Below are 72089 nucleotides of genomic sequence, written 5' to 3' on the forward strand. Positions count from 1 at the left end.
AGACAAATGTTAGCTACTTTGAAGGAGCCAAAATATAAACTAGTCTTGATATATTTTACATTTTTGGTCCCTAAATAATTCCCAATCTTCCATTTGTAGAATTTGTAGATATTTCATAAGTAGTTTTGATGACTATATTTCTCAAATGTTTAAAATGGTAATAGTCAAAAACTAGAGAGTGAAGTTTGACAAGACATGGCTTGACATGTCTGAAAGTTCAAACTAGTTTTAAATTTTTTAAGTTTAATGGTTATACAGACCTCTAACTAGATATCTAGCTAGATAGAGAAAACAACTTAAAGCAGATTAAAGACCTTTTGTGAGTTTGTTTACATTTGAATTTTTGAAAGTTGGGAGTTTGAAATCATGAGCATTCCGTTGGCCAATTCAAATATTGAATCAATGTAAGTCTATGGAATTTTTCCCACTTTTGATCAGTTAGAAAAGACATAGAACATCATTCCAGAACAGTCTAAAGGTCTGTGCCAAGTTTGATGAATGTAGCTTGAAAACTCTAGGAAGAGTTTATTCAAAATTTTGGTTCTTGGTCTACGGATTTTGAAAAAGCTCTGAAAAGATTTGTGCAATAACAGTATGTTGGCTTCGTCAGCATACCTAATGAGTAGGTGTGTCCAAATATTTGACGGGTAGTGTACGTTCATGTCACTTCTGAGCTGCTTGAGTTTGGACCTCAGTTTTTAGAAATACAGGCTACATGCATACACAATGAGAACAGTAAGCTGATTTGTAAAATATCATTTTCACTATCCAAACCGCAGCGACTGACTGACACACAGGGGTTTCTGGGGGAATTGAACTTCTCTCTGATTGCATCTATTTATGTGCTTATGCATGGTGGAGGGGGAGTTTCCACAGTAAGTAGATCTCCAATGTGGGCAGAGGGAAATCTTTACAGTGTCATATTACAATTCTGTGAGGGGGAAGTGAAAGAGACTCATATCTGTACAGTTTGTTTCTAACCCCTCTGTTTCTCTGTCCCCAATTAATTAGATATTTGAGTGTGATCAGTTGCTGAAACAATCACTCTCATTGTACTGTGGGGAAAACAATTGGGAATCATCAAATAACAGTTAACAAACACATTTTCAAGACTCTTCTCATTATAGTGTGCCATTTGAGGTAAGAAAATTTATTTTCTTTAGTAATGACCCATTATAATGCTCATTTCAAGAGATAAACTTGAAATGTGATAAGAAAACTCAACTTTGTTTCTTCTTGTACTGTTATATCTCACCATTTTACTTCATCTCTTTCTAACTCTCATTAGAACAATGAAAGGGCCAGAACTGGTTGACTCGAGGAGCCATTTTCGATTCATTGAGTCATGCATTGGCTTGATGGGTTGTTTGTTTATTAGCTATGCCATCTGGGCACCTCAGTGGTTGAATGACAGAGGTCTGTGGTCCTCTGGAAATGAGACCAGCATGGATGACAGCTGGACGGCCAAAGACATTACTAAAGGTGTGTGATATGTGTGTGCTTTACACTACGTCAAGATTTTGAGCTTTAATCTTGAAAGGCATGTAAGGTGCTTTACAGGTGAAATATGAGTTATTATTATGTTTTTTAGAGTAACATTCTAGGAACCTTTGTTTGAGCCTTTTGCTTTGTTCTTGATTACTCGCATACAAAAGCCCATTATAAAGATATGTAATAGTAATACTGTAAAACAACAACATTACATCATGTTTGCATTACAGTAAGTGTGCTCCTGGTGTGAGTGTTTAGGTCTTTGGTAGTATTGGTATTTTGGAAAGTGAATAATATAGCCACGTGTTAGGAACTAAAAGCTTTACAGGAATTGTTTGGCAGTTTTACAAGCTTTAAACAGTTGCCTTTGGACCAGTACAGACCAGAGATTTAAAATGGTTTGGTGTGAAATTCCCCTGTAATAACAGGGTTCCCGCAGATCCTTAAAAAGTCTTAAATTCAGTTTTCCAAATTTTAAGGTCATATCATATAGGCTTCCAAGTTTAAAAACTATTGGCAGATGAATTGCCTGTCAACACAATACATCAGCAAAATCCAATATTGGTCAACCTCTAATTTGTATTTATTTATATAATGGTAAATAAACCAATTTTAATGTAACATATATATATATATATATGAAAACCCTGAATAATGATTGGAAATTCCATAACTTCTGATGTTTCAACTATCATAATAACTCCAAATGTCAAATATGATCTAATGCTTCCTGTATGGTTATGTGTTGGGTTTCTGAGCTCAGGTGTGCTGCTGTTGAACATGTTTGATTAGTTTTAGCCTGTCTGGTATTCCCCATAGTAATTTTTCTTCCTCAGAAGAATACATATGCAAATTAGAAGGATGATGCCATAAACAATCAGTTCAATTTTAAGCTGTTTCACAATTACATGGTTGTAACAACATAAAAAAACAACTGAAACAGTAAATTAATGTCTTTATGTTGGGCATTTTTAAAGGACTAGGTCACTAAAAAATTCTGATTCTCTAATTTACTCACCCTCTAAATTTGAAGCTCCAAAAAGCACATAAAGGCAGGATAATAATAATCAATAATACTCAGAAGCGGTATGATAATTGTGGTTGAGAAACATTTTAAATCCTTTTTTACTATAAATCTCCACTTTCACTTCCACATTATTTGTGCATATCGCTACCTACTGGTCGGGGCTGGTCAAAGGTGGAGATTGTATGGACCTACAGAGCTAAGATATTATAATTGTTTTTATATGTAAATAAGTGCAAAACCAACATCTTTGCTCGAAGGGCAGTGGTTTTTTAGACAGTGTTTTAAGTAAAAAATAAATAAACTTTAAAAATGCATAGAACACATTTGGTCTGAATGGCCCCTTACTATGCTGAAAGTGAGGGAAATATATATATCGTTTATATACAAATTTTTTTTAATATATATTATGCTTTCATGGGTCTGGGTTGTTCTGTACAAAGTTTACAACAAAACATTGTTTTGTTTAAACAGATCTTAAGGCCGAGAGAGTGTTTGCATTGGTCGCTTTTCTCATGTCTGTGAGCTCCGGAGTGCTGTGCCTCATGTTCGCCCTCTGCTGGACATCTCAAACGGTGCGGTCCTACTCAAACACCCGCTCACTGCACATGGCAGGCCAGGCCCTCGACCCCACCAGCCTGCTGCTCTACACTCTAGTGCCTACTGGTAATACTGTTATTTGTAGCTTTCCTCAGCCTCAAACCAGCTTCTAGAGCAGTGGTTTCTACTAACTTTGGACATCAACTGGTGGCCCAACATTGTACCAACACACAATTCACACAAAACAATGACTTGAAAATACCTCCTGTAAGATTATCTTGTTTTTAATTACTCAAATTTCTATTTAATTTCTATTAATTTACTAATATATATATATATATATATATATATATATATATATATATATATATATATATATTATAAATTAGTTCAAAGTCACACACACACACACACACACACACACACATACATACATACATACATACATATATATATACCGTGTCTACCGTAAAATGTATTTAATAACAAAACTAAACTTTTATTAAAAAAAAAAATAACAATAATTAAGAAAAGCAGACACTAAGCGCATCCCAAGGTGATAACTCAAGATGTTGGTTGAGAAAATGTCAAGAGAATATGTCTGCAAAATCAAGGCAAAATGTGGCCACTTTGAAGATGCTAAAATATAACATAGTATTGATTTATTTTGGATTTTTTTTTTTTTTGTCACAACATAATTCTCTTATTTCCATTTCTATTATTCCATAGTTTTGATTAATTTACTGTTATTCTAAAATGTGAGAAATAATAATAATAATAAAGAATGATTAAGTGACCATAAACTTTTGAATGGTAGTATGTATATATATACTGGTGCCAAAAGTTTGTAATAATGTACAAATTTTGCTGTTTCGGAAGGAAATTGGTACATTTAATTCACCAAAGTGGCATTCAGCTGATCACAAATATAGTCAGCACATTACTGATGTAGAAAACAGCAACAACACTGTTTAAAAAATATATTTTTTTATCAAATCTAGACAGGCCACATTTCCAGCAGCCATCTTCATTCAAAAACTAAAAGATTGAGTGGGAAAAGAAACACAGACATTGGACAACAGATAATTGGAAAAGAGTGTTATGGATCTTAACCCCATTGAGCTTTTGTGGGATCAGCTAGACTGTAAGGTGTGTGGGAAGTGCCCGACAGGACACATCTATGGCAAGTGGTACAGGAAGTGTGGGGTGAAATGTCACCTGAGTATCTTCTTGGGCTTAAAAGAAAAAATGTCAAGCAGTGTAACCATCTGGAGACTATTTTTATTATTATTATATTTTATTACAAATTTTCAATAATAAGTAGTAAAACTATTTTGTTTTAAAATATTTCTAATATTTAAAAAAACTTTTGTCCACCAAATCAAAGTCAGGTCAGGTGGTGTCACCAACATGTAGGTTGCCATTTGGTTGTCATATGACCAAAACAAAACCCCCTTAAGACCCTCAAGACTGTGTGTGATGTTTAAAAAATATTTTTTACAATTTGAATTTGTTATAAAAAGTCCTTTTTGTTCAGGTCATATAACCCTGTGAAATCTGACTAAACCTTGTGATTGTCTTGAGTCAGATAATAAATAGTTATTAAATTAAATAATAATGTATTATTGTATTATTATGTAGCATTATTATTTAATAAATACAAATAAAAAATAAACGATTAAGTTGTGTACACACTCATAAATGCAAGGAAAACATTTTAATACCTTTTACCTGATGGTTATGACATTTCTAAGTCATTATGTTATTAATTTTTTGTAGAAAATGCTTTAAATGATTTAAAAAAATTGTATGAAACATTAGACACAAAGATTATATCTCTATGATCTTGACTTGTGTTTTAAATTGGATTTTTAAAAGATTTCACATTTTTATTACCTCGGACAACCTTATTCATAAATGACCCACTAACTAATTTTAATAAATGCTATAAAAATATTTGGTGAAAAAATATGTAAAAAATGTTACCCTATTTTTTTATGCTTGAATAGAAAATAATTAATATTACTTCATTTTAATATTAGCACATTACCATGACACATTTTCCTTAGATCCCTGTTATTGACTCTTTTGTCATGTTCTCCCTCTACACAGGATTCTTCTTCTTTCTCAGCTGGGCTGTTTTCACCCACCAACATATTGGCGAGATCAGGGATGACCTCACTCGTCTAGGCTCGTCCTATTGGCTGGGAGTCGTTGGCTGGGCTTTGCTATTGGCTGTGTTGCCTGTGGTCTTCCTAATGGAGAATTTAGTGGTGCCAGACATCCTCCCGGACCTAATAAAGTCTGCCAACATGTGGTGGAAGGCCCCAGAGGTTGCGTACGCAAGATCGTTTAGTGAGGGTTGCCAGCGTTCTCAGCACAAGTCTCATCCTGACTTCAGGAGGTTTATGTCAGTGCCCTGAATTTGAGAAAAGTAACTGGAAGGAAAAGCACGAGAAGATATAAGCGGCCTCTCTCTGGTCTCTTCAAAGCTGGTCTCTCCCTGCTAAATGTAAGAAGCAAATGCCAACAGGTGGTCAGAGACTCATTCCCAGTTTGAGAAAACCTACAGAGCTCTACAGGGTTATATTAAGGTTCTGTGCTGGCTTTTGACAGTGGTTCTCAGTTTTGGTGAAAACACTCCAAAAAGGTGGTTTTTGCACTTCTGAAACTATGGGAGCTCTGAGTGTGAAACAATGCTAAAATGATGGTCACAATTGTACCGCTTAACAATTCATGTATGAGGGATATGTCACTCTCAGGTGATGAAACAGAATTAAAACACTATACTTTATTGTGTCTGTGCAATCTCATTTAGATGGTGTTATAGTAGATTCTATCATTTTATTTGTCTTTTTCTTGCATACACTACCCTATACTGGTAGTGTTAAAGAGCATCCTGTTCTTTTAGACCTGCAGCAAAACCGTCAAATAAGCTTAAAATTGTGCACTTGCAAGTGCAGTTATTCTTTAGGTCACCCAATTTACTAATTTCGCCCCTTAAAAGTTGCCCTCTTATGCTTCTCTTGACAATATCTAAATAACAGTATCTTTGACACCTCAGTGGTAACCACAATGTCAATCCACAGATCATATTTATACAGATGATTATATTTAAAGGAATAGTTCACCCAAAAATAAACTATTACTCAACCTCATTCTATGCCATGTATGTGTATGACTTTCTTCTGCTAAACACAAATAATGATATTTAGAAGAATATCTCAGCTCTGTAGGTCCATATGAAACAAGTCAACAAGCTCCAAAATATCTCAAAAAGCACATCAAGGCAGCATAAAAGTTAATCATATGACTCCAGTGGTTAAATCCATATGCTTATAAGAGATATGATAGGTGGGGGTCTTTTACTCTAAATGCTTTCAAACAGCCCTGCTAAGCGCTCTTCTCTCTTAAGAGTTCTTCTTCTTATTTTGTTTTTGGCGATTCCATGTCCAGTCATCCTACTGTGAAGGACGGAGAATTTATAGTAAAAAAGGACTTAAATATTGATCTGTTGCTTCAGAAGACATGGATTCAACCACTTATGGAGTCTAATGGATTACTTTTATGCTGCTTTGATGTGCTTTTTGGAGCTTCAAAGTTCTGGCCACCGTTCACTTGTATTGTATTGACCTACAGAGCTGAGATATTCTTCTAAAAATCTTCATTTTGTTCTGCTGAAGAAAGTCAAACACTTCTGGGATGGCATGAGTAAATTTTGAGATCATTTTTTAGTTGTTATTCACTAAATATCTACCACTCCACCATAGTGCTTAAATGTCATTCGTGTTTATGTACATTCAAATATGGTGCCTGGAAACTAATCATGCCAGATTTGATGTCAATGATGAAATACCCAAGAACCAATGGTGTTTGATGTTGACAGCTCCATCCCATGGATAAGAGCAGAATGATCATTGTACTTTCGTTTTCCACAGTAGAAAAAATGCCATACAGGTTTGGAATGATACTATATCAACATCCTAGAGACTAAGGTTTTGCCTCTTGTTGTCTGTAATTATATTCTTCATTTACAAAAAATGAAAGCAAGAGAGGTTTCTGAACCCACAGTGTTTACATTCTCATGCCACCCAGGTCTTGATAAATGAATTGGCTTAGTTAATTGTGCATTAATCAGGTGTGGGTCTAATTAAAAGGAAGTTCCATCCTTTTAGCATTGCCTAATGAGTTTGTTATTAAATCCAGATTGTTTTTTAATTTACTATCAGGAAAGCACTTAACACACAACTTAAGTGTCCTTGAAGGCTGTGATAGCACGGAGCTATAGAGAGGTCACTGGTTGACATCTGCACCTTCCCCAAGAGAGTATGAAAGCCACTCTATATGAGATGTTTGTGTGTTTGTCCTGGATGTAAGCAGGCCACTTAAAGTATCATTTGATGAGCATTTGTCAGTGCAACACAGCTCTCGGAGGAACTCTGCTGCCCACACAGTGCTGACATGCAGGTGTGCACCTTTTAGTTTTATTTAAAAGGTTAGTTCACCCAAAAGTGAAAATTCTCTCATCATATGCTGAACACAAATAGAACAATATTTCAGCTCTATAGGTCTATTCAATGTTACTGAATGGTGGCCAGGCCTTTGGAGGTCCAAAAAGAAGATTAAATCAGCATAAACATAATTCATCAAACTCCAGTGTATAAATCAATGTCTTCTGAAGTGATCAGTTGGATTTGGATGAGAACAGACCAAAATGTAGCTCCTTTTCCACTGTACATCTTGACAGCTCTCTCCTTGATGATCATGATTTCAAGCACGATTACACATCTTCCTATAGGGCTCTGCACATGCGTCAATCACTAGGAAGTGTAATCAAGCTTGAAATCATGATTAGACCCTGCAATGCTAAGATGTACAGTAAAAAGGAGTTATATTTTGATCATTTGTCACTCAAAACCAACTGGATCTCTTCAAAAGACATTGATTAATCCACTAGAGGTTTATGCATTACTATAAGTGTTACTGATTCAAAGGTTTGGTCACCATTCACTTGCATTGTGAGGACCTACTAACCTATTTTATTTTATCTTTGTATGTGTTCTCCAGAAGAAAGAGAGTCATACGCATCTGAGATAGCATGAGGGTGTGTAAATAAGAGAATTTTCATTTTTGTATGAACATTACTTTAAGCTTGTTTGTGTCCAGGCTAGGATCTCTTTTTCTCATTGAAGGTCATAGTACACCCAAAAATGAAAATTCTGTCAAAATTATTGGTTGGGGTTAGTTAGGTATACATACATTATAAGGTTAGCGTATAGGGTCAGGGTTTGTTTAGGTATATTTTCTTTTGTGGAACACAAAATAAGATAGTTAGCCAAATGTTAGGGGCTGACAGCCTAAGTCACAATTACATCTTATTGAAAAGAAGAAAGTCATACAGGTTTGGAACATCATCAGGGTTAGTAGATGATAGAATTGATAGAATCTTCAATATTTTTGTGAACCCCTTTTAGCCTGTCCTGCAGCGCCCGCTTCAGGCAACCGCAGAGACATAGCGTGTGTGGAGGCTCACTCTATTCACTGTGGCATCCATGCACAACTCACCACGTGCCCCACCAAGAGTGAGAACCACATTATAGCGACCACGAGGAGGTTACCCCATGTGACACTACCCTCCCTAGCAACCGGGCCAATTTGGTTGCTTAGGAGACCTGGCTGGTGTCACTCAGCATGCCCTGGATTGGAACTTGCGACTCCAGGGGTAGTAGTCAGCGTCTTTACTCGCTGAGCTACCCAGGCCCCCTGTTTTGATGGTTTTTAAAGGGTTGGGTTTTGGACACTTTACAATGCCCAAAAAGCAGATTAAGTCAGCATAAACATAAACACACTTTACAGTGTCCAAAACAGCTAAACATCAGTTTGGCCAGGCTGGGAGGCCGGCTAAACCCAGCTTAAACCACCGAAGACCAGCAAACCACACTAACTTTGCTTAAGCCGTGTCTTTTGCAGCAGGGTTAACACATCGTATAAGACAACACACTAATTATAATCACGCATTTTATCAAAGATGAAAAGTATGCAAATTGGGACACAGCAATTTGGTTTTACAGTAGTAACAATAAATCTAGTCAGGTACATGGGCTCCTGAAATGTAGTAACTATGGTTACCATGGCAAGTTTTTGTAAGAGAAATTAAGCTCTGAGCAGGAGCGAGACTGTTGGCATTATGAAATAGATCAGAATATTCTTTCTAATGCTCTAAATATACCCCCACAAAAGTAAATGTTGGAAATATTTCTGACTTCTCTCTCTGACTTCGAACCCAAACCGCGCTCAGTAATTGGTTGGTGATGGCGGCCACTTTAATGGCGCTGCGCCAAAGGGATTGATTGGCAGCATAGTCACGCCCACATGCTCAGCATGTTTTGCTATGTGCGGCCCAGCCCTGGCCACACTTCATGTCAATTAAAGCCCAATTAGGGAGCCATGTTCTGCTAATTATGGCATGCTTCATATTCCCAGAATAAAGTGAGCGTGTGTTTACTGAGATAAATAAAGACACGGGCTGCCAAGGCGAGCCGACCTTAATCAGATTTTTAGAGCTTTCTCTGTGTAATGTGTGCGTGTATGTGTTTATAAAGCTTATATTCTCTCCACTGTGGTAGAAACAGAGGGTGCAATTACACAATTCGGCCATTTGGTGGCAGTGTTGTAACGTGGCTTGTGAAAAAGGGCGCCAATTCCCTGTCTGATTTTCTTCCTATTTGACAAATAATGAAATCAGGTACGGTTGCTTCATGCAGGGAGGTTGTTTGCATGTTGTGTGTGTGTGTGTGTGTGTGTTTCTACTACATTGTGGGGACCAAATGTCCCACAAGTATAGTAAAACCTGAGATCACCTACCTTGTGGGGCCAGCCAGCCGTCCCCACTAGGGAAATGGCTTAGCAAACATACTAAACAATGTTTTTTGAAAATGTAAAATGCAAAAAGGTTTTTGTGAGGGTTAGGTTTAGGGTTAGGGGATATAAATTATCATTAGATCTGAATTGCATGGAAGTCTACAGAGAGTCCCAACAATGATATAAAGACTGTGTGAGAGAGAGAGAGAGAGAGAGAGAGAGAGAGAGAGAGAGAGAGAGAGAGAGAGAGAGAGAGAGAGAGGGAGGGGGTGTTAAGTATGTCTACATAAGTGGACTGCTTTATCTGTTCAGGTATGTAAGCACATTTGGATAAAATGTTGTGTAATTGCCAGATAGTATTCCATATAACAAATAATATATAGATTCATATGCTGTCTTGATAAAATGTTCTCAGTTCAGTGTAATTGGACTTTTTCCCACTTTTTTTTTACAGATTGCCCATAAAGAGAAATACAGGAGAGGCAGATGGATGGTTTAGACAAATAGAGCATTTGAGAGATTGGAAAAGAGAAAACCAGAGTTAACAGAGGAGATGAGAGTAAAAAAGATCTAAATTTGACTTTACCTGTCTCTCTGGCATATCCTCGTTCCACCACATAGATTGACTTTGTTCCAATTAAGATTCACTTATCACTGGACAAAAATTCTCTGTGGTTCCTTCACAACAGATTATGTGTGATATAATTCACCCAAAAATGTCGTTCCAGACCCATATGACTTGTTTCTTCTATGGAACAGATAAATATATTCTCATTCAATTTCATTGCATATTTTTTCTGACTTCTCTCTCTGACTTCGAACCCAAACCACGCTCAGTAATTGGTTGGTGATGGCGGCCACTTTAATGGCGCTGTGCCAAAGGGATTGATTGGCAGCATAGTCACGCCATAGTCACAAGAAATTTGACCCTTTGGTCACTGTGATCAGGTTAGATGTGGACTGGTGCATAGGAATTAAGGTGGTCCGTAATAAGAATGTTTTTATAATCTTAAATGTATATACTCCATATGAATGTCACAAAAATGAAAATGAGTACTTGAATAAGCTTGCTTCTATAGGATCTTACATAAGGGAAAGTGAATGTACATCCATATTTGTCTTGGGGGATCTGAATGCTGATATATCAGATATTAATTCACTTTTTGGTCAACACTTGACACAGTTCTGCGAAGATAACAAGGTTATTCTGTCCACTAAGGAATTACTGCCAGCAGATAGCTATACACATGTGAGTGAAGCCTGGCATACTACATCTTGGTTGGACCATTGTATATCTACTGCTGATGCACATGATTGTATAAAGGAGGCTGAGATCCTATATGGTTTGGCTACAGCAGACCATATTCCTGTCTCTATGTTCATAAATACTAAGGGTTTACCTGAGATTGTCTATAGTGATAGCCATAAATCAGGTGAGATGCTGGACTGGACAAGGCTTACAGAAGATGATCTGCAATATTACAAGTTATTGACTGATGTGTACTTGAGAAATATTTAGTTACCTGTTGATGCAATTATGTGTGTGGATAGCAGCTGTAAGAATGTAAGTCACAATAATGACCTATGTGTAATGTATGATAGAATTGTGAACTGCTTAGTTGATGGAAGTGAATCACTGAGAAGTAAAGTGGTGAAACAACATATCGTAAGACCAGGGTGGAATGACTATGTCCATGATGTTCATATGGAGGCAAGAGATGCATTTAGAAGATGGGTCTTAGCAGGTAAACCTAGGCATGGCCCAGTCTGTGAGCACAAGGTACGGTCTAATGCTAGGTTTAAATATGCTGTGCGTTTTATAAAAAGAAATGAGCAGACTATGAGGGCGAACTCTATGGCGAGAAAGTTACAAACTAATAATGTTTATGAGTTCTGGAAGGAGGTGAAAGTGGTTAACAACAGCAAAATTCCACTGCCTTCTAGTATAGAGGGCATTTCTGAACCTGAAAACATTGCTGAGCTATGGAGGAGTCATTATGAGAAAATTTTTAACTGTGTGAAGAGCGATGTGTTTAACATAGGAGAGATACCTCACAGTGATGATGTAGTCATCAGGCCGGAGGAAGTATGTTATGCTATTGACAAACTTAAAATGAACAAAGCCTGTGGGAAAGCTAGAATAGCAGCAGAACATCTGAAATACGCTAGTCAAAGTATTTCAGTTTTACTTGCTGTATGCTTTTCTGGGTTAATGAAGCATGGCATACTTCCTGGATCCATGTTATCTGTCTTGCTAGTACCTGTAGTCAAAAATAAGACTGGTAAATTAACTAGTATAGATAACTATAGACCTATTGCACTTGCAAATACACTATCTAAGGTGCTGGAAGGGATTCTTATGGATAGGCTTGCAGAACACATAGCGTCAACAGATAATCAGTTTGGTTTTAAGAACAAGCATGGAACTGATATGTGTATTTATGCACTTAAAGAAATTGTACATAGGTACAGATCTCGCAATAGCACAGTCTTCATGTGTTTCCTGGATGCGTCAAAGGCTTTTGACCATATCAATCATGGGAAACTGTTTGGTAAACTACTTGAGCGTGGTGTCCACTCTTACCTAATTAGGATACTGCAGTTTTGGTACTCTCATCAAACTATGCAAGTCATGTGGGGGATGAGTTTGTCAACACCTTTCTATGTCTCCAATGGAGTGCGGCAGGGTGGAATTCTGTCTCCGTTGCTATTTAATCTGTACATGGATAATTTATCTATGGATTTAAAGGGCTGTAGAACTGGATGCTTGGCGGGGGATAGTCTCATTAATCATATGCTTTATGCTGATGATTTGGTGATACTGTCTCCCTCTAGTGCTGGCCTGCAGCAACTTCTTGGAATATGTTCTCAATATGGTTTATTGTTTGATATAAAATTTAACTCAATGAAGAGTGTGGTGCTGATCGCCAGAACCAGGGAGGATACGAAATGTGTCTATCCTTCTTTCTTATTGGCAGGTGAACCCCTAGAGGTTGTAAAGAAAGTGAAATATCTGGGCCATGTGATAAGAGATGACCTCTGTGATGATGATGATGTGCAGCGTCAGTGTAGAAAACTGTATGGGCAGGCGAACATGCTGGCACGCAAATTCCATATGTGCACTCCTGATGTTAAAATCTCACTCTTCAAAACCTATTGCACTTCACTATATACAGCCCAACTGTGGTGTAATTTTAGTAAGTCGAAAATGAAAAAACTTCACGTGGCTTATAATGATGCGCTGAGAATTGTGCTTAAAATTCCTAGGTGGAGTAGTGCCTGTGAAATGTTTGTGTCTAACAATGTGCCCACTTTTAATGCTGTTTTAAGAAATTGTATGTATGGATTCATGTGCAGACTGACAGGGTCTAAGAATATGATCATTGTGTCCATAGTTGATGTTTCTAAGAGTGACACAAGGTATACATCTTGCTTTTGGAAACATTGGACCCGAAGCCTGTATATGTTTTATAAATGATGCCACTTCCGCATAATTTTTAACAGTTTGTATTGTTATTTATTTATATATATCTGTACGGTGTTGTCTCTATGGACCTTTGTGTCTTGAATAAAGTTGTACTTACTATACAATGAAGTGAGTTTAATTTTAGTTTGAGCTATCCCTTTAAAACTATATTTGCACTTGGTGTCACAGCTAATGGTTAATCTTTTCTAGTCTTAAGCTGTGTCCCAAATGATGCACTTTCCACAATGTACTTACAATATACACTAAGCCATGTAGTGTATGAATTTTAAAAGCATAGTATCACATTTAATCACATTATTCTGCACAGAAGTTTTCGCGTTTCACAGCTGACGTGACATTTTAAACACACGCACTTGCTTTAGCACATTAGCCAACCTCAGTCAGAGACTATATGAGAGATGTGTCACTTCTATTGAAATGAATGGTAGAAATTGGAATGCCCAATGGTCAACGGATTTAGAAAGGAAGTCCCGCCTTACAGATAAAAGAGCCAGTCACCTTTTAGAGACAGACATCTCCTTTCAATCAAATCGAGAACTCATATGAGCATTAGCTATACAAGCCGTAAAAAGTTTGTTTTTAAGTGTTATCTGAGGTGAGAAAGCACAATTTATGATACCAGTGAAGTCAGATTTTACTGCTGATTTGAAATATTTTCTTTGATCTTAATTTTGTCTAACCATTTTGGAGATCTTGGTCTTTCCGCATTCAAGTAGATAGGAGCTGCACCAGCATGCCGCTAGTTTATATAGAAAAATAGCTGCCCGGGTGTATTCCAAAGATGGCAGCTGAGTGACCTGGCTTGCTGAAAAGATTTTGCTTCAATTCAACACTTCTATCGCAAATAATGTACATATTCACACAGCATGGGTTGATGGGAATGCTTGCATTTTATACGGTACTGTTTTCTCATAAGTTCCAGCTAGTTATTACATTCTCAATTTTTTACAATTGTTTTGTCAAACCGAGAGTGTTGAATGCACGAAGTATCCAACATTACACACTCAGTTTTGACAGTTGACTAGGTGCATCGTCCGGGTACTCATAGTACGCTTCTTTTTGTTGCATTTTCAGTGTTAAAATACTACTTACACTACTTACACAATAAAATGCCATAGAATAGTTCAGAGGTGTGGGGTTTGGGATGCCCCTTTAGACTTGAGATGAATCTATGCCTGTGAGATTGGCCCCTTCATTGGTCATTTTTATGGCTAGTCTTATGTAATATGTCAGACTGATCATCTACAGCACTAGCAGCTGATATTGATCATACTCATTTCTTTTTAGGACACCAGACCTAAATTATCTGTAAGGGGGAACCAGAGGAAGTGCTCTGTGATTGAGCTGGGAATAATCCACCAACAAAGCTTAATCTTGATCTGTAACAGTCCTCAATCTGTCACCTGGATTCTGTATCATTTGTTATGTGGTTTAAGGAAGGTGTCCTTGCTCAAACTGCTATGGGATCAGTTGTGTGGTTTAAGATAGCTGGAGTTAGCGGTAATGCTATTACAGAATATGGCCTGCTTACAAATGCTATAATGCTACATGACTCTACTTGGTCATTTCTGAAGAAATGCAAAATGTACTGCTATAGTAATAGTGAGAATAGTTTGCCTTAGCTATCACCACTAATTGCCGTTTGAAAGTATTTTTAACATCAAATAACATGCTTTTGAACCGGTGAGTTCGCAATAGGCTAGAGGTGCTGCATCTAAGACGTTTTCACTTCAGAGATTCTGATGAATGGTTTGTGTTAAAATGAGTCTACTGACAAGGGATCTAAATCAGTTTCCTGGTATGTATTTTCAGTGCTGGCTGTATTTTCTTTTATGAACTTTTTGATTGGAACAAAGCATCCTTAAACAACAGAAAAAGCTCCTGAAATTTGGAACTTTGACAATAAATTGAGAAGATCCACACTTCACCTTTAAGCAATCTTTAGTAAAGAAAAATCATAAAACTCTCTGAGATTAAGGAACAAATTTCATAAACCTTTCTTATAAATGAATCATAACATTTCTTTGATTGGGGTCCATATTTCGATACACGTTATTGGTTTGTGGCGAAAGTGACTAACACCTTATATCAAGGTGTGCATAAATATTAGGCAGCTTCATTACCTCAGGTAAAATGTGCCAAAAAAGTGATTTAACTGACACTGAAATGTCAAATATTGTAAAATGCCTTTCAGACGGATGCAACACTCTTGAAATAGCTAAACTATTGAGGCGTGACCACTGGACAATCAAAAAATGTTTTGCGAATTGTCAACTGGGGTGCAAAAAACGCATAGAGAAGAAAAGGCGAAAATGAACAAGACTTGCTGGAGTGTCCAGAAGTACAACGTGCCAAGTGCTCAGAGACATGCCCAAGGTCAAGAAGGCTGAAACACGACAACCACTGAATATATTCACAAGATACACTGAGTGATGAAGCATCAAGATTGAGCAAAGAAATACATGAAGACAGATTTTTCATAGGTTTTATGGACAGATGAAATGAGAATGACTCTTGATGGACCAGATGGATGGGCCCGTAGCTGGATCACTAATTGACACAGGGCACCACTTTGAGTCAGGTGCCAGCAAGGTGGAGAAGACAATACACCTCTTTGAACAGAATTTGGTAGCCTGTGATTGCTGCTTCAGCGAAAGTTGATCATGAACAGATCATGAAACTGACAGACTCCATGGATGGAAGGCTCGTGGCAGTTATTGAAACGAAGGGTGGCTATATTGGTCACTGAATATTTTTGAAAGGCCAAAAATGTTATTTAATTGTCATTGTGTTACTTATTTGTTGCACCTACTCTAAAAATTGAGAATAAACAATTGAGTTAGGAGAAATTAATTAATTACTTAATTTAGTTTAGCCTAATAATTGTGCACACTTATAGTTGCCACATTGGCCCCTATCTATCATGGCCTCCTAATAATCTCCATCCCTGAATTGGCTACATCACTCTACCATCTCCTCTCCACCAATAGCTGGTGTGTGATGGGCATTCTGGCACACTATGGCTGCTGTCGCATCATCCAGGTGGATGCTGCACAGTGGTGGTGGTTGAGGAGATTCCCCCTATACTATGTAAAGTGCTTTGAGTGCCTTGAAAAGCACTATATAAATGTAAATTGTTGTTGTTGTTGTAATAATTGTGCACACTTATACAGTGCTGTGGAAAAGTATCAAAAAAAGGAAGGAAGTCACAAAAAAGCCAAGACCAAAATCCAAGGAACTGCAGGCCTCTCTCGCATCAATAAAGGTCACTGTTCATGACTCCACTATCTGAAAGACACAGGCCAAATATACCATGAATGGAAGAGTGGCAAGGCGAAAACCACTGCTAACCCAGAATAACATTAATGCTATTATGGGAGAATGTTCTGTGGACTGATGAGTTGAAAGTGGAACTGTTTGGAAGACAGGTCCCTTTACATCTGGTGTAAATCAAACACAGAATTCCACAAAAAGAACATTGTACCTACGGTCAAGCATGGTGGTGGTAGTGTGATGGTGTGGGGATGCTTTGCTGCTGCAAGGCCTGGGCGACTTGCAATATTTGAGGGAAACATGAATTCTGCTCTCTACCAGAACATCCTAAAGGAGAACGTCCAATCATCAGTCTGTGAGTTGAAGCTCTTGCGCAACTGGATTATGCAGCAAAACAATGATCCAAAGCATAGGAGTAAGTCCACCTCTGAATGGCTCATAGAAGCAAAATGATAGTTTTGGAGTGGCCTAGTCAAATCCTGACTTGAACCCGATTGAGATGTTGTGGCAGGAGCTTAAACATGCTCGAAAACCGTCCAGTGTGGCTGAACTAAAGCAGTTCTGCAAAGAGGAGTGGGCCAAAATTCCACCACAGCACTGTAAAAGACTGATCTCCATTTATAGGAAGTGTTTCTACGATTGAGGTATTTCATAACATCTTTTGCGACATCTATTCGCAAACAAGATTAGACTACATGTTTTAATTATATCTTTCATAAACCTCTTTTGTTAAGAAATCATTTCGTTCTAAGATTGGATCTACCTTTGTAAACATTTTCCGTAAGCAAATCGTAAAGTCCTTCTTTGGTAATATATCGTAAACATTGTTTTAAAATGACTGGGGTTCATAATTAATAAAATCGTAACATCCTACGGATACATTTCTTAAACATTCTTTTTTATTAAACAGGGGTTCATAATTTGCTACATCTTTCATAAACATTTTACTTAAATCGCAGATTTTTCTTTCCAAGATTGTCGAGGTCAAGGTCAACATTTTTCGTAACATACTTTGTAAACAAATCATATACATTTCTTAGATTAAGGAACAGTTTTATGGACATCTTTCATTAATATCTTTTGTAAACTAATCTTAAATATATATCTTTCTTAGATTGGGGTCCATCTTTTGTAAACAAATCATACACCATGTCTTCCCAAGATTGGAGTCTGTCTTTGGTAACATCTTTAAACATATCGCCATTTTGTTTTTCTTCTTCTTAACTGGATGTAAAGGGTAAAGGGAGAGGAGGAGGTAAGAACCGGCTTGACGATATAAATAATATTTTAATTATAAACTGAACCAAAAAGACAAACACACAAAGGTGTTGCACAGCTGTCCGTAAATCTCTCTCTCTCTCTCCCGCACTGCCTTTCGGCCTTTATCCCTCTCGGAGGCTTGATTAGCCTGATTAGGGGCCGGGTGTGCAGCATCACGACCCTGCCCCACCCTCCGCTCTGCCACGTTCCTCCCTCGTTCTCTCAGGGGGGGTGGTGATGTGCCCTCCGCCCCATCTGCCGGTCATCCCAGCCTTCCTGAATCTGGGAGGGGACAGGGGGAGGGAAACAACAATAATTAAAAACACATGGGTTACCCCCTGTAACAGTGCAGTATCCCCTAAAAACTAAAGTAAAATACAAAAGAGAGGGAAAGGCCAACGTGTAGCGGCAATGGTAGAGAGAGAGAAGAAATAAAAATAAAATCCACTTACTCGCCAGTTCTCTGATACGCTGTAGCTTGGCCCCCGGCCACTCCTCCACCCTCTAGCGGACGACAGCCGCGACTCCCTGGGTGGATCGGAGGCAGACCTCCGGCCCCTGGCAGACGGAACACCCTGCTGTGTTTTTGGTGGACAGTAGGGGTCTCCCCCGCCCCTGGCAGTGGTAAATGCTCCAGGTGGTTGGTTGGGAGTCCCTCCTCCCCTCGCGGTCGGTGGCCGTTCCTCCACATCCAGGCAGCCAGGCTCCTCTGTCCTCCAGCGGATGGCCGCGGCTGCTTCTTTTAGGTGGATGGTAGCGGCGAGAACTCCACTACGGCGCATCCATCCTCCCTCCCGTAAAGGGAAAGGAGGCGAGAACCAGCTTGACGATATACATAATATTTTAATTATGTAAAATAATAAATAATAATATATATTAATAACCAAAAAAGACAAAACACATAAAAGTGTCGGACAAAAACGTTTGTGTACTTAGATGTGCTTTTTGATTCATCCACAAGAATATGGATGCCTGTTTGTGCAAAGATGAAGGATAAATCATAGCAATCTATGTCACTATCGTGTAAAACCAAACTAACCTCCACAACTCCAGCCAGCTGTTTTACATGTCTTCATTCTGAGTCAGCTCACTTCAAAACTGTCTGTTCCTAATTGTGACCGACAGCTTTGCAACGGCAAGTGGGTGTTTTGCGGCATTTACAGTGCATCTGTGGCGGATCAGTACGCTCGCAGGGGCTTGTTTTTGAAACCTGTGTTACTGATAATAAGCTCAATGTCAAAGAACGACAAACACTTTCTATTTGTGTTTATTGCTTTATACGAGGTGTCTGTCTTACAGGTGTCTATGTGATCTTACATCTGTTTGACTGCAAGCTTTGATGATTTTACACATTCCAAGCAGTATTTTTTAGAATTGCTTTGTCTGACAGGCCCAAAGGCAGACAGGCAATACTAATCAGACAGACAAGCATGAGAAAGGCTTGAGAAGTGTAAACTTATGTGCACTCTTCAGTAGCGTACCGCAAATCTTAAAGAGATAGTTCACCAAAACTGATAATTTTCTAAACATTTTCTCAACCTCATTCCGTCTCTAATTCAAATGACTTTTATTTTGGCTGCAGTACACAAATTAGAGGTGTATTGTCTTCTCCACCTTGCTGGCACCTGACTCAAAGTGGTGCCCTGTGTCAATTAGTGAGCCCATCCATCTGGTCCATCAAGAGTCATTCTCATTTCATCTGTCCATAAAACCTATGAAAAATCTGCAGTGTTTTTGTCCATAATTGGGTCCAAAACATTCAAGCTCCAAAAAGCACATAAAGGCAGCATAAAAGTAATCCATATGATTTGAGTGGTTTTAGTCATGTCTTCTGAAATTATACGATTGTCTTGAGGAGAAACAGATGAAATTTTAATCTGTGTAATAAACACAAGACATCAGCTGAGGAAGTGCTTAATACATGTTGCACATCCCATCTGTCTTTCAGAGTATGCATAAAACACGGAGGCCAACTGTATTCCAATTTAACGTTGTAGAGCGGAGATTGGGCGGGGCCGGGCTGGAACAACGCACGCCCGGTCCCCAATCAGCCTGATGGGGGTGCGTGAGGGATAAAGTTGGCCGGTGTTGGCGGTTTGAGAAAGAGAGAATGACATGCAGCTGTGTTTTTATGTTTATGTGTTTTTGATTATTTGATTTGTAGAACTGCAAGGTGAGCCAGAGATTAAATGGTAACTTGACTCTGAGAGTGGCTGCAACATGGCCAGTGCACGCTCCTGACATTACACACACACACACACACACACACACACACACACACACACACATACAGTATGCTGCTGACGGTCGCCTTGTCTGCTCTGTCACTTTGGCTTGATCTCGGAAGCTCCTTACCGCAAATCAAATCTATTCTGGCCATGTCTCTGCATCTAACAGAATAAACAGCTTGCACTTTCCTCCTTCATCCATCCACAGATCACTTAGTGGAAGAGAATGAAAAGCCATTTCTTTTAAAGTGATGCACTTCCCCAGGAAACCAGACAGGAAAAGACAGGAAACCCAGAGGGGAAAGAGAATGAGGGAAATGGTGTTTCCTTTTGCCATTATAATAAGTGGCCCATTTTGCCTATGTGTGGTTATCATTCTTTCACAGTCCCAGATCAGTTTGGACTGCATGTGTGCACAGTGTGGATTCAGTTTCAAAATGAATAAAATTTGGCCCTATTTACCTTCTTAATACATGTTTCTGGTCTTTTTGTGCAAGATTCATCAAAGCATGTTATTCTAAAAAAATAAACGTTTGCCCTGGTAACCTGTCATAAAATTAATAATAATTGCTCCACCTCTTAAACAACTTTCCTTTTCAGATGACGTCACCAAGCCCTGTTTTTTCAGCACTTCCCTCAACCACCTGGCACAATTCTGGTATGTAATGTCTTCTCAATTTCAATATCCTGTTTAATTCGGAAATACATCATCTTACCAAGTTCAGTGGAATTAAGTGCTCTCTCATGTTCACTTTAAAGGTGATGCCTTTAATTTTTTCCATGTGAAAGTACTCCTCTGCCAGGATAATATACAGAAACAATGAAAAGTGTAAATACTGTGGCGCTAACAATGCCCTGCTTATTTGTCCAGCCCCACATAAACCAATGGAATGAGTTTGGGATGGAGCTATCTGTTTAAACAACCAATGGCAGATTGAAAGCTGTTATTATTTTTGCAATTGAGTTGCAGAAATTCCACACTTCACCTTTAAGCAATCTGCCTGTCAAACTCACAGGAAGTATTGCCCAACTGTCAGCCATGTCACAACACATCAAACTTGGCATGACCCATCAAGCTTCCAAATATTAACCACTACGAGAGAAACAGGTAAGTGCGCCACAAAGCGCTGAATTCCTTAACCCAACATCTGTTCTGCATCTGCATCTCCGTCTCTGATCGATTGGCATGCCTTACCCATCAGTGGCTGCCATATGCTCTCCCAGTAGCCATCTCCTGCTGTAAACAATTGCTAGATTTTGACAGATGTTCACTGGCCTCAATCTCAGACCCTGTCTAACCGTATCGCAGTGCTCTGGACACAGTTCCACGCACTGATAGGTGGACTCTCACCCCTCCTTCCTCTATTATAATTACAGAGTGAATAGATTTAAAGATCAGAATGTTTAAAGCGGTCTAGAATCAACGCCTGTGTCGGGGGCTCTATTGTCCTCGGGGCTGCATTGTGACACCAGCTGTGCTGAAAAGGCCACAGCTTTCCTGCCATTTCTCATAATGGACGTTTTAGTTAAAGGACAGGAAAATAATAAGCGGAGTTCACTGTGGAAAGCGCACGCCGTTTGTCTTCACAGCTGAGTTGACGTTGGTAGGACAAACGGTGGTTATTCGTGATAGAGAGACAGGGCTGCTCTTTTCACTCTCACACATATACACCCACACATGACACTGGCAAACGCTGGCTTGAAGTCTACTCCATGTATTAGCAAAAAAGAATGGAAAGTTATAAAGAGAGAGAGATCAGACAGTTAGACTGATACTAAGATAGATAGATAGATAGATAGATAGATAGATAGTATATCTGTCAGACAGTCAGATACTTAGATAGACAGTCAGCCAGACATCCAGACAGTTAGATAGATTCTCAGACAGATAGATGGCTGGATAGACAAACAAACAAACAAACAGACAGACAGACAGACTTACTGACTGACTGATTGATTGCAGGGGCTACCACCCTAAAAGTGAGCTTTGCTACCCTACTTGCCAACCAAACCCAATTGCGTCCTGGAGATGGTGCGCAACAGCTTAACCCCTCCATGTTACGTATAGTCCATAACAATATTGTGCCTGTGTCTGGCAGGACACATTATAGTTATGTGTTATAACTATAAATATTGTAATAAGCTATTTTTTAAGTTAATGTCAAATTATAATATCAAGGCTAAACTATGTAAGCTAATTGTAAATACTGACGTTTTGCCACCTGGCACCTCTCTCTCATTGAAAGTGAATAGAGAAAGCGTGGTGAACGCATCCCTTGTAAAACTGCCTTTAATGAATCTTATGCTTTACTATGGAGGTATTATGAGGATCATACTGTAATATCATCATGTCATTGCTTTTAAACCAATTCACAAATCAGATATTCAACATAATTTGAACACAACATGTAATTTGATTATTTATTTAGTGCCTTTGAACTAAACAGAGCAGTTTACGCTCACTGCCTCAAATTTACCTCTAGAGAAGAGTCCCATCAGGAGCAGGTTCCTGCTCAAAGGCTCTTTTACACACAGGAGGAGATGCGTTTTAACAGCTCTGTCTCCAGACTCCTGCTGCCCTAACTCATTAATGTTGTTAATCCTGACAATGCAACTGCAATAAATCCATCCATCCATCCATCCATCCATCCATCCATCCATCCATCCATCCATCCATCCATCCATCCATCCCCTTAAGTGGTGTGTTGCCCCCCCAAACGCATTAAAAGAATTCTGGACACACCCCTGATTGATTGATTTATTGACTGAATGACTGACAGACAGTTGATGGATACAGTACTCAAATAGATAGACAAACATTTATATAGACAGACAGACAGACGGTCAGACAGAAAGATAGTGAGAAACAGACAGATGGATGGACAGATTGACAAACAATCAGAGAAACAGATGGATAGACAGACAGATTTACAGACAGTTGGATGGCCAGGCAGTCAAATAGTTAGACAAAGGTTTGTGTATTTCATTCTGTGATGATCAAGCCAAAATCCAGGAGTTTTAATTTACACTTTTCTAAGCGCTTTTCTCCATGCGGCAGGCCGACAGTGTAAACCTGCATTAGTTTAGAATAAAAAGCTCTCTGACAAGAGTGTAAAGAATGGATGATTAAACACAAACCCAGTCGGAGGAGAGACTTTTCGGGGCTGAGAGTCTCCAGCGGCTGTCTGATCCTCCGCCTCACTCAGGGAAATAGCAGATTTAATTAAAGCAGAATTAAAGAGCATTGTTATTTTGATTGAAGACACCCGGCTCCTCTCCTCTGTTCTCTCTTCTCCCGGCTGTCCCGGATTCGAGTTGAAGGGGTTCATCTTCGACGGTTTACTTGAGTACATAACATGCATCTAATGATTTCTTCTCCTGAGCACACGTGCAAACACATGCAGGTCTTACTGTCTGTTTGTTTGAGGAACACAAACACTGCCGTTTTTGCTATAAAGATTGAGACTAATGCTGTATTATTGGAAAATGAGAAAAGCTGAAACTACACACAGACTGGCACAATATTAGAAGTTAATTACTTTTCAGTAGAGTGTATGCAGAAAAGAATGGAAAGAGAGACAGAAGGGATGACAGATCCTGAATCAACAACATTCAGACTTCAAGAATTTCATGTTGATTTCTTCTAGTTCCATCTACATGGCTCAGATGCATCCCTTCAGACCAGAAAACCCTGCATCCCATAGTATGCACAGAAGCACCATCCCAATACATACCGGGGGGATACATGCCCTTGGACCTTGCAAAAAATCTTTACTTGTATATTTGATAGTTAAGCTTCACAAATATAAGTATACACATTTTTTGTCTAAAATACTGTGACAGAAATTACACATTCACATTTGATGGTCTAAATTGGGTTAGTCCAATCGATCAGCCCTTCCACAGATAATGTGCATTGAACTGAAAGTTCTATCGTCATCTAACCACCCACTTGACAAACACATGTAACACAAAAGGAGTTCACAATGTCAAAAGGAGTAAAATGGAATAAATTGACATAGAGAAGCTGCTATTTCCATAAAACAAAAATACACACTGATCAATGGCTGTCCAGTTCAGTTGCAATTTTTGTTTTGTTTATTGAAATATACATAAATAATAGTCGCAGCATTTCTTATGTACCCGGAGCTGCAATGCCAAAAATTGTCAAGGTGGTAAACACCATTACAAAAATCGAGAGTTCTGGCAAACTTGCCACTGAAACTTCTGTGGAGAAGTGAACATTATACAAATGTGAGTTGAATGCTTTACCATTACCCCACTTTGTATGAATTTGTATATCATTCGATCTGAAAATGTATACACTAGATGGTGGTGCATGATGTTAGTACACAATTTACAGTAGCCTACATCATTTGAGACAACTATACTGGCCAATTAATGCAAAATGCAGTGACTAAATCCGGCAACACTGAAACTAAGAAAAGCCTGTTGTTTAAGCGTGGATTTTGTTGTTACTGTCATTAATATGAGCATAGTTGAGACAAACTGGCATGTGCCACAGGACAGATCATAGTCTAAGAGACTGTATTTCTTTCTTAACTCTTTTGACAAAATGTGTCATTTTTGTGCATTGTGTAAGTTGGCGAATTGGGACGCAAGGACAGAGAGAGAGAAAAGGAGAGAGGGGGACAGTAATGAATAGTGTGTGTCCTGATAATTACATTAATGATTATTAGGCAGAGCTCAGGAGAAGGTGAGAGACTGAGAGAGAGAGAGAGAGAGAGAGAGAGAGAGAGGGGCGATCTGTCAGCTAACTTTGACAAATGGCTGTGCATTGGGGGCCACTGCTTGGAATATTAATTTACAAAATAAACTTTGAGGAAGGAGAGAGGGAGGGGAACAGAAAAAATTGAAGTTCTGCAAAGAATAATGAAAAGATGAATTAGTTTCACCTCCTGAAAAAAAAGAGCCTCCACTGCTTTGCAGGAACATAACAAATATGTTATATTTTTATCATTCATCTAATTGCATGGCATCACAGATGGGGATGCTTCTTTGAAACTGTAGCTTCCCAAGCCACAAGCTTTTCATAATTTAAAGTATTGAGGTTACAGCCAAGCTTCCCTTTTGAAAAAGTAAAGTGAAAAGTAAAGAAAAGTTAAGTGACAACACTGAAGCGACTTATTTTAATCAAACTGATTACATAACATGTCAATTAATTAAATTAACCACATATATAAATATTTGTAAGGTCCTCCCTTAACAATAATTCAATATAATGATTAAATAATTATATTTATATTTACAATAGTATAAATATTATACATGTTATAAATATAATCATAGCCTACAGCAATCAAATTTGCAATTTAATTCATGAATCTGTCCGAGATCGATTTATTATAAGGGCTTTTCCAAGGATGCTTCAATGTACACATTTATTTATGTTGCATGTTTTTAAGTCACTGTGTCATGTTAAAAATAGTTTGAAACTTAGAAAAACTCGTCTTGAGGTCCCTGCAATCGGAATAGATTTTTGAACTCAAGTACACCTTCCTAACTTGTGCTGTCTGTCAGGCAAGCCAGAGTGTGGTTTGTTGTCTGTACAGCTAGAGATCAGCTTACTGCCCCCAGCTGAAAACAGGTGGTACTTCAAGCTTTAATGAGATTGAATAGCAGTAAGAATGTGAAGAAACCTGTATGTTACATGAACTGCCCTAATGAACAACTTCCAAATGCTACATATAAAAGAGAGGGCACTAGGTCTTGGTGATAAATCAATATCGATATTTATCTGAAAAAAAAATATATATTTTTTTATCTTTGATGTTGATGATAACCTTTTGAGTTATTTTCTATATTTTGCCTATGTTCTACATCTAGAAGATCAGGATCAGGTACATGTTGCTAAAAACTCAAGCAGTTCTGCAAATTATACACACAACTAGCTTGCTAACTGAATCACAATCATAAAATCAGCCAGTTAGGTAGTGTTAATATAACCAAACCTGCTTGACCTGCTCTGAACAGGATTTGAATCAGGGTTTCCAGCATGGGAGGCAGGTGTATTAACGAGGAGGCTAAAGGCTACAATCTTTAGCGACAGTTGCTAGTGTGCCTCTTAAGGCCAGGGGAGTGAGGTTTACACATACCGCAGCTATCACGTACCAGCAGGCTCTCGTTACACTAGCTGGCTAGCAGCTACATAAGCTCTGCTGTAGTGGAAACAAGTAATGAGGCTATGTAGCAGCTAGCTATCAGGCTAATATGATATTGTTGTGTTTTGAACAAGACAGCACTGACTATGCAATACATCTATCGATTGAACACTAGAGGAACTCCGACATCAACAGAACTGCTTACTATTTAGTTAAACTTTTTTTTTCTTCTTCATGATCCATATCACTGTAACAGATAAGAAAGAAAGTACTTCTACTTCTTGTGATGTTTATTGGAGGATGGCAATCCAGTTTATGGTGCATTAACGCCACCTACTGAGCCGGAGTGTTGAGTGCCACAATAAAGTCTTTCAATGGAGTCAAGCATCTGCTGAAGATGATGAAATTGGCGAAATTAATCAATTAATTGAAAAGAGTTCACACACACCTTATGTTGGATTAAATCCTAAACTCTGAATACTTCTTGAAATATTCAAATTAAAAGTTAGCTTACCCTGTGGAGTTTAATTGTAAGAATTGTTATTCATTCTTGAGGTCTAACAAACATGTGGAATGTATTTCCGCATAATGGTATGAAATGTAGTATTTACAGTAAAACTGTATGAAAATAAAATATTGTGCTAATATTTTGGCCATATTGTCCAGCCCTAGAGGGCTCATCGTTTTATTAATGCTTCTGTTTGATTGGTTATAAAGTTTCGTGCCCAAAGCAATGTGAAAAAACAAATCCACCAGATGTTGCGTTGTCAATTTGTACTGCTACTTGGTGGAAAATAAAGCTGAAAGCTATTTCAATAAACATCTGGGAAATGTATTTTCTAAAAATGTTGATACTGAACTCTGCAAATACAGTGAATGGTACAACAGCAGACCAAAACGGCCAACGAACGTCATAAAAACGTCACGCAAATGTCAGAGGAATATGAAAAGCACTTTGAACATTTATTAGTGACCTTTAAAGAAGTCACGTGTTCATGATCCACCTTCACGATCAAATAATGGTGCGATTATTGGGTCGCTGTTCCATTCTGCCCTCTGCATCAACACCAAAATCTTCGACCCCACACAGCAGTTGTCCTTTCAGACTGTGATAACAGCAGGGAAACCTATCTGAACAACAGCCTTTCCCACAAAACTCACCCACATACGTAGTGGAGAACATCATCCAGTTTGATGGCTGTTGACTGAAGACATTTTGCACAGAAATCAAACTGCCGTTAGACTTATCAATAACAAGTCAATTAGCAGGCGGAGAGAGGCACCAATCTCTAGGGGTCACCGCTTGTTTGTTAGATGGACATCTGCAGAGCTGTTTCCTTCGCCATGGCAACGGACCTGGCTCCTTCTCTCTGTTATTCTGTCACTTTCTCTGTTTCTCTCATTCCTGAGGTCTGTGAAGAAGACAGGCTCTGGTGAGCCTAACTACTGCTTTATGGGAATAGTTTATCCAAGAATAAGAGTTCTGTCATCATTTACTCACCATAATGTCCAAATTTCTATGATTTCTTACTTCTGTGGAACACAAAAGGTGCAATAAAGTTTTTTTGAAAGCCATACGATAGCTCTGAATGAGGAAATGACTGAAATGTAAATCTTTATTCACTGAAAAACAACACATCCTCAGTAGCTCTCAACCCTTATTTTTAAATAGGCTTAAATATGTTGCGTCATGAAGATTGCCGTTCGTGACGCAACATATTTAAATCTTTTGAATTTAAAAAAGTGTCAGATTTGAGAGCCACACAGAGTTGGATTTTCAGTGAATAATTACTTAAATTTCTGTCTGTACCTTGCACAAAGCTATTGTATTACTTCAAATGACTTCAGGACCACTTTATCATGCTTTTGGTGTTTTCTGGAGAGCAACAGTGTAAAGAACCATAAATGTTTATTGGATGGAAAAGAACAGCTGAGACATTCTGCTAAACTTATGTCATGCAGGTTTGGAACAACATTTAATGTTGCAATACATAACACATTTAAGCCAATAAACATGTCACACAAATAGTCTCTCTCTCTCTCTTTCCCTATCAATTCATCTATTATATATTTGTCTATTTAATCCATATAATTATTTATTTTTCATGCTTATTTGTATAGTATTCTCTATTGTATTTATGTATGTATTTAGTTGTTTGTCTGGTTTGCAGAAGTCATCGCCTATGAGACACAAAGGATCTACTGTACTTACTTATGTGTTTACTTAATAGATCCTGTACCGTGTTGAGAAGGCCAGCCAAAGAAGACCAATTCTTATGCAAATATGTTATTAATATGCTTATGAATAAATACTTTAAATGAATTTTCGATGACACAAAAACTAGATCGGATTATAGGCCTACCCTTTATTTGTGCTACACACTCTCATGGTGAAATTGTCAGGATTCGTACGTTTTTTCTAAATTTGGCGAATTCCTACTGGCGACCTGTCCAGGGTGTCCCCCGCTTTCGCCCAATGTTAGCTGGGATAGGCTCCAGCCCCCCGCGACCCTGTACACAGGATAAGCAGTTGACGATGGATGGATGGATGGATGGATGGATGGATGGATGGCGAATTCCTTCGAATTTCACTACAGCTAATGACGTCGCTGGACATCGTTTCCATCACATACGTGACAATGACTTGCTTCTGTCACACACAACATCTTCCTATCATGTTTACACACTCTACAGATTGGTTAAGTTCGGGTAAGGGCATAATATTAATAAGTATGTCCTGAACACCTCGTGCGTGGAACTCACGCTTATTATTTTTACGCTTACTTACTTATATGCTTAATTAGACATCCGGGAATTTGCACGTGATGAAGTCATATGAGTTTATGCAAACAACATCATACAACATCGAGTCCATACAAAATTGCCAACTCGTAAAATATGTATGATTTTTCATGAGATTGGGTTGGCATTAGACAGTTGCCAGTTTTCTATTTATGGATTCCACTGATCTGATGTGCTCTAACAGCCTCAGTTTTTCTATGCAACTCAGATCAAATAAAAGAGCTACAGTTTGTTGGTTTGACCCACCTGCTTGAAATGAGTTTGAGAGAGTGCAGTGAAAAACAGCAGGAGGGCGCTTTAGTTTGTATCCATCAGAATCAGAATCAGAATGAGCTTTATTGCCAAGCATGTTTACACACACAAGGAATTTGTCATGGTGAAAGAAGCTTCCAGTGCAAAGAGAATGCAACCATATATACATACGTACAATCATATCCACAATATTCTCAGTGAGTCCACTGGATTTTGCAAGGTGGGTGGAATTTCCGGTTGGCTAGTGCAAGTGCGATTGGTTGGTGTTTTGTGTGGGCAGCAAAGCAAAGCAAAGCGCTCCAGTCCCAGATGCTGCTTCTTTCATCGGCTGCCTACAGAAGGATTGAATTAGGAACATCTGTTTGAAAAGCTTGGAATAATTTGTGTACTCTTTGCAGAGGTCAACAGCAATACTTATATTATCCAACATTATGGCTCACCTACGATAGACAGAGCTCAACGAATTACATATAAATGATAGAATTATTGTGCTAACAGTTGTTTGTACATGTGCTAAAAATTCATTCGTAATTTTGAGAGTTTGTTCATTTCTATTTAGCGTCTTTTTTTTTTTGTGTGAATGCTTTACATGTTTTGAAATGGCATTATTACTGAGTATAAAAAGGAACTGCGTTTTTCCTGAACTGTGTGAGTAGTGAAGATGTTTTCAACTGTTTTCATGCTGTGATGCTAAATTGATAAATTCTACTGTGGAAGACCATAATTATTAGATCAGTCATGGACTGTAGTGAGATGTTTTATCACGTTTGAAATTAACTGTAATCTGATTTTTCTCTGCCCTGCATTTTTTCCAGCCAGCAATTCACTTTCTTCAATTCAGTGTCTTTGCAGAATGTACATGTCTTCCCTTAAGGGAAAAGGTGATTTGTAAAACAGTGTGGACATGAATTCATTATCAATTACATTTATTTGTACAGCTAGTGCTTTTAATGATACATACTGTTTTATAGTTGCTTTACAGAGAAAATCAAACTTTTGTGTACAGTGTTTATAATGTATGTCCAAATAAATATGCTTATTTATATTGCATGTAGTTCTTTTTGTATGGTAAAGTTTATTGTGTGGCTGCTAATGCATCATTATTTCCTACACAAGAAAAAATATTCAATCTATCAAGAGGATCAGTTGTTCAGTCAACACTCAAATATTTAATGTAGGTTATAGCATTTAGAAATGGATATTATGTATGTAAACCAACAATAATAAAGCTAGATTGAGCTGACTACACAGTCATCTCAACAAAATAAATGTATTTTATCCAAAAAATGGCAGCATGACAGAATCATTGCCGAGTCCTGTAATACACGGGCGTCCTGCTGTTTGGACCTCCCCTGTATCTATGTAGCGGACGGGACCTACGTCCGCTTAGTAGGGGTAAATCACTCTTCCCTGAATGGCTGGAAATCAGAGGATCTAAGTCCCTAACCCCCAGGCCTATTAATCTCGTGGCTACTCTGCCCGCTCAGTAAAGCACAATAACTTAGGCTTTAGGATTTGGACATGTCACGGTGGAGACCTAAAGTGCAGAATATCAGTAGCCTAACTGTCAGTGTGTGTGACATAACTGGTATTCCCCCTACCTACTATACTTTACAGACAGAGGATGAGACACCCCTACTTCAGGGAAGATGGAAAAACTTTGCAGTAAAAGCAATAGTATAAAAGTTGAGAAATGAGTGGGTATTTATTATACTAAGTAACAGTATTCTAATACTGAGTAAAATAGTTACAAAGAAAAAAATAAATAAAAATAAAATATATTTTTACAAATCAAATGTAAAACGTATAGGAATGGCTTCCCTATCAACCTGTAACCATCATAAAATGTCTAAACCCTTGTATTAACCCCCACTTCACCAGAGTGGCTCAACAACACTTCTAAATACACTGCAGCTAAACCTCATATGCAAATAACAGCAGTATATACTTGTGAATGTAATTCACACAACAGTAATTTTCAGGACAATGGTAAACTCAGAAACAGTTTCGTAACATACACTTAACAACACTCTATGACCAACCTCAGTTCAATGTTCCTTTTGGTTCGGATTGTCCACGTTACGTATGTGCCGACCGTACACCAATTAATAGAACATGTCCATCACGAGGGCGTTGCTATCGCGTGACAATGATGGAGTCATGTGTGGCAGGGTAGCCAATACTCATCAACCGCACCGTGTAACAATGGCGTGAGCGATGGAGAGAGAAGGAGACAGCAAGAGAGTTAAGTCACATACACGTCCCGGGCTGTAGCAGTGAACTGGCTGGTTGTCTTCCTTGCGAGACCAGCTTCCAACGTTGGCGACGAGCTAGAATATCTAAATAATCAACACTTTGCACTACCTAGCGAGAACGTTTGCCTCGCACTATGCGAACTATACTTGTTAATGATATGATGACGGATGAATCTTCAGTACAGATGGCGTGGAGTCTTCTGCTCTTACACACGCCACTCACCCCGTAACTGTTCCGTAGCTCAGATCAAAACATGTAGCACACGCAATAACTAAGAGCTAAACTGTTATTTACTGAATTATCATACCGAAATCTCCGTCAGAATCGGACCTCTTCGGACGCCGCCATCCTCTCCGTTCCCCCGTGCACCCGCCTCCAAGTCATTGATTGGCCGAGTCTATATCCAAGTTCCTGTGTGCGATTGGTTGAGAATATTCTGGGGAATTTCTTCATGTTATCGTAGGGGCTACATGTCAAGAAATATGTGCACACTCTGTGTGTACACCTACATCTACACATACATAAGTACATAATCTCAGTACAACAAACTCTTCAGGATCTGACTGGACTCAAAATATGCTTTAAAATAAACCTAATTATCTACATTTCTTAAAACATGTCCAACTTTACAGATGTGAAGGCGCGTATAGGCTACATAACCTTTCAGGTTAGTCTGCTCAGGGTCTTCCATTGATGGATAAAGATTAAATCCTTCCATTTGAGATATTTGGCTATCAAACTGAAACCCATAATCGTTAACTGATAGGTGGGGAAGAACAATATCACCTCACTTTAATTCTGTGATGTCATTTGTTTGCAAGTTTCTGTCATTTTTACTGCTGCTTTAGTACATAACATTGCTTACGAGTGTTTACGCTTAACAGGAAGTTCTGCCCACATCGTCTGCAAAGCATCATGGGACTCAGGAATATTGTGGATACATTTAAACATATATACATATAGTGACATAAAAATAAAATAATCAGATATAACAGACAAAAAAAGAGAAATACACAATAGAGCAATAATATTGTTTGAATATTTTATATACAGATATACATTTATGTGCAGGTGATGTAATGTATTGAAGAAGAGGTAGGATATGTTAAAGAATATAAAATAAATATGCATATAAGTAAGAATGGATGGATTGAATGTGTCCATGTGAATGGATCCATGTGTCTCCAACTGATTTCTGTTTACAATAGAGAATGAGCACATGTGTGTTTGTGTGTCTTAAGAACACATGGTATATTTTGTGTACGCTGTGTGTGTGAAAGTGGTTAGCATTCAAACATGTGGTCTCTCAGGTGCTACTATGTGGCAGTTAAGGACCCCACAGTGTATATAAATAGGACTCTCTTCCTATGGAGAGACAATCGTTTATAGGAGAACTTAAGGAACGCACTTAGACACAGAGTCTAGAAGATAGACAGCCAAGAACACACCAGGCTTCCCCTGTGCCCCCATGCAGAAAAGGCCCCAGGGGAGAATTTGACAGCTGAGCCTCAAAAACAAGGTAGGAGAACCCAGCTGACTGACAGACTGAGTGCTCTCAGCTGTTTGTGTGTATGTGTGTCTCAATAGTTCACTTCATAGTTGATAGCTGGAAAGACCCAGGGTGCGAACACAAGCTGAGAGGGGGAGAAAGAGAAAAAGACAGAGAGACAGAGAGAAAATGCCAGCATGCACTTGCCATCGGAGTGTTATAGTAAGCGCTTGTTGATTTACTGATCAGCAAAGGGGTTGAAGCATTGTTCTATACAGGTTTGACAGCCACTAGCATGGTTTAGACCGCAGTATAACATGGTTTATACCGCAGTATAACATGGTTTAGACCGCAGTATAACATGGTTTAGACCGCAGTATAACATGGTTTAGACTGCAGTATAGAGGATAGATTTGGACTATAGTTGCATGAATTGCTAGTATTATAATTTTTTTCATCTGAATTAAAGGGATACACCAAAATTCAAAAACTGTAATTATTTACTCACCCTATATGACTTTCTTTTTATCCATGGGACACTAAAGGAGATGTTAGGTATAATGACAACCTCATTCACCATTAATTGGATCGTTTGCCCATTCAATGAAAATGAATGGTGACTGAGACTGAACATCCTAAGTCATCCAGGGTAATAACAACATGAGGGTCAGTAAATTATTACATAATTTTCATTTTTAAGGCCACATCCGCACTATTGCATTTTTGTTCTAAAACGCATTTGTTTACACCTATCATCCACACTAGAATGGTGTTTTCCTCCACCAAAAACTAGAGCATTTAAACAACTGTCTTCATTTCGGCATACTTTGGAAAATTATGATATTAAGTTAATAAAAACAGAGTATTCAAACTATTTAGCTGAAACAATACTTTTTTGTTCGAAAACGCATGAATTTTGCTATGTTAAGGCCCTGAATTACACTATGACAATGTTTTGCTCCACCAAAAATGGAGCTTTTCGATAATGCTCTCCATTACCGCATTCTTGGGGAAACAATGATGCTTAGTGACTAAAAACAGAGTATTCAAACAATAACAGATAAGTGTTGATGTAGCCATTTCTACACTAATCCATTTCTGTTTGAAAACACATTTATTTTGCTATGTTTACGATTCACGTACACACTAAAACTGTTTTCTTCCGACGAAAAAGGAGCATTTAAAAAAGCTGCCCATTATCACATTCTTCTGAAAACAACAAAGTAACACACTGTTTACACCGGACATGAGCGGAGCATTGCGTCAAAAGCAAAAGAACTCTATTCTAATAAATAATGCTCTCTGCACTGTAGGTGTACTGTGCTGCGTGCCCGTTGCGCCGACAATAAATGGGTGTCGCGTTCCATTTTGCGCTGCATGCACTGCCACTAGTACACAAAAACAGTTTAGAACGTTCATCCAGTGTAGACAGCCTCTTAGAAAGCTGAAAACAGAGTTTTAAAATAAAAAAGGGATTAGTCTGGACGTTTTCATTTAAATACGCACCAACTAAGTTTACGCCTCTCATCAACATTAGAACAACGTTTTCCTTCACCAAAAATGTTGTGTTTCGAAAGCGCACTCCATTTCCACCTACTTCGAAAATTATGATGTTAGAAAGATGAAAACTGAATTTACAGTTACACTTTATTTTACAGTGTCCTTGTTACACATTTGACATGTATTTACTATAGTAATAACAGTAAATAATGCATAATTACAAGCAACTAAACCAAGCCTAAACCCAACCCTAAACCTATAGTAAGTACATGTTGTTAATTTTTATTACACAGTACTTATTTATGTAATTACACTGTAACAAGGACACTGTAAAATATCAAAGTTTTCAAAGGAAAATGGATTAGTGTGGACATTTTCGCTGTTTATGCCTCTCATGCACACTAGAATAGCATTTTCCTTCACTTGAAAACACCCTTATTACAACATACTAGAAAACAATTATCGAAAATAGTATGGATGTGGCTCATGGCTCGTTATCTGTGAATCATAAGGGGCCATTAACATGTTCTTGCAGTATAAAAGGAGCAAGATGCATTATAATGAATAGAACGTGCCTCGAGATGCATTTTTTAAAAGTGGAGTATCTTTTAAACCTGACACGAAGTCTGAAAAATATGGTGCTCCTACACAAGACAATGAAAAAACTGAGATGCTGCACAATGGTCAATGAAGTCCATCTAGCGTATGTTTATATAGGAGAAGAACTGTTCAATAGTGTAGACACACACAAAAAAACACATTCTATATGAACGGCCCCCATGACCTGTTCCACAGTACTCCAAGTGCCTCTCTTCCTTTCTCTCTGTTAAATGCCAACAGGCTACATTATGGCCTGAAACTCATTTTTCAGCACAGCAAAGTACTATAATAACTGATTGACAGCCTTAGAGGTGTCCATTTAGCAAACGCTCTGTACCTGAGAGGAGAGAGGAGAAAAAATTAAATGAAAGATGAGGGATAGAAAAAAGGACATGGTGAATCCCTGAGCGGGTGTGTTAGGGAGGAGAGAAATGAAGTTTTCAGTAGCAGATTGATTCCTGAATGCTTGTCTCATGCATTTTACAGAAGTGCTCGATGCCACTTATGGTATAATGCTGCACTCTGGGTCAGAGCAAAACTCTCCCACTTGGGCTGGGATTTGAGGGTGCTTTTAACAAACTATGCCTGTAGACTTAAGTAAATCTGTCTGATTGTGTCGAATCTTTGGAAATAAAGTATGGCACTTCATTGTGGATTTTAGAGTCTGAAACTCCTTTTCTATTACACCCAAGAATATTCCTTGGCATTCAAGCTAATCTCATAGTCTCATAATCTCATGATTCATAAAGAATTAATCTCATTCCTTCTCACGTTTTTGTCTTGTTCCTGAAAGCAGCTGCACCTAAGCTGATGCCATGGAGGAAGGGAGGTGGAGTTCTGAAGATGCTCCCAGAACCTCCATGCCTGACGAACTCTCTCATCCTATGTTCTCCGAATGGAAGTTTAAGCTTTATCAGGTCAGGTCCATAGAGAAGGCCCCCCTGCCTAATGACTCAACATTGGAGAAGGAGAACCAGGCTGAGGTGGAGATTGAGATGGTGGGCTCCCAAGGCAGTGTCATGAAACTCTGTTTTGGGGGTAAGAGTAAGGAAAATGTGGAGGGAGCTCAAGGGAGAGTGGATCTCAAGCTGCAGGAGATTGATACACGTATGAATCTAATAAAGTGAGTCTCAGATGCTTTTCAAAACAGAACCGATTTGAAAAAACATAATTAATGCATGCTTTTTCAGTTCACCTTAAGAAACATGATCACTGACAGTACCATGACTAAGCTTATTGATTCAACAGTGCTGAGTTTGTATTGAAAATACAAGGTAAAAAATGTTGAAAGATATGCTTGAGATCAAATTGAATTAACTGATAATCTGAGTGTTGATTAGAGTTGTGAATGTCTGTAAGAATGTCCTTGATTTCTGTGTTGGGGATATTGGGGGAATTAGTGATGCTACTTAACTACATTTTCAGGAGCATGACATTAGTTTAGCTGTTTTCAAAAAAGTGTTGCATTTCCAGAAAAAAACTTTAATGGAAAGTACAAATTCATTTGAAAACCCTCATGGTTTTTGTGTGGATTGATTAAATTATAAAAATATATAATTGGATAGTTAAATATTTTAAAGGCTGTTGCCCTTTTAAGAAGCTTCAATGTAGTTAGCTACTTTTTATGAGTAGCTTCTAATGTAGCTACAGTAACTACTTTTTCAAAAAAGCAACTTGACTGTATTTGAACTACTTTATATTACAGCTTGAAACTTCCCCAACGCTGCTTGTTTGTCTTTTGCATTGCTTAGCTTCTCTTTTCATCCTTTCCAGAAGCCTCTGTTGTCTGTGTGGCCTGGCTATACGGAAGGCTATAGGTCCAGCACATGAAGTCCTGGGCGACCTGGAAGAGTACAGCAGGTGTGTTTTGCGCAGGATGGGCTGCAAGTTGGTGACCTGGCCAGAGGTTATCATGAAAGTCTTCAAGTTGGATGTGACGACCGATATGGAAACGGTCCATCCGTCCTTGTTCTGTCACCAGTGCTAGACAGCTGCCATGAGGGGAGGAGGGTTCTGTTCATTCACAAGGACCAGAATACCAGACTGGAAGCCCCACACCTCCAACTGCAACCTCTGCATCCCCAAGAAAAGCTCTTTTGAACGGATGAGAAGGAAGCGGACCAAGCCACTTAAAGGTGCAAACAGCCTCAAAAAGAGAATCAAGGGGGACTCCTCAGCATCCTCAGGGGCCAACAGAGTGTGGAGACAGTCCACAGACAATCAAGGAGGATCAGGTGACTGGCGAAAAGCATCAGTTCAGAGAGGACAATGGGTGAAGACCATCACACACTGCCAGAGAGACCATCTGAGCTCAAAGCTCATCCCCCAAGTGCTAAGTGACATTACCTGCCAAGTGTGTGATCACCTTCTTTCTGACCCTGTCCAGTCCCCATGCCGACACCTGTTCTGTTGGGTATGTATCTTAAGGTACAGTCATGCTTTGGGTCCACAATGTCCAACATGTAACCAACAGCTGAATCCATCCCACCTGACCAGGCCAGCCAAGATCTTTCTCACCACTCTTAGCTCACTTCCTCTTCTCTGCCCCAGCAAAGGCTGCAATGAATGGGTCAGATTAGACTCCTTTAGAGAACACTGCCTCAACCACTATCAGGAAAAAGAGTCCCAAGAAGATCAAACACCTTCAGAACAGAACCTAGGATGGCTGCCTGCCCATCAACAAAGGTGTGCGTCCTCGACAGCATCTGTTGTCGCTAACCCGATGTGCACAGAAGCACAGGCTTCGGGACTTGAAGAACCAGGTGAAAGTCTTTGCTGATAAGGAAGAAGGAGGGGATGTGAAGTCGATCTGTTTAACGCTCTTCCTTCTGGCACTGAGAGCAGGGAATGAACACAAACAAGCAGATGAACTGGAAGCCATGATGCAAGGTACTGCCAAGAAGCATATCACCCACAATATGTGACTGTGAAAGCAGTCAAAGTCAGATTAATAAAACTAGAGTGAACAGATAATGCATTATTGAGTCGCTTAAAGGGATAGTTTACCAAAAATGAAAATTCTGTCCTCATTTACTCACACTTATTTTGTCACATGTATGAATTTCTTTCTTCCTTGGAACGCACAAGGATATTTTGTCAGAATGTCTAAGTTCTCCTTTTGTGTTTAGTGATGACAGATTTTTTTATTTTATTTTTTAATTCTTAAGGGGGACCATCCCTTTAGTAATCTAATCTAATGTATGATATCCCCTTTTTCTACTGTGTTTATTCATAATCTGGTTCTTAAATGCCTTACTGTAGATAAATGTATTAACTTTCCATAAAGCAACAGCTTTAACAAGTATTTTAGATAATTATGAATATAATGAATTAATTCCTTGTTGTATGGCTGAAAGTTTATTTAAATAGAATAGTTTCTACACCACTGAAAGTGTGTGAAGGCTCGAATACACAATAACAATTCTTGTAAAGAGCCTATTAGGATGAAAACAACAACAGTAGCCCTTGTATCTGTAAATGACACCGCCAGTGTCTTCAGCCCCTAGGGTAACTGGGTCCAGCTGGTGTCTGTTTTCATCTGCAGCCAATAGATCAGTATCTCCAGCCCAGCTGAGTCACCTCTCATTTAACTTAAATATTAATAATCTCACTGATCTGGAACAATTAGAATACAGTATATTCCATGCTGCAATTACAATGAGAATTTTAGAATTTCAAGAAGGTTTTGCTGGTGCTCTGAAACTGGTTAACACACACATACATATGCATACACAGTTATGCATATGGTAGACATGATCACACCTGTCATCATCATACATATTACTATATAGCATTAGTATATATTTTACTTCTGATTCTGTCTCACACAAATTTGTTTTCCTTTTGTATTCTATTCCAGGCAGAGGATTTGGGCTACATCCTGCAGTGTGTTTGGCTATAAGGGTCAACACCTTCCTCAGTTGCAGTCGTACCACAAGATGTATCGCACCGTCAAGGACACTAGTGGCCGCCAGATATTCCAGCCCCTGCACACACTACGCAGTGCTGAGAAAGAGCTTCTTCCTGGTTTCCACCAATTTGAGTGGCAGCCGACACTCAAAAACGTTTCCAGCTCCTGAGATGTGGGTATCATTGATGGCCTCTCTGGTTGGACGGCCTCTGTTGATGATGTCCCTGCTGAGACTATTGCAAGAAGGTTCCGCTATGATGTTGCCCTCGTCTCAGCATTAAAAGACCTTGAGGAGGACATCATGGAGGGGTTGAGAGATAGGGGGCTGGATGACAGTACTTGCACCTCAGGCTTCACTGTGGTTGTGAAAGAATCATGTGACGGAATGGGAGATATCAGCGAGAAGCATGGAACCGGTCCAGCAGTGCCTGAAAAGGCGGTGAGGTTCTCCTTCACTATCATGTCCATCTCCATCCGAGCTGAAGGTGAGGATGATACTGTCACCATATTCCAGGAGCTGAAGCCAAACTCAGAGCTCTCCTGTAGGCCTTGGTGCCTCATGTTTGTGGACGAGTCAGACCACGAGACCCTCACGGGTATCTTGGGACCTGTGGTGGCACAGTGGAAAGCCATGAAGGAAAGTCGGCTTATCTTGTCTGTCCGTGGTCTTCTGCATTCTTTTAGATTCTTCTTCCGGGGAACAGGCTATGATGAGAAGATGGTACGGGAAATGGAAGGACTAGAAGCTTCAGGTTCCACTTACATATGTACCCTCTGTGACTCAACTCGAGCTGAAGCTTCTCAGAACAAGGTGCTACATTCCATCACACGTAGCCACACTGTAAACCTTGAACAATATGAGATCTGGAGGAAAAATCCATTCTCGGAGTCTGCCGAGGAGCTCCGTGACCGGGTCAAGGGTGTTTCTGCCAAGCCCTTCATGGAGACCCAGCCCACTCTGGATGCATTGTGACATCGGCAATGCGACTGAATTTTACAAGATTTTTCAGGATGAGATTGGTGAAGTCTACCAGAGGAGCAACCAAGTCGAGAGGAGTGCCGTCGCTGGCGATCAGCTCTGGACAAACAGCTGAGAAAGAAAGTCAAAAACTATCGTAAACTATTCCCACCGACTGATGACATGTGAGGCTGTGGAGGCAGTCTGTGAGCTTGTTCCTTCCAAAGAACGTCGCAAGGCACTTCAGAAACTGATGGAACTCTACATCCAGATGAAGCCTGTGTGGCGTTCCACCTGTCCAGCCCGAGACTGCCCTGATCAACTGTGTCGATATAGTTACAACTCTCAACAATTTGCCGACCTCCTTTCCACCACGTTTAAGTACCGCTATGATGGCAAAATCACCAACTACCTCCACAAGACATGGCCCATGTGCCTGAGATCGTCGAGAGAGATGGATCAATCGGAGCATGGGCCAGTGAAGGTAATGAGTCGGGGAACAAGCTCTTCAGACGCTTTCATAAGATGAATGCAAGGCAGTCTAAAACATTTGAACTTGAAGATGTACTAAAACACCACTGGCTTTACACCTCCAAGTATCTTCAGAAGTTTATGGAGGCTCACAGAAATTCTGCAAAAGCTCTGCAAGCCACAATCAACCCTGAAGAAACACCAGATGAAGTTGACATATCTCTTGATGTGCAAGATTTTTGATTGGCTTTTTTAACGGACCATTTTCCTTGCTAATGAAAATATTGTTAAGTAATTGATTGTATTTCTTGAGATGAGATGCAATAGTAGGTGTAATAGCTTTATTATTCACTTCCATAAATTAGTTTAGCTAGGGCATAGAAGTGAGCTAAATTGTTTTATGGAAGATATAAAATTGTAGAGGAAGGGCTATTATTTCTGATTTTTACAGGCAAGTGTTTTTTGTTTTATCTCTTGCTGCTTGTGAAATATGAGGGAGTTTATTGTTTTGGAGTTTTGTGATACCTTCACGAATTCATACAGAAGGGTTATTTATTAGAATTATAAGTACAGGGGAACTGTAAGTCACTGGAATTGTGTTAAAGGAGCCCCGCACTTATGATGGCTGTATTAATATATCACACATGGCAAAAACAAAATGGAATTAGGAAACTCAAATTGTCTCCATTGCGGGAGACCCAGAGAAAGTTATTTTAGTTCCATTTATCACAGTATTCTGATTAGGCTCCACTGGGCTACAAATGACCCATAAACACTGTGTAAAACATTTGCAAATTCAAGTAGATTCAGCACCATCACCTACCTCAGTTTTCAGTCTTTGATCCCAAAGTTCCCAAAGGACATTTGTACCACGCCATTCACACACTTTCAAACCCATTCTTGAAATGACCTTTTCTTTATGGTTATATGTGTTAAATTTTTTATTCACATTAAACATTTATCTCAGTTTATTAATTATGCTTGTTGTTTATTGGTACTAGATTCTATTCATGTTTTTATATTTTGCTCTTTCAAACTGAGAAGGATTTTAATGAGCCACTGTTTACTTTATAAATTCCTTTGATTGATTTCTTGCTTAAAATGATTTGATTTCTTTGATATTATACGTTATACATCTAATCTAAATGTTTGTAGTTTAACTCTAAACTTTGGGTACTCCTAGTTGCTATTTATTAATCTGAATGTACCTCTCATGATTATATTCTGTGCACATAATATATCTAGTTTGAGTAAAACTGTATGTCTGTTTGTATTCTGAAGACATGATCATGTTTTATGGCAATATGCCATTTTTGTTCTGTTTTAAGTTTGGAATTAAACTCTTTGCTTAGTCGTTTTTAATTGTAAAAGAATAATTATGTTTTGTAGACTTGCACAAAGGCAGTGGAAATGTTCTTGACTCAATATTAATTCTTTCTTTTACTGTGTGAGAACATTACAGTGATTGTTGTAATTCATGAACATGCAGATTTATCCTTTACAGTACATTTGGCTTCTCAATTATTGCAAAATGACAGTTTACTCTTGATTTGTCACATTGTAAATAAAAAATGAAATAAATAATTAAACCATAAAGCCAAATTGAGAATGTCAAACCTTTTGTGTTGCATTGTATGTGGAAGCATACAACACAGTGGATAAGACAGTGGCAATGTTCCATTTGTCAAGAAAGATGTAGAGGCTAAAACAAACAAACAAAAATACATTTTAATTATCAAAATTAATACATGAAGGTAAATATAATATAAATATTTATGACATAAAATATAAACTTTATTTAGTTCTCGTCCAACGTAGAGCTCCTCGGAGTCTTCCAATGATGCAGAATCCTCAAGATCAGTGGACTCCAGGCTGCAACCCTGAATAGTCTCGTCTCCATCTTGGTCATGCTGAAAGCTCACCTAGTAGAAGTGGTAGGCACCTGGTGGGGCTGGATTTCCTTATGATGGGACTGCAATCAAAGCACTTCCTTTGGCCAGGGTTCCACCAAACCAAGTACGACTTTGGCATATCTCGGTGGTCCACTGCGGTGATTCACGTGGCTCTATGTGTACCCACTCATCATCCAAACCGATACAGGTGCATTCCATTTGCTTTTTGATCTAGGATTGTTAGCCAGCGATAATATTAGTAATACAGGTCCTTCTCAAAAAATTAGCATATTGTGATAAAGTTCATTATTTTCCATAATGTAATTATAAAAATTAAACTTTCATATATTTTAGATTCATTGCACACCAACTGAAAGATTTCAGGTCTTTTATTGTTTTAATACTGATGATTTTGGCATACAGCTCATGAAAACCCAAAATTCCTATCTCAAAAAATTAGCATATTTCATCCGACCAATAAAATAAGTGTTTTTAATACAAAAAAAGTCAACCTTCAAATAATTATGTTCAGTTATGCACTCAATACTTGGTCGGGAATCCTTTTGCAGAAATGACTGCTTCAATGCGGCGTGGCATGGAGGCAATCAGCCTGTGGCACTGCTGAGGTGTTATGGAGGCCCAGGATGATTCGATAGCGGCCTTAAGCTCATCCAGAGTGTTGGGTCTTGCGTCTCTCAACTTTCTCTTCACAATATCCCACAGATTCTCTATGGGGTTCAGGTCAGGAGAGTTGGCAGGCCAAGTGAGCACAGTAATACCATGGTCAGTAAACCTTTTACCAGTGGTTTTGGCACTGTGAGCAGGTGCCAGGTTGTGCTGAAAAATGAAATCTTCATCTCCATAAAGCTTTTCAGCAGATGGAAGCATGAAGTGCTCCAAAATCTCCTGATAGCTAACTGCATTGACCCTGCCCTTGATAAAACACAGTGGACCAACACCAGCAGCTGACATGGCACCCCAGACCATCACTGACTGTGGGTACTTGACACTGGACTTCAGGCATTTTGGCATTTCCTTCTCCCCAGTCTTCCTCCAGACTCTGGCACCTTGATTTCGAATGACATGCAAAATATGCTTTCATCCGAAAAAAGTACTTTGGACCACTGAGCAACAGTCCAGTGCTGCTTCTCTGTAGCCCATTTCCTGCACACGCCTGTGCACGGTGGCTCTGGATGTTTCTACTCCAGACTCAGTCCACTGCTTCCGCAGGTCCCCAAGGTCTGGAATCGGTCCTTCTCCACAATCTTCCTCAGGGTCCAGTCACCTCTTCTCGTTGTGCAGCGTTTTTTGCCACACTTTTTCCTTCCCACAGACTTCCCACTGAGGTGCCTTGATACAGCACTCTGGGAACAGCCTATTTGTTCAGAAATTTCTTTCTGTGTCTTACCCTCTTGCTTGAGGGTGTCAATGATGGCCTTCTGGACAGCAGTCAGGTCGGCAGTCTTACCCATGATTGCGGTTTTGAGTAATGAAACAGGCTGGGAGTTTTTAAAAGCCTCAGGAATCTTTTGCAGGTGTTTAGAGTTAATTAGTTGATTCATATGATTAGGTTAATAGCTCGTTTAGAGACCCTTTTCATGATATGCTAATTTTTTTAGATAGGAATTTTGGGTTTTCATGAGCTGTATGCCAAAATCATCAGTATTAAAACAATAAAAGACCTGAAATATTTCAGTTGGTGTGCAATGAATCTAAAATATATGAAAGTTTAATTTTTATCATTACATTATGGAAAATAATGAACTTTATCACAATATGCTCATTTTTTGAGAAGGACCTGTATATATATATATAAAATAAAATCTAAAATATTACATAATTGATTTCAGGTAAATTAGTCAGACAGAATAGGTTTAGAAAATAATTAAAACAATGTGGAACCATATATGGATTTCACTTTTTCTCTGAAAACAGTAGTTTGTAGTTTTCCTCCTCCATTTTCCCCTTAGCATTCACGGTTAATGTTTCATTAAAAGACTACATTTCCCTGCACTCACTGTAATACTGTAAAACTCGTAATAAACAAGCAAAATAAGTAGGACTGGCTATCAACACAGAATTACATTGCTGTTGACAGCAAATTGAAGATAAGCTTAAAAGCTTTTAACAGTTAATCTTTATACATTTTTATATTTAATTAGGCTACATATATGGATGTATGTTTTCATCCTATTCTACATTAAACAAAACATTACAATGGCATTGTTCCAAAACATTTTATGTACAGTTATTCTAATAACTCCCTAATGACTATATACAGTATTTGTCCATTCCTTACCTCCTTGACAGTGCACTTCAAAATCTGAGAGCTGTTTGTTGCTGGTAACTTTTATTTCAGATGTATAAAAACAAATGGTTTAGTGACGGTGGATGATCTCAGTGTTTGTGAAGGTTAACTGTCTGTAACTTGCTTTCAAGAGGTGGCTGAGCACAGCACACAAAGTTTGAATGAAAACAAGAACAAAGACAGCACATCATTAGGTTGTGTTTTAATGTGGACTTAAAATGTGTGGTTTGAAGCTCATGATGATTCATTAAGCTGACTGACTCAAAAGACAGATATAGTATAAATTGGATACATTTATTTGCATGTAACTTGACAGCTGGAGTATGTGTATCTATGTCGATCTCCAAGATGTTTATCTTGCAGGTGATACACTGATTTAAGTTCTGCATGAGCCCAAATTTGTATTTGTGTGTCCCCACAAAAAATGCTAAAGGATTCCTATTGGAACCAATAATATATCCTATCATTTGGAACTAATCCTAAAGAATTCAAATTGGAATATTCTTATAGAACATATAAGTACTGTATACTTGTGTATGTAAAGATATTTTAGAACATATTATAATTACCAATAGGATAAAATTCCCATATAGAACATCAAATTCCATAGCTTTGCTTTAAATGACCACCAGTTGCCACACATTAATCTTTTTATTTATTTATTAATATATTACATATGTAGTATTCTAATCAAATAACAATGATAGCAATATCAGTTTACCTTGCAGAATCGTATTTTGTTCTTAAAGGATTCTTATTTGATACCACTAGGATCCATAGAATTGGTTAAATAATTATAGAATTTTTCAGGCAAGACTCTCCACTATATTCCCAAAATCATACTTTTTAAAATGCATCTGTGATGGCGTGCCATGTCACTGTGCAATACACTGTTTCAATCTTCTCCCCATGTACTATGTGAGTTGTGTATGGCACCATGTTCAGTGAGGAACAGAATGATTCACTCATTACGGCAAATACAGAATACAGAGTGTGTCACACATCAAAATTTGGCAGGAGGTAGTTCAGATTTGTAAAGATACTCCTTATTTCCCACAGGCTTATATTTGCATTAGCTGTTTCTGCTCGGCAGCTCTTTAAAGTAAAGAAATTACGAGGCTCTTATTGAAAGAAATGGAGAAAGCGAGAGAGAGAGAGTGTGAGAGAGGGGGAACAGCTGTGTCTGCCCTATTAACATAATGTTTTTGTGTTTTGGAGGGCTGTGTGAGCGTGTGTGTGTGTATGCCCTCATGCAGTTGCATATTTGTTTTGGAGGCCAATAGACTGTGTTTGTGTGTGTGCATTAGACGAAAGAGCATGCAAAACAAAGAGCCGTAACCACAAGTGCCTGGAAGAACCGTAAAAACACAAACAGCCGAGCACCTGTGTCTCTGAGCCGGTGCTGAAGAGCAGGGCCGTGTTGACGAGGCTCATCGGCTTCCCTGAGGTGCAAAAGAAAATAAAGAATTCCTCCAGTGTCTCCAAGCGCACAGGAGAGCTATATTCTTGCAATCACGTGCTCTAACACGGCAGTGTTCACAATAATGAACGAAGATGTAAAGGACTTTAATTGTCGACAGCTTAATTGATTACGACAGAAGCATAGATTGTAACGACGAGTCATTTTTCTGAAGCAGTTTGTTGGGACAGATTTACAGATATTTAATTAGGCTACATCAACACCAATAAAGGTTTTAGTTGAAAATATACACCTCTCATTCACATTGGAATGGTATTTTTCCCCACTGAAAATGGAGACTTCCAAAAACACTCTCTCAGTATCGCATGCTTTGAAAAATAACATTTTCGAACTTCACACTAATTGTGCGGTTCTAGACAGCGTTCTCAGAAAGCTTCGTTTTCGTTGACGGAAAACTCTGTTCTAGACTGAATAAGAGGCGCAAACTTAGTGAAATCACTGAATTTTCAGTGTCATTTTTTGAAAAGTCATTTTTTTTAAAAAATTACTTTTTGCGCCTCTGCATTCAGTCCTACAGTCTGTGATATGTGAGCAAGCGGCGCTCTCTAGCGGTCTGGATGGCATTGTCCATTATACCAATATTATACAGAATTTAAAAGGTGGTTTTGTTCCTTTGGTTAAAACTTTAAATTTTTCCATGATGTGATTGACATTTTCATGGAATACATAGTATGAAATTTTTATGTTTTATCATACAGAGTACATACATGTGAGTTCTGTTTTTTTTAACAAAAAAAATGTTTTGGAAGTACATAACTTTTTTTCATATCTTTTTTTAATTATTTATTTTTAGAACAGTAAAAAAAGCTTGTGTACCTCTTTTTAAATTTTAAAGTATAATTACTAAGAAAAACAGTGATCTGATAACAAAATAAGATGAGTTGCAAAATATCCGTATCGGACTATAGGTTTTTGTTAAATTCGGTATCGGTCAAATATCTGTGCATCCCTAAAGTAAAGTAATTCACAAAGACGTCATTATGCAAGTTGCGTTCAGTTATAATATGGTACGTTAAAAAAGTTTAAGTTGTATTTTGAATCCAGTTTTTTGTAAAAATGTATTCCTTGCGTAGTGCTGAGGTTGCATAAAGACAATTTGCATGCTGTGCACAATATACAGTATTTACTGCAGAAATAATATAAGTAGCATAGTAGTATGATATTCTGAACATAGTCAGAGAGAGAGAGAGAGAGAGAGAGAGAGAGAGAGAGAGAACAGAAGAAGGCCAGCTCACACCCGAGGCCATGCAAGGATTTGCTCTGTATTATTGATAGAGGAGAGTAATTAGACTCTGGTGTAGCACCTGTATCTGTCCCCGCTAATGTTGTGCCTCAAGAAGACGATTCTCCCCAGGGCTGGTTCATGATGAATGACAGGGCGACAGTACAGAGGTTCTGACTATTATCGCCGCCATTCTTCATTATTTTTTAATGTCACGGCAATCACTGCCCGTCCCCGTTTCTAACCATCATTGATTGTAATTAAGCTGAACTTCAAAATTATAATTTCATTCCAATCAGGGCTAATGCGACTGTAATGCATATTGCCGGGTGATAAGTGACCTGAAAAGAAATGAACCTCGCTGGATCCCTTCATCATTTCTTTTTTATTTTGTCATGGTTTTTGCTGATGTATATAATATATTAATACTGATACTTCTTGTATTTGTCTGTGCTTCAGGCTTTATGGCTCTTCACACAGCAGCAGAATACGGTTGCCTGTTCTGTTTAGAGTGCTAAAAGTTTTTCTGTTCAGTTTTGAAAGAGATTGACTATAATTGTTCTGTAATCACATTCTAGATATTAAAGCTTAACTTCAAAAAGTTCCACACTTCAGCTTTGAAGAGTAAAATTCTACTTGCAACCAAATTTTGAGAACAAGTTAGATTGAAATGTGCTGTTTGAACAGAACTGTAGTTGGTAAATGATGGCAAATGCATTGTCAATCCAAACATTGTGAATGTAGCCTCTCTTTGTCTGATAGGTATAACAGGATGCCAGGTTTAGTTCAGGGCTCAGTTGAGGAACACCATGACCAGGCCATGACTACAGCTCTGAAGCAGTTCCTTAACTCCTCTGAGCAAACTTATGAGCAGTTCCTGTTCACCTTCAACTACCTGACTCTAAGTGAATGCCAAACACTTTATCTCTCACCTGATGCGTCCTCAGGTGGATGTATTTTATTTTTGGCTGTAGTCTTTGGTCTCACTGTCAACCCATTCCAGAGAATGTGAGGGATCTGAATTTGACTGTCCCTGGAGGACACGGAGACTCATCCCACAGAGAGATGGACAGCAGCCGAGAGGGACCGATAAATGGAGTGACAGAGATAGAAGAGAGCGCATTTCGATTGGAAGGACAGGCAAATTGTTGCTCATATCCTGCTGATCAGGAAGAGGTCAGAGCCTTATAGATCTGAAGCTCTTGAACAGAACGTCTTTACTGGGAGAAGATCAGGCAGACCTCTCCTTTTCTCCCCTTCAATCAGTCAAAGCCTGCTGCATTAGCCTCTGCTCTTTTTATCACACAGACACAAACAGATCTGTCTTATGTCTGACTGTTTCTTTTTCTCTGTGTGTCTGCTTCTTATTGCCTTTTTAGCTGTGTTTGCTTAGGCAACCATCAGTATTTCTACTGCTCATAGTTAGGGATAGAGATTTAATCAAACCCCTTACCCTAAATATTAAACTGTGACACATAACTCCTGTACTGTTTGTGCTGCAGAGGTCAATGATTCTTGAAATCGTGCAGCTTGTTATGGAGAGACAGGCCCATAGTAAGACTCTTACTTTTTGGCTGGCAGACAATAAAATGGGCCAAAAGATTCTATAGACTTATATCAATGAAGAGACATGGCCCATATTGAGGGACCAGGGACCGGATTCACAGAAATCTTATAAAGAAAAAAGTTCTTAGAACAAATAATAAGAAGTTCCATAGAAGGTTCCTAGCTATTTATGTTGACGCTTTAAATGGATAGTTCACCTAAAAATGAAAATTCTCTCATACATTTACCCTCATGGCATCCCAGATGTGTATGACTTTCTTCAGCAGAACACAAACAAAGATCTTTATGTCCATACAATGCAAGTGGATGGTGATCAGCACTTTAAAGCTCCAAAAAGCAAAGACAATCGTAGTAAAAGTAATTCATACAACTCTAGTGGTTAATGTCTTCTAACTCGATTTGATGGCTTTGGGTGAGAAACAGATCAATATTTAAGTCCTTTTCACTATAATTGTTTACTTCCGGTTGCTCCAATGTGCATCCATGAGGGGAATCTGTTCACACTGCCTCTCGTGTGATGTAAGCATGTTCAAATGAAAGCAAACCCAATGAAGCATGTGAACAACATTCTCTTGTAAACAAATCGAGTTGCACTTCTGGTTGAGCGGGAGGCTATGTGAACTGAATCCCCTCATGAACACACATTGGAGAGAAAACATATCTCTTTAGAAAACATTTAACCACTGGTGTCACATGGATTATTTCTACTATTACTGTCTGTGATTTTTGGAGCTTTACATCTTGATTTTTACATCTTATGGAGTTTTGTGTTCCTTGCCACAGTCACCTACAGCTTGCTCACTGGGGTTATTAATACAATTATCATTTAATTATTTTTAAACACTATTAAAAATCGTATTTTATCGAAATTACACAATGATGATTAATCAACTTTATAGACATTACAGTTTTATCGTCTGTTAATGCTGATATTCTGTAAAGCTGCTTTGAAACGATGTGTGTTGTGAAAGGCGCTATACAAATAAAATTGACTTGACTTGACTTGACTTGGCTTGGCTTTAAAGTGCTGAACACCAACCATTTGCATTGTATGGACCAGCAGAGCTGAAATATTCTTTGTTTGTGTTCTGCTGAAGTTAAACACATTTGAGATTGCATGAGGGTGAGTAAATGATAAAACATTAAACAAAAATAAAGTTGAGTATAATTTTATTTTTAAGAGTGTTTCATGAATCAGCTCCTAAAATATCATAGAGCCTTAAGGGTGGGCTCTTTGTCTTGGGCCAGTAAGTAACCACCTAGCAACCACATCGCAACATTCTGGCAACCACCCACAACAACCTAGCATTGTTGACACATATTCTTTAGAATGTAACCACATGCAACACTCTAGCAACCACATAGAAACATTCTGGCAACCACCCACAATAACCTAGCATTGTTGACACATATTCTTCATAATGCAACCACCTAACGCTCTAGCAGCCACATAGAAACATGCAATAAAACCACTCATAACACCTTAGCAACATTATAGCAACATTCTGGCAACCACCCTCAACAACCTAGCATTGTTGACACATATTCTTTAGAATGTAACCACCTAGCAACACTCTAGCAACCACATAGAAACATGCAATAAAACAATCATAATACCTTAGCAACCTTATAGCAACATTCTGGCAACCACCCACAACAACCTAGCATTGTTGACACATATTCTTTAGAATGCAGCCACCTAGCAACACTCTAGCAACCACATAGAAACAAGCTAAAACCACTCATAACACCTTAGCAACCTTATAGCAACATTCTGGCAACCACCCACAACAACCTAGCATTGTTGACACATATTCTTTAGAACGCAGCCACCTAGCAACACTCTAGAAACCACATAGAAACATGCTAAAAACACTCATAACACCTTAGCAACCTTATAGCAACATTCTGGCAACAACCCACAACAACCTAGCATTGTGGCTGCAACTTTTGTAAGGAAGAGCACCACTCACATTGTCCACCTAGCATTGCTCTAGCAATCACCCAGAACACCCAAGTAAGCACATACTGTAGAAACATGCTAAAAACAACCTAGAACACCCTAGCAACCACATAAAACAAGACTAGTACTATACAGAGACAACTAATATTGGCAACATATTCATGCTATATAGCTAGAAGGGAACTGGAACTGGAGTCTTGTTTCTCCCAAGGTAATTTTTTTCCAATAAACTAACATCTAATGGGGTTTTTTATGGATAAGCACCACATGGCAACTCTCTGGCAACCATCCACAATGGTGTAGTAGCCATTACAGGGGTGTTTTGTGGTTCATGTAGCGTGACTGGTAAAGCATGGCGCTAATAAAGCTGTGGCCATGAGACAAGTTTGATTCTCAGGGAACATGCATATTTATACAATGCATGCAATGCATTGACATTAACAATGCATGCAATGCATTGTTAATTGATTTCGATATAAGGATCTGCCAAGTGAATACATGTAAATGTTTTGACTTTTGTATTTTATGCCATTCACGTTTTCTTCTGAAAATTGAAAAATGTATCCCATCTCCATCATTCTGATCCTAGACTTGAAAATTCTCCTCTCAGTGTTTTGGATGGCTTCATTGAAATTTGTATTTTGGTTGTCTGTCACTGCATGTGTGTGTCAGTGTGTGAACGGTGCTTAAGACTCCTGCCTGGCTCTCGTATTGATCTCAGCGGGGCTCTGGCGAGCCTCGGCACTGGTTACTGTCAATAACACAAAACACATCAGCCAGCAGCACAGGCCAGTCAAAGCTAAAGAGCCTCTGACATATTTAGCTCCTCATCACCGGGAGAGAAAAACACCTGTATTGATTATAATGTTGTTTTGATTGTAATAACAGTTGTTCACATAGGTGCTGTCATTTCAGAGTATCATTAAATGAAATTAGATAGTGAAGGTGTGTTTTATGTGTTTGTATGTGTTTATACAGGCGATCTTGGATGGTGGATGTGTTGGTGGAAGACTTTGCAACTCAGGGAGGCCCAATCCAGATAGGCCTGTGAAGGTAAATGGTCAGATGTTAATGTATAAAACCTCAATTAAAGGTCTGTTTACACCAAGAACACTACGACTAAAATGGCACGTAAGTAAAATAACTTTTGCAAACAATTTCACACCAAAAATACCGAACACCAAAACTTGTATACCTGAATTAGTTGTTTGGCAAAAGGTTGTTATAGACTCCAAAAATTTTTTAAATATCTAAATAAAATGGTGGAACACATTTCAGACTCATTGAGATGGAGTTCATGAAATATAATTTCTGTGCTGAAAATTTCTACTTAAATCTGGATAATCTCCCTTAAAGTCAACATAAAACATTTTTCAGAGATGCAACATTTAATCAGCAAAAAAGGGCGGGGCTTGATTTTATGTATAGAGAATTGATTGGATGCTTAAACGTGTGCATTCCATACCAGAATGGAGCAAGTATGACCTGTATGCAAGTTTCTTTAAACAAATGAATTTATTTCTCAGAACTATCCATTCAGGAGAAAGGGAAAGTCGTTTCAGAGAAAGAGCAAGCTATTTCATTTTGATTGAAGATTACGAAGCCCTTTTTTTCTTTAAAAACATTCACTGTTGAATCTTTCACAATAAGACTAGAAACGTGCATCAAAGAAGTTAATTGGGTCAGTGTTGATTAAATGTTGTCATTAACATTTTCAGTCTTTATATAATATATTTTCCCCCTCGTATTCAAATTATAAACTCATTATAAACTCATTAACTCTCGTTTCAAAGTATACAATTATTCCTTTTGTCCAAAATGTGCAGTAGCCAGTGAAATAATGAACAGAATGAATGTACAGATTTTACTTCTATCATCTACTGATGTTTTATCTTTTTTTTCATGCCAGTTTGATAATTATATAGGAGATTCGGAGGAAGACGAAGACAAAGAGGGAATCGCTAATGCTACAGGTGTTTGTTTCTCTCAATCTCAATATTGTGTGTGTAGACACATACACAAATACAGATTACACATTATAGTTTATACATACTAGATTACAGAGGTTCAGATTCATAGGATGTTTGTTCGCATTTTTACCAATTCTTTTGGAATGGAAAGCAGATTGCAGAGAATTCCTGAGATCCTTTTCATAATTCACAGTAGCTTCAAACAAAATCTGTTCCAACAAATCACAGCTTCTCATGTTGTAATAACCTGGATGGATATACTTCAAAAAGAGCGAAGTGCTGCGCGCTCTCATAAATATTCTTTTCATGTGCATATGTGTGGATTGCATTGGATCACCTTACCTTTTAGTAGGGTTTAGTGGATGTCATGTGCACGCTATTTTTTGTAATTAGGGCTGTCATACAGCTTGATTTAAATATATTACCATTTATTACACATATTCAATTCATGCAAATTTTAAAGCGCTCCCTCGTCATTAGAGCCGGGGGCAAGAGCTCGACTGGCGAGGCTTGTATTGAGACTGTACATGAGCCAACTCATTTCTGCAGCGCCTCACTTAAACACCAATGACCAACTTAAAAAAAATAAAAATATTTGGAGAAAAGAATCTTTGATTGGAGAGGCTTAGTGTTTAGAGGAGGGCTTCCTCGTTTTGTGTTGTTGTCTGTGATCTGATTGATAATACAGAAGATAAGCATGAAGTGTGTGTATCTAGAAGTCATTAGGTGTCGTGTTGAAAATGGCAAGCAAATTCGCTGAATAATAAAGGTGGAGGCTGAACTTTACCTTAATTAGCATGAATAATCACACCGCTGCTGGGGTTTGCACAAAAATGTAAAAAAGAGGGAATGAAAAGGTAAGAGTTAAAGACAGAGTCTGAGATATAGCAATAATTCAGTGACAAGCCAGTGCTCACCACCCTAATGAATCTTCAAATGGGTCAAGGGATCGATGGCATAAACGTGGTTCTGGTCAAAATGGATTAAGGATCGAGAAGAGCTGCACAATAATTGCAGAGCACCTGTGGTTTTAAAGGAACAGTTCACTCAAAAATGACAACTCTGTTAGCATTTGCTCACCGTCATGTTGTTCCAGACATGTATGGCTTTCTTTTTTACGCAGAACACAAGAATAGATGTTTTAATGAATATCCAGGTCTTTCATTTTAATACAATGGGAGTGGACAGTGCCTTACTTTAAAGCTTAAAAAGGATCCAAAAGTATCATAGAAGTAGTCCATGTGACTCATTATATTAGGTTTTGGTGAGAAACATGTTGTATTCCTTTAGAAGACTTGGCATAAAATGTACAAGACGCATGGACTACTTTTATGATACTGTTGACCCTTTTTTAACCCCTTAAAGGGATAAGTCACCCAAAAATGAAAATTCTCTTATTATATACTCAGTTTCATACTATCCCAGATGTGTATGACTGTCTATCTTCTGCAGAACACAAACAAAGATTTTTTTGAAGAATATCTCAGCTCTGTAGGTCCATACAATTCAAGTGAATGGTGGCCAGGACTTTGAATCTTCCAAAATCATGTTAAGGCAGAATAAAAGTAATCCATATGACTCCAGTGGTTAAATCCATGGTTTCAGAAGCGATATGATATGTGTGGGTGAGAAACAGGTCAATATTTAAGTCCCTTTTTCTACCATAAATTTCCAACTTTTACCAGCCCCAACCATTAGGTGGCAATATGCACAAAGAATGTGTATCGCCAATAAATAAAAGAAGAAGAATGGGGAAGTAAAAATGAAAGTCAAGATGTATGATAAAAAGTACTTAAATATTGACCTGTTTCTCACCTACACCCAGGGCTGGACTGGTAATCTGGCATACCGGGCATTTTCCTGGTGGGTCGACTCAAATTTGGGGCTAATCAGGGGCGGACTGACCAGCGGGGGAACTGAGCGGGCTGGTGGGTGCTAAAATGAGCCGCCGCGTTATGCAGAACGGACCACAAAACGGCACCGTGATTTCGCTTCCCAGTCCAGTCCAGCCCTGCCTACACCTATTATTTAGCATCTGAAGAGATGGATTTAACCACTGAGTTGTGTGGATTAATTTTATGTGGACTTATGTGATTTTTCATTCACTTTCTTCGTATGGATCTACAGAGTGGAGATAAAAATCCCTGGATGCAAAAATAGTTATATGCGATACCATTTGAGAGCTTAAAATCTGAACTTTTACAGAATACCCTAATTTTGGCATTTATGTTACAAAAAATAGTAAGTATAGTAAGATCAGAAAACGATCAGAAAACGCAAATGAGCGCCACCCTGTGGTAATGTTGTAGATATATGAATATTAAAGTTTTTCAAATAGACAAGTCATAAATCAAATAAAAGCTCATGGTCTCAGGAATGTTAATGCATTTTTATTGTTGAAGGCTTTCAAAGACAGGACAAAAAAAGGTGTCGTTTTTACAAGATTGTATACACACAATATATATGCACTATTGGAATTTATTTCTTCTTTAAAATGAGAGCAATAACTTGGAATTAGTCCACTGTATGTGTGTAAGGTGAGCTTTTTAAATTTCGTTGTGAAAATTTGCAGGTGGCAGCCAAAATATGCAGCAGTTTTGAAGGGGTTAAGCTAAAGTGAAGGACTATCCTCTGCCATTGTATTGAAAAGACAGATTGCGATATTCATTAAAAAATCTCTTTTTGTGTTCTGCATAACAAAGTAAGTCATGTGGGTTTGGAACAACATGAGGTTGAGTAAATAATGTCAGAATTTTCATTTCTGGGGGAAATATTCTTTTAATAATTCCTGTCCCACCACACCGATCAAGGAGGTTCAGCTTCCAGATTCATTCAATAGCAGCATGCAGCCTGTTCCTGTGCTTCCACAGTGAGCTCTTTAATGACCTTGTTTGTGAGACCATGCTGTTAAAAACAGCTCTGAAGGGTAAAGGTGTTCTTTAGAGTTGTGCAGATTCCATAGGCTTGCGTATCTACACACGGAGTGGCGCACACACTCGAATGCACACAGAAATGCACGTTTCACCCCCGGATGCCTGGTGCTCACAAAGCAGCTCCAAGTATGACTAGTTTGAATGTGCCAGTAATTAGCTGTTTAATTAAGATCAGCATCATTCATATGCTTGCCAAGCCTGATGTCTCTCTCTCACACACAAACTACCACAAAAACATAGATACATGCCACAACAGCTGCTTATTAGCAAATACAACCTGCTTTGTAACAAGCTCAATTGTTAGTTAATTCAAAAATGCAATTTATGTAATCATTTACTCAACCTCATGTTGATCCAAACCCATTTGGCTTTTTTTCTTCTTCCATGAAGCACAGAAGGAGATTCTTTGCAGAATGTCCTCACTGCTCTTTTCCAAACAATGAGAATATTTCAGTGAATAACAAGTAAAATATAAGTCTGTTCCTCACACTAAGCTATCATATGGCTTCAGAAGACTTGGAATATAATCGAATGGACTACATTTATGATAATTTTTTTTGTCCTTTTTTAAACTTAACTGCGTTGATTAGAGGAGAACAAATGTCCTGTAAACTATCTCCTTTTGTGTTCCACTGGAGAAAGAACGATTGTCATATGGGTTTATATTGACAACATTTACATTTACATTTATGCATTTAGCAGACGCTTTTATCCAAAGCGACTTACAGTGCAGTTATTACAGGGACAATCCCCCCGGAGCAACCTGGAGTTAAGTGCCTTGCTCAAGGACACAATGGTGGTGGCCGTGGGGATCGAACCAGCGACCTTCTGATTAACAGTTATGTGCTTTAGCCCACTACACCTCCACCACTAAATAGGCAAACAATGACAGAATGTAGATTTTTGGTGAACTGTTCCTTTAAGAATTCACATTATGTGTAGGGGAGTAGGATTATCGTATTCTCATTGCTGTTTTATTAACTCTGTGGAACAGGCATATGTGTGTAACATATGTGTGGATTTGAAGATATAAGCAACGGCTTTATCAGTAGTTGAAAAGGAAACTTCATAAAGACAGTCCCCATGAATAAACATTATTATAGCCTCCTATATATTTAATTCATCAGATGATGATGAAATAAAATGTATGCAGATCAATGTTAAAAGAGTGAAAAAAGTGTGTGTGTGTGTGTGTGTGTGTGTGTGTGTGTGTGTGTGTGCATACATTTGTGATTTAAAGGAACAGTTGACCCAAAAAATGAAAATTCTGTTGTCATTAACTCACAACACCTTTTTCTTTTCTTTTGTGGACTGCAAATGTTGAATTTACAAAAGTGTTGGAAAATTTGTAGCTTCAGGTTTAAAAACTGCAATGAAACATTTTATTTTTAACTGTTACAATGCATTCAAATTTTTGGAATTGATCGCAAGCAAAAATTGTATTTGTTAGTTACAATGAAAGGGAAAATTTAAGTGCATAAATACTTACATTTTGTTCTGTTCATCACCAAAAGCTATCGTAGGGCTTCCGAACACTTGGAATGTAGCGCACAAGTCATCTTTTTAGTCCTTCGTAGAGATTTCAATCATAATCCACTTTTTTAATATAGGGGCAATCAGCTCAGACATTCTGCATGATATCTCCTTTTGTGTTCCACAGAAAAAAGTAACGGAGTACAGGTTTAGAACAACATGAGGTTGAGTAAATGATGACAGAATCAGAACTTGCATGGACAACAATTGTTCATGAACAAATGTTAACGTTCTGGGTTGTACAGCTAATCATCACACAGGTGTGTGCTCATGCTATAAAATAAGGACCGAGTGCTGACTGACTGCTTTGTGCAAATGCCGTCCATTATTCATTTGTGTGTCTTTTTGTGTGATGTGTTTTGCCTCCTCTTTGTCAGGTTAGAGAGGATCTGATACCTGCATCCTCTTCATCTCTCTGTCACCACACACTGCTGGAGATTGCCTCTACTTTCACAGACCAGAGAAAACACTCTCAGTGCTGCCGAGTATAAGGTATACATAGTCTGTTCCTCCACAATGTTGCTTACTAAAGTGCAATTTTGTTCTAGATAGAATGAAAGCCATGAGAGTGTTGCTTTCCATCTGGATGAGAACTTTGATAACGACAACATTGTGCTGTCTCGCAAATATCCGATACAAGAGCAGAAAAGTGGACCATCTTGAACATTTTAATTGGTTGTTGCCAGACTCTTGAACATCAATGTATGAATCACCCACATGTCATTTAAGCCCCCCAAAATGACCCTGAAAGTACCATAAAAGTAGTCCATATAACTTGCAAGCTATATTCCAGCTGCTCTGAAGGCATACAATAGCTTTGTGTGACGAACTGGACGAAATGAACGTTGCTATGTAATGATAATCTTCCCTTCCGAAGTACCTGGCAAATCTCATGCGCACTTCTGCATATTTAAGTTTGACGGGCTAAATTATAAAAACATGTGATAATCAATGCCATTTGATGTCATTGATGTTTAGCCTGGCCTTATGAATCTTTGAGCTCCATATTTGAATATACATTGATAGGGAAGATTTTTAGTGAATAACACTTTAAATCTGACACATCCAGTCCAATTTTAAGAGTTTCACCACAAATCAGATGAATAGTACCAAGCTAGAAGCTTTTCTTCTTAGAGCCCCCAGTTATTCCATTTTGAAACCAACTTATTCTACTTATACTATATTTAATATGTTGCATCTTCAAAACCGACCGAACAAATCATTTCTGTTTGTTAGTACTCTATCCAATTGTAATGAAATTGTTGTTGTTGCTAGCAAGGCTCAAATGCAACCGAAGGTAATTTTCTGACTCAATGGCTCAAATAGAGGACCTGTGGTGTAACTCTTTTCCGAGCTTTTGACATACTTGGAAAAGTAATTAATTTCTCATCGCTAAAACCTGTCTTACTGTGTTTTATTCACTGGAACAGTGCATTTTTTTTTCTGCCTAAGCACCTCATAATCTGAATAAAAGTGCAAAACATGCTGGTCTTTGAAAAGAACCTGTTTCTTTCTCTTGGCTTGATCGTTCATTTTGACATTTCAAAGAATGTCCAAATGTAGCGTAAGAGTTGTCTAGCTGTTTCCCAGCATGCCCCCCCCCCCCCTCGTTTCAATACTATTTTTTTTCTCTCTCTCGTGAGTTTCTTTTTACCCTGTGGCCTGTCTAAAGCAACAAAAAAGTAATTTTCAACTTTTTACTGTTCATTTACCTGTTATATAAAATTAAGAGATAAAGTATGCATATTTAAACTGTCATTTTGTCTGTATGGTCATGAATTTGTAATGTCTGCTCCTGTCATACTTTTTTAAGCAATTAGTGGACAGAGGGGTTGAAATAAGCCTCAAAGGGCACTGCAAAAAGCTATTTTTAAAAGTTAAAATGACTGTGCAAATGTGTGTGTGTGTGTGTGTGTGTGTGTGTGTGTGTGTGTGTGTAAATACGCAATGTGTTCCAAAAGTCTAGGACCGGTGCATTTTTTTATCCATTACAAATGATATTATCATCATCCTAACAACTTGAAATTTGTTCTTCTTTTAACATCATAACTTTTCTATGTTTTAAACTTTACAACATTTCAGTAAACCTTTCTCTTAATTACCAGGTAAAAAAAAAAAGTCGGACTTTTGGATCACAATATGTAGATATAGCCAGGCTTGCATTAACAGTTAACACCTTTGCAATTTAAAGGTTACAGAGGTGTTTAGGATTTATGAAAATAAAGTTCAGGCTTTATTCTCAGCATGAGCTCCAAAAGATACAAAGAAGTGGACAAAGTGAAGACAATACTGTATCTTTATTTATAAGTTCCTTAAAGGCATAGTACACAAAATAAATAATTAAAATACATTTTGTATAATTTAATCACCCTCATTTGTTCCAGACCTGCATCATTATTATTAGTGTCTCAGTCACCATTTACTTGCATCTTTTTTCCAGACAATGGTAGTAAATGGTGACTGAGACTGGGTGAACCATTAAAGACTATAGAAATTCTGCTTTACTTTAGTTTCAATCAATATGTAATCAAATAAATGTTTTATTCACAACCCTGTGTCTGTCTATGATGGAAAATACATGTTTATTGCATACTTTGTCTTATTGTGTATTTTTTTATTTATTTGTGAAATCTGCTCAAAGCAGTTTCTTTGTCTTGGCCCTGTTGTTGCTAAGCAATGAAAACAAGCATTTGGAAGATCACAGATCACTCTGATGGCAGCACTTTATCTCAGTGCAAACCATGCCTGCAGCTCTGCATCTGTTCAGGATTCATTTCAGTTGCATGCAGAACTCGCATTAGCTGCCAGTCCAGATATCTCTCTTTCTCTGTGCAACATTTCCAGGGATAGTTCAAATGCCCTACCAGGTGGATGCTCCTGTTTGCCAGATGGGGTTCCCATTGTGGTCCGTTTGACATCGTAGGTCATAACCATGACTCTTTCGGTTACAGAACCCAGATAGATAGCAAGAGAGATTAAGGGGCCAACCCCATTCCCTCCCCGCATTGCGAGCCAGGTGTGGATGTGAACCAGAAAGAGTATTTTGAGGGGTCCCAACAGTCTTTTCCAGGTGATAAAAGTTCAACAGAATCTTTAAGAAGGTTAAGACAATGTTTCTTTAAAATGTTGCCATGTTCCAGGCTGCGTGCCAGATCCCCTTTGCTACATTTTAAGGCCTTTTCTGCATCTTCAAAAATGCTAAACTTAATCACGTCCCTAATAGCTTATTAAAAGGCTGTTTAAGTTTTGCTCATCCATTAATTAAATTAAGGATTATCAAGGACACATTGACCCTGCATAATGAAGAACTGCGGCAAATGAAAAGAGAAGCTTTCTTAAATGATTAGTTGACTAAAAAAACAAACCAATATCAGTCATTATTTACCCACCCTCATGTTGTTTCTAACCCGTATTACTTTCTTTCTTGTGTGGAACACGAAAGATGTTAGGCAGAATTACAGGGTCACCATTCACCTTTATTGAATCATTCAATGAAAGTGAATGGTGACTGAGGATAACATCTGCCTAACATCTATTTTTGCATTCCATGGATTAAAGAAATTCATACATGTTTAGGATAACATGAAGTTGAATAAATTATGACACACACACACACACACACATACATATATATATATATATATATATATATATATATATATATATATATATATATATATATATATATATATATATATATTGTATGCTGATGAATCGTTAAGACCGGGGACATTTGTTTTAGAAAGAAAACAGGTCAAATTTAACTTGCAAGCATTGTGGATTTTTAACATGGACAAGAAGAATCAAGTGTGACTTTTCCTTCACCTTTCATTTCCTTCCATGACTTCAATGATTAATTTTCCTGAATCATTAAGCATATGCTAATTCACTAACTTGCCCGGTCACATGCAGCGTTTTGTGTCCAGTCATTGTGCCAGTATGTACCCACTTTAATTGAACTTGACAATCATATGCAAGTTGCTTGAGGAAGTTGGAGCAAGCAATTATTTGGGCAAGCTATATTTTCTTTCTTTTTGTAACTTTATTTTTGAGTGTTTGTGTTTTTTTCCCTGATTAAAGCTGTCGTTCAGCATCCTCTTGAGTGTTCTTGGCAGCCGTATGTGTTTTCTGAATGAGAGGTGGGCTGTATTCTTTGAGTGTGTCTCTCCTGAGGGTGTCACTGTTGCGTTGCTGATTGGTCTCAAGACCATTCTTGCCCCTCTTTCAAGCACATCATCTGCAATGGTGCACAACCAAGAATCCCACATCCACAAACACACACTGAACATTTTCATATATTTTGATAAATAAAACAAACAAAGCTGTTTGTCTCCATTAATAATGAACAATGAGTTATAATTTTATAATAACAATATTAATAATAATAATAAAAATCTAATCTAAAGGTGATGTGTGATACAGTTTTCCAATGCTAAATTAATTTATAATCCCAGAATATGCAGATAATATGCATAGAACAAACGTGTAAGCAATTTGTACATTGATTACTCAGAAAAGTGTCAAAACCACAATCAAACCCAACCCCGCGAACAAATCAACATTGGCTCAACCAATGGCGTGGAATTGGGGCGGGACTATGTGTTTGTTTGACCAATGTCTGTGTCTCGTTTCGAAGGCTGCGTGCTATGTGGGACGCTGTAAACCAGGGGTGCCCAAACTTTTTCCTATGAAGGGCCATAAATCAAACTTGATTGAGGGCCGTGGGCCAAAAGTAAATTTTGCATCATAAATCAAACTGTATTACATTAAAGTTGCTATGGGTTTATTTATTTCATAATATTTAAAATAAATATAAAACAACTTTAATCTGATTAACTAATGCAATTTTATTTGTAAAGGTTTGCATTTTAATGAATTTATTACAAAAAAACCAACAATCCCCAAGTGTTCAATGTACAATACAGTTCAATGCCAAATACACAAGCAATAATAAAACCATGTGGTTGCAATGTCAGTGACCTAATGAGAGATATGAAGCTGGTCCTTATTTTTCAAGATTGGGCTGTAGCTGACTTACAGACAAAAACAAGATATTGTCGATGTCTTGAGCCATGTCCTCTATGCGTCGGGTAACAGTATTTCTTGACAGGCTAATTTGTGAGAACATTCGTACCTGAGAAGGACAAACTGCTTCTGCAGCCACTGCAAGACATTCCTTGACGAACTCTCCAGTAGCGAAGGCTCTTCCACTTTTAGCAATTAGAGCGGAAATCTGATAACTGGCCCGTGTGCTGCTTTCTTGTGCTGATGAAGGACGTAGCAGCGCGCTCTGTTCATATCGAAGTTCAGCAAGCAGCTCGTTAGCCTTCTGTTTTCGCGCCTCGCCGCTGTACTTTGAGAAAGCTGCAGAATGTTTTGTTTCATAATGACGACGGATATTGTACTCTTTTAAAACAGCAACAGACTGTTTGCAACTAGACATACTGCCTTTGATTTGACTTCCGTGAATAAAAACCCATCTTGCCAAACTTTTTTAAAATGTCTCTTGTCTGTGTGCCACTGCCTTGATTTCTCCATTATTGCGTTTAATTTGTTGACGTTAATTGACGTCAAGTGTCGCAAAGCACGCAGTGCTGCACCTTGAATTGCGCATTTACAGGAAAAAATCTAATTCATTTACATTTAATTTAAACATTTAATTTCAGTTTACTCTGTTGTAGTTCAACATATAAAACAAACAAAAATGTTATGTCAAATTAGAAATGACGATCTGTGTCGAAGGTATCACCCCCCCTCTCCCCCTCTCCCCGGACGGTATGGTGGGCCAAATCAAAGGTTACCACGGGCCAACTTTGGCCCGCGGGCCCTAGTTTGGGCATCTCTGCTGTAAACCGATCGTGCTCCTTTAAACAAATCTTGTTACGTTCGGAAACAGAACGTAACATGGTTGCTATGACAGCACGCCACTCTTTAACAAGCGCGAGCACTTCGAGTGAGACGGTAACAAAGTCCCTTTAGAAGGGAATGTATGAGGTAAAATTTAGGAGAGTTATAATGATGTAAAGAGAAAAGAAAATAGATTTTACAGGTGTACTTTTAGTCTAATAATTTATTTTAATTATATATTAATCTAATAATACATATTATATACTCTGCACCCATCTACTGAGGTACTTCTACTTGGGCATTATCATTACTTGTGTTTGAACATCATATTTACTGGCAAATTGTTATTTGTTTTAGACAGTTCCGTTGAAGCAAAGAATTGTGGGTTGTGAGTGCCCATGAAAGATACACCTCATTCATCCTTTGAATTCCCATGAAAGAAGGTCACATTCAAAGGCTGCATTCGAAGTGTCCTACTCGCTTTTATGAAATGAGACAGCCTCGATGATGTATGCGGCCGAGAAATGTGACCTCCGGAGTACGCAGCCTTCCAAACAAGACAGCCAATGTCAGAAAGGAAAGTGTTATTTTTGCAATTCTTTTTGTCACGAGTGGTGCACAAATTACACTTTGTATTATTATCATTATTATTATTATTATTATTATTATAAAAAATGTATGACTAAACAAAAAATTTTTTTTTTACTAAAAATAATAATAAAAAAACTATCTACATTAAAAATCTACTCTGTAAATTATTGTAAACAGCAGTAAAAAACAGCTTATCTGTACTTTTTAAATATTTTACATAAAAATAAAAAAAACTCTTACTTGAAACACATACAGCCTTTATATCCCCAACAACAGTCAAATATAGCTTGTCTAGTCACCTAATTCTGCTTACCCTGTTGAAAATCAACCATACAGAGCTAACCAGGTCAGTACAGGGCGCTTTAAAATTTGTGCCACCCAACAAATCCATATAACCTATAAATGCCTCCTCCGGGGCCTTGACTACCGTTCAGTGCCCTTGATGAATCGTACTACTGGAGAACATACAGAATACACCTCAGGAAAATCTGCTGGCAGGAGCTTATTCATCTAAAAATTCACTCTGATAACATGGCAGCTAGTGGGCAGCCCAGTAGCACTGCTGGAACATTAATTCAGACAAATGCACACACCAAAGTTTCAATTCCCTACATTTTCTGCCTTAGTCTTCCACAGAGTTGAAGGATGTGGAGCCTTTTGGATATGGAATGGGCACTGCTTGCATGCACCAAGAGTCAGATGAAAACACGTTTAGACCTATATGCTAATCATGTACATACCGAATGGTGTCAGTTGAACATGCATGTACATGTGTACACAACAGCAGAGTCTTGTAGATTTGGGGTGAATTTGCTAAGAATAAATTGCACCCATTGATGTAATTTATTTTTATGCACTGTATGTTGCATCTGAGTTATTAAAGGAATTACGCAAATCAGGTAATGCAGAATGCAATTTGCATGGCATGGTTCTCCATACTGCAGGCCGTTTATGAGATCTTGTTTGTGAAGAATGCAGCAGACAACCACGAGCACCTGAATGGGCTCTTTCATCCAAATATATGGCTGTTTGATCCTGATCCGATGAACTGATGCAGCCATGATCGCTAGAATACATACACTAAATCTGTTCACCACCTGCTTTCCACAGGCAGTAATAATGCTATAAGTCATTGCGGCAGGCATATAGCGTTGACTTTTGTGAATAAGGTGCAATCTATAATATGTCAAATTTACAAAGAAAAGAGACAATGAAAGTAATGAAAATAACATCATTTAAATATGCATTGCTCAACGCTAATCTGACCAAGATAGTGCCTACAGTAGTTAAATTGCATTATGGGTTGTTAATAAATATGATGCAGTTTTTGTGCTGAGCTACAGTGTGTAAAAGTGGTACAACTGTTTAATAAATGTGCCCTATGCTGTTTAAATCTGAAGTGCTTAATTTCTGCACCACTAGTGGCACAGAACGGAATTGCAAAATCTAACAATTAGATATTCCTACCCAAAACTCACACAATTGGTTAAATCCATGTTGCTATTTGATTTATAGAACCACAGAGACACAGTTTTTAACTTATAAGGATAAGGCACTACTTATAGTTGATTAATCTGGGATAGAAGAAAGCATTTTAACATCGAAAAAGTTATTCACTTTAGCTTTAAGAAGAAAAGTACCAGGGCACAGGGATTGTGTACTGTCGTAACTTTCATGTCTTTGCCAATTTTGCCACAATGAATAATCTGCCAGGAAAGTCAGGGAAGGTAAAAGTCGCTTGGCTCAAGGTTGAGTGCTCTTCTCAATGAAGATATTGAGGGTCTTGCAAGAACAATGGCTACATTAACAGCGCAGCCTTTGAGTATTCAATTTTTTTCATCTTTTTCTCAACACATCTTTGCAGTAATGGGTCTCTGTGCCAAAAGCCCTTGATGGATTCCTGGGGGAGCGCTTGGATTAATGGAATGGTGGTACTGAGATTTATGCCGGTTTGCTTCCATCAGGTTTACAGTGGAGGAAAACAGGAGTTAACACTCCTGTGTTATTCGATTGTATTCTGACGTATCCACGCCGGTGTCCGGTGCTCAGGTTGCCTTGATTTACAACAGGCAAAATCACTGCGCAATAAAAGCCTTTGATAATAAAACATCATGCCACAGGGGAGTGCGAGACAGAGAGAGGGATGGGATAAGATACGGAGGAGGAGAAGGGTTGATGATCTCCAAAGCAGTTTATGTAAATGCTCTCTCATCCCCCTCCGGGTTGGCAGTCACCTTGCCAAGGCCCAGTTAGGCGGCACTGGCATGGCCCCCATCATACAGACTCCCTCCACAGTTGGAAAGAGGTTGACATGGGGGCTCAACAACTCTGTGAGCCGGGATTTGGTGCCGGATCAGTCCATATGAGCCAGGGGAATGCGTCCTGCAGCATGTGGCAAACTACTCAAACACTGTCCAAATTGCCCTTTTTCTTTCCTTCCATCCCTCTTTCTTTTCCTCTCTCACTCCTTGTCACTTCTCAGAGTATCTGACTCATAGCAAATGAAAGACTAAAACTTTAAAAGGATAGCTCACCCAAAAATGACAATTCTGACATCATTCACTTACAGTACCCTCATGTTGTTCTAACCCAAATTAATTTTTTTGTCTTTTCAGTGATCCTTTTAACGTTTTGGGTAAGAACAGAAAAATAAATCTTGAAGAACCATGCCAAAGCACATCAAATAAATCCCCAAAACAGACTCTGAGATGTATTCTCTGTGACATTTACTCAGGTGCCGAAGGACAGTCTTGCATCTCCATAGCTTGGTCTTCAACACAGACTGGCTTGTAAGAAAAGATAAGAAAGCCTTAGAGGACAGGTAGGAAATTTATTTTCTTAAATAGTTTTACTTTCCCTCACGGAGTTTTTAGTTCCCTAGTGATAGACTGTGTTGATCCTCATGTGCTCAGATAGGAGACAAAGGCATGCTTCAGACAGTCAAAGCCTGACTGGGGTCTGTAGGAACACTCAAAGCCTGATAGACATACACAATGGCAAAATCAAATGGCAAGAGTCCAAACAGACTACAGATCCCATCAAGCCTTGTTCACTTTACACCTAGGTGTGAAATTGGGAAGGATTGAACTCCTAACTCTTATTGGATGAAATGCATGACAGAACACATCCCTCAACCATGATGTCATCGAGAGAATAAAACTCCGGAGATTTCTCATAATCTTGCTTCCACTGACAGTATGCGCTGCATCTAGTTGCAGCCCTGTTGCTCCCAAGTGTAACCTCATTGCCCAAGGTAGTATCGTATATTCCTGAACTTTGGCCATACAATCTCCATCTTGCTGGAAGAGCTGAGATCCTCCGTGTTCCACCGAGCATGCTAACAGATCCGAAGGAGACCACCAAGCAATCCATGTCTCACCCTTACGCTTGCAGAAGATTTCTCTTCCTTCTTCAACCGAGTCGACTTTGCTGAATTCTCCACCAACCCGCCAAGAATCAGCCGCCTTACCGCCCACCAACAGAGTGAGGAAATGGCCTCCCGTCATCACCCAAGCTTCGAGGAACTGAGTCGGAGTCAAATAACAGACGAACAAAAATTCTACCCATATCCTCACATGATTAATGTAAGAGGTTTACGTCTGGGCATTAAATTACACATGTTTGGGTGAAAAGTGCTTATCGAAAATGCACAAGGGCATTCTCGATGAGTTATTAACCCCAAATTAAATATTATCACCCCTCTCTTTTATTTTTTTAATAGGTTTAATCGATTTATGTGGGTCCCATTTTTCTTTAAACAAAATCCAACATTTGTGAACAATACTTTAAAACATTTTGACAAATGTTTCTACATGCCGTTCAAGGTGTGGCTGATTGGTTGTGCAGTTAGCCTCTGCTGATAGATGCTGTTACTACACCATTCTGCAGGCTAAAAGCCTGATTCTATTTTGAAGACTATTTAAAATTGGCCATATATTCTGCATTTTTTTGCAATCAACATATACAGTAAATTGCAAATATTTAATTGTATTATACTGTTTGATAGAGTCCCATTATATAAAATTTAGTCTAACACATTATTAAAGAACTATTGTCTTTTACTGACCTTATGAATGAAAGCTGCAGAGACTTTCAGTTATTTAAAAATGGATTCAAGCTAATGCGATATATATCGCTTACATATCATCCTAAACCCTCCGACCCGCACAGCAAGCGAGTGCACAGGAAATGGACATTTTCATTTCCCTACTTCAACAGTCCCCGCCTTCGATTAGATCTCGCTGTTCTGGTCCCAGAGGTGATTCGGTGATCACATTTCTAATCTGTGTCATATATTTTATATGTGTATGTAATATCTGTTGATAAATGCCAGACTCACAGACAGCGTGACTGAGATCCTGGCCAAGAGAACGCCCGGGTGATTGATTTCTGCCCTCACTATGCCGACTGAATGATTGGATGATGTGATTGACAGTTGAGGGGTTTTAAATGGACCATACCTGAATGATGCAGGAATAGTAGGGAGGGATGAAATGATGGAATTAGACCAAGTTGAGAAAGAGAGAGGGAGAATCACTGCAGACTCTCTGTTGAACACCTATTCATGCCATTGTTGATAACTCGGTGTGGGGGAAGCTACTCTGAAACTGACGAGCTACCTGACACTTATAATTTGTAGTTACATTTCAGTCAAATCACCCATTTAATATGAGCTACTACTATAAACATACTACATTGAAGCTAATGTGTGTGTATATATATATATATATATATATATATGATTAAAGGATTATTTGGGGTTAAATAAAAGCAAACTCAATCGATAGCATTTGTGGCATAATGTTGATAACCAGCAATAAATATTTTTACTTGTTTCTCCTTACTTTTTCTTACTCCTACTTAAAAGAAAAGGAAAGAAAAAAGTAAAAAATGTTTGTCCCGTATTTCCCCTCTCCTAAAATTTCTCTATCGCCTATGCGGCTTTCTCAGTCATGTAAGATTTCGAATCAAAGGTAGCCAAGGAAACGGCTTGTAAAACCAATAAAATCACACCATGTTATTTGAAGTACCTGATTGGATTAAACTATCCAATCACAATCCCTTATCAATAGATGTCCAGTTAGTGAACTGATTGAAGAGTCAGTTTGAAAGAGCACACAGATGAAATTGCGGCAGGAAAAATGTCAAGGAATCGTGCATGCACAGTAAATGAGGACCTCCCAAAAGAGTTAAAATTTCTAAAAAAGGAGTCACAGACATAGACTAGTAAAGTGAGGTGTGAGATTTGTGGAGCTCGCTTTTCCATTGCCCATTGAAGCCGCACAGACATCATGTTCATACAAAAAAGATTGTGGATGCTGCTAAAAGTAAATGTGTCACACACATAATTTTTTTGTGAAGCAAAGTTCAGAATCTGACAAGGTGTATGTGAAGGTTTTTTTCTTATCATTCTGTTGTGCACGGCCATAGTTTTGCACATTCATGACCTGAAAAAAGTCTTGCAGGCCAGGCTGGAGGAATCATTCATACCCTTTGACATTAAAAAGCAGTTGGATGTTGAAGCTGGTGACATGGGAGCTGATGATTTACATTTACATGTATTTACATTTACATTTATTCATTTGGCAGACGCATTTAGTGTAAATCTACAGTATATGATCTTGAGGTCTTTGAGATGTGGTCTGTGAATTTTAGCTTGTTATCGATGGCTACCCCTAGATTTTAGACCGTTTTGAAGGCGATACTTTAGTTGTACCCAGCTGCACGGTGACGTTGTGTTCAACAGCAGGGTTGGCTGGAAAGACAATGAGTTCGGTCTTGGCTGGGTTGAGTTGCAGGTGGTGTTCCTTCATCCAGGCCGAGAAGTCTGCCAGGCAGGCAGTGATTCGAGCAGTTACTGTGGTGTCGTTGGGCTGGGAACACAAGTAAAGAAGCGTGTCATCAGCATAGCATTGTTAAGAGAAACCATCTGACTGAATGATTGGTCCCAGTGATGTTGTGTATATAGAGAAGGGAAGTGGCCCAAGCACTGATCCCTGAGGTATCCCAGTAAGTAACTGATGTGGCTTGGATACCTCACCTCTCCAGGCTACCTTGAAGGACCTACCTGAGAGATAGGAATTTAACCAGTCAAGCACAGTTTCTGTGATGCCCAGCGAGGAGAGGGTGGAGAGTAGGATCTGATGGTTTACTGTGTCAAAGGCTGTAGAAAGGTCTGGACGGATGCATCAGGATGGATGATCTGTGTCTCAGTGACTCAGTGACAGACAGCAGGGCAGTCTTGGTGGAGTGTCCACTTTTAAAGCCTGACTGATTGTCATCCAGCAGCTTGTTCTGTGAGAGATGAGAGGTGAAAACTGCCCTTTCAGGTGTTTCTTTTGTGCAATGAGAAACTTTTATTCGGCATCAGTGGATTACCTCCAAAATTGGAGTCGCTAATTGGAAAAAAACCCTACTGAGAGACATCCCAGTGTGGAAAGACATTCAGAGCAGCCTCGAACACTTCTATTCCAGAATCCCCGTTCTCAGTTTGATTGACAAACCACAATCTTTGATGAGAGGGCTTACACGAAAAACATTGTCACTTGTCGCATCACTGAGTGGAACATGAACAAGACGGCCATGTCTTAGAGATGGACAGATGTTTTTCGTGAGCTAGAGAGCCAGATCATCAACTTTGGAGTCTTAGCCAAGGCTGTGGAGTTTGTTTAATGCCTGCCCGGGACATTTGCATCTGTTGAGCATGTTTTGTCATTAATGAACGCAGCATGGACACCTGATAAATCTCGACTCAGTGTAACAGTCATGAAGGCAATGCTTTACGTACGTCTTAATTTTGGACTGGACTGCTGTGCATTTTATGATAAACTCTTGAAAGACAAGTGCACACTGAGGAAAATTGCTGCCAGCGAAAAGTACAAGGTGACAACAGTTACAGATGTGGATGCACCCTCTACTTCGCATTGAACTGCGCCTAGATAACAATTAATCAATTCAGTTTTTTTTGGGAGTGGGCTGTCCTGTTTCCCAGAAGCAAGAATCTGGTCACTCTATTCCCAACTTTGTTTCTGCCACAGCACGCTTTTTACCACAGCACACTTTTTAGGAAGAGAGGAGACACAGAAGTAGAAGCTTTAAATATTTTAATAATAAACACTGGAGTGGAAAAAATGCTGAAGTGGAACAAACAATAAAGCTAAACAGAACAATTCAATGAAACACTTCAATCAACACAAAACACTTCAAGGACTGACCATTGAATGAACTTATCTAGAGGGTATATGTACACAAGGAGGTAAATGAGGGAATGGAATACAGGCGAGGATAATGAGGAGCAGATGCAAGTGATAAGGCCAGTGAACTTTGGGAGACGTAGTCAAGGGGAAAACTTCAAAATAAGAGTCCTAGGAAGACATAAGGGAGACAGACTGTGACAATTATTAGTTCATGTAAACTAATGTTGTTAACTAATTTTGACAAATGTAACCTTATTTAAAATTGTTTTTAGCTTATTTTAATGACCATAAATGTATTTTGCATTGTGACATTATTTTCATGACAATTATGCACAATTTTCCCTCAAATTCTCCTTATTGTAATGCAAAAAAACTAAGAAAACAACTACAAAAAAACATTATTTTTATAGGCTTAATTTTCTTCAAGCAAAATGTAATTTATCTTGATTTGGGGGTGAAATATGACCTGAAATATGTTCATGAATTGTATTTATTTATTTTTATTGTGAGATTCACCCAGAAATATTCCAACATGTACAGTGGTTTGATGTTGGAAGAGAGTGTTTTTAAAATGATTTTGTCCATTTGTAAATGCTGTTTAAATGTTTACTTTCTTAACATCCTGCTTAAACTGTAATATAGACATATAGGATTGGATAGGATTTAGGACTAAAATGAAACTGAATGTTAAAACCTCTTGAAACTGGATAAAAACAAAACAAAGTGAAAGTATGTGTGCGTCAGGTGAAGAGCAACTACGTGCTTTTTGTCTTTGGTTTTTGAGTTTCTGTAAATGAGGTTGAAGGGAAATGTATTGTGCGATCTGCTTATTAACCTTTAAGCTGAAGATGAAAAGGTTACCATGTTTCCAATTCACCATGTTGTGTTCTCTTCTCTGTCCTTTATTACTTTGTTTTTTTTAGACAATTTGTGAATCAGGTGCTGGAGCTCTCGTCACTAACATTGCATACATTTAATTACAATTTAATTACTTAAATTAAAGTAATTCTGGCACTAAAATCTGACTGGATGAGCTATTTTTGAAGCTGTATTGATATATCATG

At 38.4% G+C, this 72089-nt stretch overlaps 2 protein-coding genes and 1 pseudogene across 2 annotated transcripts; all 3 read left to right on the forward strand.

The window, feature by feature from the left end:
• Positions 1–974: 974 nt before the first annotated feature.
• LOC127640737 (uncharacterized) lies at positions 975–5823 on the forward strand. The gene is made up of 4 exons (XM_052123454.1): positions 975–1140; positions 1289–1482; positions 2990–3181; positions 5168–5823. The coding sequence occupies exons 2-4, from the start codon at positions 1293–1295 to the stop codon at positions 5476–5478; spliced, it is 693 nt and encodes a 230-aa protein (XP_051979414.1). The 5' UTR covers positions 975–1140; positions 1289–1292; the 3' UTR covers positions 5479–5823.
• Positions 5824–32999: 27176 nt separating this feature from the next.
• LOC127640685 (V(D)J recombination-activating protein 1-like) lies at positions 33000–40767 on the forward strand (annotated as a pseudogene).
• Positions 40768–48198: 7431 nt separating this feature from the next.
• On the forward strand, positions 48199–58054 carry LOC127640234 (intraflagellar transport-associated protein-like). The gene is made up of 6 exons (XM_052122686.1): positions 48199–48331; positions 48430–48602; positions 51934–52008; positions 52865–52930; positions 57769–57876; positions 57944–58054. The coding sequence occupies exons 1-6, from the start codon at positions 48199–48201 to the stop codon at positions 58052–58054; spliced, it is 666 nt and encodes a 221-aa protein (XP_051978646.1).
• The last annotated feature ends 14035 nt before the right edge of the window (positions 58055–72089 follow it).

Source organism: Xyrauchen texanus, chromosome 49 (genome assembly GCF_025860055.1).
Source record: "Xyrauchen texanus isolate HMW12.3.18 chromosome 49, RBS_HiC_50CHRs, whole genome shotgun sequence".
Lineage (NCBI taxonomy): Eukaryota > Metazoa > Chordata > Actinopteri > Cypriniformes > Catostomidae > Xyrauchen > Xyrauchen texanus.

Bases quoted from the DNA above. Each gene is read 5' to 3' on its own strand.
- LOC127640737 (XM_052123454.1), top strand. From the start codon at position 1,293: ATGAAAGGGCCAGAACTGGTTGACTCGAGGAGCCATTTTCGATTCATT. The intron at 1,483-2,989 runs GTGTGTGATATG...TTGTTTAAACAG, and splicing joins GGCCAAAGACATTACTAAAG to ATCTTAAGGCCGAGAGAGTG. The intron at 3,182-5,167 runs GTAATACTGTTA...CCCTCTACACAG, and splicing joins CTACACTCTAGTGCCTACTG to GATTCTTCTTCTTTCTCAGC.
- LOC127640234 (XM_052122686.1), top strand. From the start codon at position 48,199: ATGCCAGGTTTAGTTCAGGGCTCAGTTGAGGAACACCATGACCAGGCC. The intron at 52,009-52,864 runs GTAAATGGTCAG...TTTTCATGCCAG, and splicing joins ATCCAGATAGGCCTGTGAAG to TTTGATAATTATATAGGAGA. The intron at 52,931-57,768 runs GTTTGTTTCTCT...CCTCTTTGTCAG, and splicing joins GAATCGCTAATGCTACAGGT to GTTAGAGAGGATCTGATACC.